This window comes from Eublepharis macularius, chromosome 6 (genome assembly GCF_028583425.1).
Source record: "Eublepharis macularius isolate TG4126 chromosome 6, MPM_Emac_v1.0, whole genome shotgun sequence".
Lineage (NCBI taxonomy): Eukaryota > Metazoa > Chordata > Lepidosauria > Squamata > Eublepharidae > Eublepharis > Eublepharis macularius.
Window position 1 is genome coordinate 12,352,168 of NC_072795.1, and position 72,089 is coordinate 12,424,256.

Consider the following 72,089-nt stretch of genomic DNA (forward strand, 5'->3'; position numbering starts at 1 on the left):
GCACACAGACAGACTAGCCCAGCGATTCTCCTGACAAGGAAAAGGAGCTAGCCCACTGGTTTCTGCTTCCAATCAATCAATCAATCAATCAGTCAATCAATCAATCAATCAATCAGCCAGCCAGCCAGCCAGCCAGCCAGCCATGCACAAAGTTGTTCTTTAATCCCATCCTTTCTCTAGGGGGCTGAGGGTGTCATACAAAACTCTTCTCTTCAGTTTTATCCTCACAATAACCCGGTTAGGTAGTTTAAGATGGGAAAGAGTTCCTGGCCCAAAGTCATCCGGAGCACTTCAAAGCTGAGCAGATTCTCATCTTCACCTTCTTGAGGCCTTCCGGAACTTTAAATCATGGTATAGGTCTTTAATAACCTATGACCGAGATCTTTGGTCATGAAAGGGGTTGATGGGAATTTGTTATCGTCCAGCTGTTTATGTGTTTTGTTTAATTGTAATTTGTAATTGTCTTTTTATAATTTTTCTTTATTTACTTTATAGCTTGTGTTTCTCGCTGAGGCTTGAGGTGGATTATGCAGTGTAAATCGATGCAGTCAATAGGATGAGACGTCTGACAAGCAATGTAGTAGGGCTAATAACATACAGGACAACTTAATGCCCACTCAGAGCGGTTTACAAAGTATGTCATTATTATCCCCACAACAAAACACCCTGCGAGGTGGGTGGGCCTGAGAGAGCTCTGAGAGAGCTGTGAATAGCCCAAGGTCACTCAGTTGGCTTCGAGCGGCGGAGTGGGGAATCAAACCCGTCTGAGAAGACCATACTGAGCTTGATGGGCTAAGGGTCTGATCTGGTACAAGATAGCTTCTAGTGTAGGATCCTCAAAATGTCACTTCTGGAAGTAGTGGTGGTGGTGGTGATGGTGATGGTGGTGGTGGTGGTGATGATGATGATGACGACGACGACGATGACGACGACGATGACGGTGATGATGACAATGACAATGACGACAACGACAATGACATTTGATTTATATACCGCCCCTCCGGACTAATTAACACCCACTCAAAGCAGTTTACAAACTGTGTTATTATCCCCACAACAATCACCCTGTGAGGTGGGTGGGGCTGAGAGAGCTCTGAGAGAGCTGTGACTGGCTCAAGGTCACCCAGCTGGCTTCGAGCGGGGGAGTGGGGAATCAAACCCAGCTCTCCAGATTACAGTCCTGCGCTCTTAACCACTACACCAAACTGGCTCTCAGGACTAGGCTTATGGAAGTCTGAAACAAGCATAGACTTGATGCAGAATGCAGGTACAATGAAGAAAAATGGTATTCCATCAGTAGAAAACAATGCCCTGATGGCAGGATAATACATACAGCAAACAAATAATGTGTCCTATACATTGTGGTGTGGGCCATAGTCCTGTTCTCTTTCTAAAAGTGCCTCCCTAAATCCAGTCCATTATAATACAGTCCTATACAGTCCTATTACCTTTATGCCCTGACCTGGATAGCCCAGGAGAGCCTGATCTTGTCAGATCTCATGAAGCTAAGCAGGGTTGGTCTTGGTTAGTAATTGGACGGGAGCCCGCCAAAGAAGGCCAGGGTTGCTATGCAGAGGCAGGCAATGGCAAACCACCTCTGTTCGTCTCTTGCTGTGAAAATCCCACCAGAGGGCGCCATACGTCAACTATGACTTGAGGGCAGGATTTCATCCCCCCCTCTTACCTTTATAAAAATGCCCGGAACAATTCTGTTTTCCATCGTTTGCAGAATAACAAAAGTGTGGGAGGCTTCCTGACCTCCTTGGGCACAGCACCTGCCTACCCCTTGATGTCCTCCCTGTTTGTTGGGTCCATCCCTGCTATGGAGAACTGCCCAGGGGGTGGTGGCCTGCCAGTCAGGTGCCCTGGTTTAAGGCAGAGGTGCTCTGTTGCCGGGAGACAAGGAGACAGAGGCCAAGCCGACTCCGTTCTTATTCCAGAGCTAATATTAGAAGTCGCTGCAGTCGGCAATGCACGGACCTCTCAGGCTCTCACTGGTGCTGGGCAGGCTCTGCAATCATGTGGGAAAGTATTGCTCCGTCTCAGTTTCCCCCATGGAGATCACCTCCCTGATCTGTCCCCACTGCCGTCACGCTGCAAATACGGATGCCTGATAAAGTGTCAGCACCAGAGAAACTCTTCTCATGACACCTCTCGCTGCTGAGAAGTCTTCGCCCATCAACTAGGCAGTCGAGGCCTTGGAATCTGCTGGGTGACGGGGAGGCGGGAGCTCCCCGGAAGGCGCTGATTGCAAGAGGAGCTGCGGCGGATAAGCCTGGTGGAGGATTCGCTGGAGAGCATGAGCTAATGCCCGAGATGTGCAGATAGGCCGTAGGTATGAGAGTCTGACATTGTCTCTTTGGATCTGCAACATAGACAGTGAGAACAGCCAGTCCTAATAAGGTTGCTAGCTTTGAACACCCAGTGTATGCTTGTGAGAGATTTGCACATGCCAGTTAAATTGGACATGTACACATTTAGGGTTTGCTGTAATAGAGGTGAAGAGCGCTGGGTGCCTATGGTTGCCAAGCACCAGGTGGGTCCTGATGTCCCCCCAGAATTACAACTTATCTCCGGGTTACAGAGATCAGTTCCCCTGGGGGGAAAGTGGCTGCTTTGGAGGGGGGACTTTATAGCATTCTAGACCCTGCTGAGATGCTTCCCCTTCCCAAACTCTGTGCTCCTACACCCCCCCTCCCTCAAACTCCAGGAATTTCCTAGATTTGGTATGCATAACCCAGTGCTGTGCAAATTCAGGAATTGACCGGATTCCTGCTGAAATGAATGGAGCCAGCCAAAACATCCTTTTCACAAACGGTGGGTGAAGCAAGAATCCTACAGCTGCACTGCACCACTCCAAACTGCAGGTGAGGAAGAGAGACGGTAGTACACACTTGTACAACACCCTCTCCCATTACGGCAGAATTTGTGCAACTCGTTGTTGACTGTATCCAAGAGTGGGCCTTCCACCCTTGCTGCCTCTTGAAATCTGGAACGGTGCCCTCGATTCTCCTTGAAGACTTCTTGACTCGGAAGAGGCTCTCGCTTGACGTTCAGTTATTGAGATGGAGTCCCTCTCGTAGGAACATGAGAAGAGTCCTACTGGAGCAGACCAGTGGACCATGGCTAGGGTTGCCAGATCCAGGCTGAGAAATTCCTGGAGATTTTGGGGGTGGAACCTGGACAGGGCTCAGTTTGGGGAGGGGAGGTGTCTCAGTGGGGTGGGAGCGGGGGATCCTCTGCTTTTAGTCCCCCCCATCACCGGGGGGGGGGGAAGAAAGATGCAGGAATGGGTGCGCTCCTGGGAGTGATGCCATTGTGCCACCGCAAGAGCGCATGTGCGCTTTGCAGTGTGCCAATTTGGACCCCAGACAGGCAAAATGGACTCATTTGAGGCCCACATCAGCCCACTGTGAAGTGCGCATGTGCTCCTGCACCCGCACGATGATGTCACCCGGAAGTGACATCATCGCACAGGAAGAAGCATGCTGGGGCTGCACGAAAGGTAAATGCCAGGTCCCCAGCCTACCGCCGGGGCAGTCAAGGGAGCAGGTAACCCTGCTATAATGCCATAGAGTTCACCCTCCAAAGCAGCCATTTTCTCCAGGGGAACTGGTCTCTGTCACCTGGTGATAAGTTGTAATTCCGAGAGATCTCCAGCCACCACCTGGAGGTTGGCAACCCTAGATCTAGACCTGCATCCTTTCTCAGCCAGTGGCCAACCAGTCAATCTGGGGGGCCAACAAACAGAGCATAGAGGCCTTCTGCTGCAGTTGCCTTCTGGCACCGGTATTCGGAGGTTCCTTGCCTCTGAACGGGGAGGTCCCCTCTGTATCTCCTCTGAATCTTTAGAAGGACGCTCCCAGCGGGGTATCTGTGTGGGAGACTGCTCAGGCCAGGGATTAGCTTGTCTGCCATTTCTCGGCCCTGGCCTCTCAGATATCTCCCGATGTCATTTTGCCTGCATCTCTTCTCTTTCCCCACCCTGGGCTTCCCCTCCCCTCTCTCCACGCCTCTCAAAGCCAATTCACTTCTGCTCTTTTCAGACTCTCTGAAACAAAACGGCTCAATTAGCAGGGGCATCTGCGATGGAGCGGCTGGTCTCCCATCCCTGCGGCCGCCTAATGCTTTCATTTCACGGTGCCAATGGGGGGGCCTGAAGGGAGGGGACGGCACCGGGGAGGGAGGGTTGCACAGCACTGCCTCGACTCTGCCATGCAGGCTGCTGCTTTCTTTTGCCATCTGTTTTTTGTCAGAAAATGGTGCGCCCTGGCTTTGTGGAGCCGGTTCCTCACTTCTGGCGAGCCAGGGCACTGCCAAGGATGTGCGGCAACAAGCCATCAAACGAAGCACACTGGAAGGGGACAGCAAGCCCTTGTTGCTCTATTCTGGGATGTCCCGCCTGAAAAACAACCGGAACGGCCCACAAGATGGGAGACCCGAAAAAGAGAGGCCTATATGTATTTAAAATAGTTACGGATTACTTCCCCCAACAGTGTGCTCCAGGCTGCTTCTAATGGGACTGCCAACCTCCAGGTGGTGGCTGGAGATCTCCCAGAATTACAACTGATCTCGAGACTACAGAGATCAGTTCCCCTGGAGAAAATGGCTGCTTTTGGGAGGGTGGACTCCTTTATGTTACACCCTACTAAGGCCCCCAGCCTTAACCCCCACAAATCTCCAGGAGTTTCCTAGCCTAGAGTTGGCAAGACTAATTTCTATTAAGAACACAGCTGTGAGCATATGCGTGCTGTCAGGATCAGTTGTAGGGTCGCCAAACTGGGAAATTCCTGGAGATTTGTGGGTAGATCCCGGGGAAAGGGAGCTGAGAGGGGGAAACCTCAGCGGGGTATAATGCCATAGAATCCACCCTCCAAAGCAGCCGTTCTCCAGGGGAACTGATCACGACTCTTTGGAGATGTGTTGTACTTTCACACCTCCAGAAACCACCTGGAGGTTGGTAACCGTAGCTGCAGGCCTGCCATCTTCCACAACCTCCTTGCAGTCCTCAGATTAGAGAGGGGAAGAGGTTAATGGTACAGGAGGTCTTCCTCCTCTCTTTCTACTGCCTCCCATGCAGCCATGTAGGCTGCACATGCAAAAGGGCTAGCACGTCCTCCCAGGCTTTAGTTCCCAGGCCTTATGAGGGAGACTCCCCGGGGCATGCCCAACCCTTTCTCTTCCTGCCTCCCTGAGGAGTGAGGATTGCCCCACCCTCCTGGATTAATTGGCAGGAGTGGTGTCCAATCGGGTGTGGCTGCGGTCCCCTCATCTTCATGTCCGGAAGTATGGGGGTGCTGGGGCCATCGCTAGGCTTCCCAGTTGCATGCTGGTGGCAGACAATCTCCCAGAGTTTTACCCCATTGGGTGGCAAGCCCACCAGAGATGACCCGCTACTGGCAGGCAACTCAGGAAAGCACATACCAGGTGAGCACATACCAGGTGAGCGGCAACATCACTTCCTTTTTAATTTTTAAATTTTTAAAATCAAAACAAAGAGGGGTACAGAAAGAAATAAAGGAAGGGGAGAGAATGGGAAGGTCAGAAAAAATTATGAAATTATGCGCTACAAGGGTTATTGAAATACAGAGTACAAAAAACACAACTTTTCTCAAAATTTGTCCTTGTTCAAATGAAGATTACAGCCATTGTTTAATGTGATTAATATATATTTTCCATCTGTGCTGCACAAATTGAATACATACCTCTTCCCGCTTACTATTTAATAATAGGAATTAAAGATCAAAAAGAAAGGGCTCGTTTCATTATTACTGATACCTCAGCTTATTTCTCAATATAGCTATAATGATCATTTCTACTTATCCTTAACTTTACACCAGTATCATACAATCTATTTCACCAATTATATATTCAAACATTTGACAACATCACTTCCTGATGTCATCACGCCGGCCACAAGCATGTTTCTGCACTTTGTTGGGGCCAATTTTGGCACCAAATGGGTTGAATGTGCCCCGTGCAAAGTGTGGGAGCATGCCCGTGGCCAACATGATGATGTCACTTCCTGGAAGTGATGTCATCACTCAAGTGCTGGGAATGCACGTGCACTTTGCGCATGCATGAAAAGCCTCAAGGCACAATGTAAGTTCCAGGTCCCCCACTGGGAGGGTATAGGGACTTGGGAAACCTAGCTATTGCTGATGAACAACCCTCAATAACAAATCTAACCAAAACTTTAAAGCCATTCATACTGCTAAAACATAGTGGCACCTGTAACACTCCTCAGGATAAAATGTAGCCAAAGCCTCTTTGGAACGAGATGGCTTTGCACGCTCTCCTAAAACCAGTATGGGGAAATAGTCCTCATCTTCACCGAAGGTTACTTTGGAGCAACCACCAAAAAGGCCCTGGGATTTACTTTAGATGTTTCTACCCTGTTTTTCTCCCCAACAGGGACCCAAAAAAAGGCTTACAACATCTTTTTCACTTCCTTGATTTTATCCTGTGAGGTAGTTTTGGCTAAGAGGGTAACTAGCCCAAGGTTGCGCATCAAATTTCCATAGGGATTTGAACATGGATTTCCCAGATCTAAGTCCAACACTCTAACTGGTACACTAGGCTGGCTTCACCCATATCTCTAAATGGGAAGGCCAAAAAAACCTGAGAGAATGTGCACAACCAATAAGCAGGTTTCTACTGGGAAAAGCAGTCTGTCAGATAGGTAGGTTCTAGATGAAGACCTGTTAAAAAACACCTCCTTAAAACTGAACCCAGAATGTTATCAGCTGCCAATAAGGTGTTCTAAGACCGGGTGGTATGAGAAAAATGATAGAAAGTGAGCAGCTGCATTTTGCAGTAATTCAAGTTTCCAAGCAGTCTTCAAGGGCTGCCCCATGTAAAGCACCTTACAGTAATCCAGCCTTTGCAGTAATCTACTATGCCCATTGAAGGACTAGGCACTTTGGGAAGCTGCTAATAAGAAGAGAGCCCTCCAACTTCCTAGAAGGATGAGGTCACGCAAAAGGCATTTGTCTGCATGAGCCCTCACCAGAGAGAACAGTTACATCACCAACACATAACGCCCCCGAGCAATCGAACAGGATCAGTAAGGGACAGTTCCCACAGTCCATCTCCAGGCAGAGATATCTGATAATGACCAAAAGATCAGTTTTGGTGAGGAGCACAATCCAAACTAGCAGCTAGTGCTGCGTAGGGTTGCCAGCTCTGGATTGCGAAATTCCTCAAGCTTTGCGGGGGTGGAGACTAGAGATGGGCACAAACTGAAATATGAACCAAAGTTTGTCGTGAATTCGACGTTTTTTTGGTTCGTGAACCAGCTGTTCATCAGAGAGCATTTCTTACAAACTGTGACGAACTGCAACGATTTTTAGGCCGGTTCGTTTTGTTCATTTTTCGGTTCATCACTGAAGACAGCCTGGTGCCAATCAATCAGTTTCCTAGGCAACGGGGAGGGGGTAAGGGCTTTCTGCAGACCTTCTGCTGCCCCAGAAGTGATGTATTCATGAACCAAACGAACCGGGCAATTTCAACATGACGAAATGCGACGAAACCCGAACCACAACGAACTGCCATTTTCCTGGTTTGTACTCATCTCTAGTGGAGACTGAAGAGGGTGGGGTTTGGGGAGGGGAGAGTCCTCAGCAGGATATAGTGCTGTAGACTCCACCCTCCAAAGCAGCTGTTTTCTCCAAGGGAACTGATCTCTGTCAGCTGAAGATCAGCTGTAATTCCAAGAGATCTCCAGCGACCACCTGTGCGGGTTCACCTGAAATTGAAGGCCTCTTGGTTGCTCAACAACCAACGAGTCATGTTAAAATGGAAGAAGCAGCATTTCTTGATCTGTCTGCAGACATCCGTACTCAGATTTGAAATTTTCTGAATCCAGGGCCTGAACAACAGAAGGCTGAGCCCACCAGCAACGGGCCACCCCCCATTTAATTCAGGAATAGCCTAAGCCAGCAAGCAGCTCACTTTCTCTGAACAAATTGTCAAACAGCCAGCAGAGAGAGGATTTTTTAAAAATGCAGTGTGAAGGACTGGTGGGAAGAAGGGAATATTCTCTTTGTCTTCCACAATTGTTTTGTGGGTTTGTTCCACCCCACTTTCTACTGGGCCTGTCTTCCAGCCCAATATGGAAAAAATTCTACAATTAATTTTGGGCTTCGGTGATGCACAATTTGATACAGTTTTCAGTTTCTTTTTCCTATACGGGCTGCTGATGCAGTCCAGCACATGTATGCGTTTGTTCAGTCTCTGAGCAAGAAGGAATCCGGACGGCACTGTATGATTGCATCCAGATTCCTTTCTGCGCCTTGGCTGAATCTATCCTCAGAGGGAACCTGTAAGGGGAAAGAGAGACGCAAACCGAACACCATAGCAAAGTGTATCAGCAAGCATCTGAGCAATGTCTGGAAATAAAACAAAACAGAAGAAACAACGTATGGCCAAGAGGTTGGCGCGCCTGCAAAAACAAGGCCGGGGAATCCAGGAACAGAACTCCAAGAACGAGAGAGAAATTTGGATCGGAAGAATTTCATAAGCTTCCCTGGTTGTGGATCTGTGGACTTCAGACCCGACTCTCTGACCCCATCTTGTAGCTTGTTAGTACTCCCTTAGTCCATCTTGCCTTCCTCTTTACCACTGGTTGGCTTAATTCAGTTAGGAAATTCCCCTACCAGAGGCAGCATAGTATAGTGGTCAGTGCCGGGCTAAGGTATGGGAGACCGGCTTCGAATCCCCACTCCACCAGTCACCTCTGGCCAGCAACACTCAGCTTAACCTACCTCATAGGGCTGTTGTGAGGATAAAGTGGGGGAAGGAGAACATTGTAAGCGACTTTGAGTCCCTACTGGAGAGAGAGGTGGAGTATAAATGAAAGAAAGAAACAAACAAATACAGCTGCATTTACTAAAAACGCCCGTTGATCTTTCCTGATCTTGGAAGGATCTTGTGTGCATCAAGCATGGCCAATCCAATGATTAGGGTTGCCAACCTCCAGGCAGGACCTGCCTATCTCCCAGAATTGCAACTGACCACCAGGCGGCAGAGATCAGTTCCCCTGGAGAAAATGGCAGCTTTAGGGGGTGCAGTCTATGGCATTATACCCCTCTGAGGTCCCTCCCCTCCCCGCTCTCCCTTCCCCAGGCTCCACTCCTCAAATCTCCTGGAATTCCCTAACCCAGACTGACAACTGTACCCACTCTGCAAGCAGTCACTTTAAAGGACCCAATGAAACAGCAGGCAATCCACAGAATGCCTTGAAATTGAGGATGTTGGGTTGCATCACTTTAACTGTACAATAGTAAAGAGTCCAGTCGCACCTTTAAGACTAACCAACTTTATTGTAGCATAAGTTTTCGAGAGCCACAGCTCTCTTTGTCAGATCTGATGAAGAAAGCTGTGGCTCTCGAAAGCTTACGCTACAATAAAGTTGGTTAGTCTTAAAGGTGCTACTGGATTCTTTACTATTTTGCTACTACAGACTAGTTGCACTGGTTCCCAGTGGAGTTCCGGATCTGGTTCAAGGTGTTAACCTTGGTGTTTAAAGCCCTTCACGGACTGGGACCTGCTTGCCTGCGGGACCACCTCTTCCATTACGTCCCCTGCAGGGTGTTGCATTCTGCAGACAAGCAACTCCTGGTGGTCCCCGGCCCGAGGGACATCCATCTGGCCTCAACTAGGGCCAGGGCTTTTTCTGCCCTGGCCCCGGCCTGGTGGAACGCTCTCCCACTTGAGATCTGGGCCCTGTGGGACCTGTTACAGTTTCGCAGGGCCTGTAAAATGGAGATTTTCTGCCGGGCCTTCGGCTGAGTGCCAGCGGGTGTCCTCCTTCCATCTAAGACCACCACTTTTTTCTGGGGCTGCCCTCGGCCATCTGCTATGCCCGTATACGGGCTCCCAATATTTGTTTAAATAGCCTGCTCCTGGACTATTTTAATGATTTTTAAAAAATTATTATCGATTTTATGTTTTTGTGACTTTTAATGTATTTTTTGAATGTTGTTAGCCGCCCTGAGCCCATCTGTGGGGAGGGCGGGGTATAAATCAAATCAAATAAATTAAATTAAAAAAAAAAACTAACACGGCTAACGCTTCTAGATCTTTAACTGTACACAGTCCAGGATGGATTGGGCTATTAAAGTGGCCCAGGGGCAAGCCATAACCACTTGACTCAGGCTTGGGCAGTGGCCATGATGCCAATGGGCACTGGCTCACCTCTCAAGGCCTGCATCTCTGCTGGCCGTGCCCCTGGCTGCCAGCCACCCCTCCGGGGAAGCAGTCCAAGGGGCCATTTCCCCCTTGTATAGAGAACCTACACTCCAGGTCCCTGCAAGACCAGGAAGTGGGGTTGCCCATTCCAGGTTGAGAAATCCCTGGACATTTTAGGGGTGGAGGCTGGGGAGGGAAGAGACTAGGAAAGGGAGAGATCTCAGCAAGGTATAATGCTATAGAGTCCATCTTCCAAAGCAGCCATTTTCTCCAGGGGAACTGATCTCTGTCATCTGGAGATCAGTTGTAATTCTGGGACATCTCCAGCCTCCACCACCTGGAGAGTGGAGCCTACCAGGAGACCAGAGTACAGATCATGTGACGCAGCAGTTTGGAATAAGAAAACATCTCACGTGGACCTTGGAAAAACCTCGTTTTGCCAGCCTCCAGACGGTGGCTGGAGATCTCCCAGAATTGCATCTGATCTCCAGATGACAGAGATCAGTGTCCCTGGAGAAAATGGTTGCTTTGGAGGGTGTGTTCTCTTGCATTATACCCTGCTAAGGTTCCCCCCCCCTGCCCCATATCCCACCATCTCTACGCCTCACCCCCCAAATCTCCAGGAATGTCCCAATCTGGACCTGGCAACCTTAGCAACACGGCACAATGTGAACTGTATCTTGAAGGAACGAATATTTGAAAAACTGCATTGACACCCCCCTCTTATAATCAACTGGTTGAAACTGGTTTCTTGGTTCAATTTTAAAGTAACAGCAACCGCTTCTCCCTGGCTCGGCAGCTGGCGTGATGGGCTTTCACAGTTTGCCCACAAAACAGGGCCTCGGTTGACACCTCCTGCTGGGTTAAGCCTCACGCTTAGGCAGTGACAGTTTAAACAATCAATTATGCTGAGTAGCAATTAGTGAAGGTGCTGACGAGGAGCTCTGTTAATTAAGAATCGATTGGCTCCTAAGGAGCGTCCTTGTGGGAAATTGGCTCTCCCTGCTGCGGAAGCCACAGGAAAGCTCTTTGTGGCGAATGTCCCTACCCTGGTGGAGCTTCTGCTAAACATGGACTGTCCTGATGGTCCTTGGTGTAAAACTGCGGCTTGAAAAAGGCCACAAATTGACTGCTTTTAAGATGGACTGTATACAGTTGCCAACTCTGGCCAGGGGAAGTCCTGGAGACCTGGGGACGGTGTCTATGGATGGAGAAATTTGGAAAGGGATTTCATCAAGAATCTCTGGTCTACCGTAGAGTCTTTCCTCTGAAGCTGACATTTCTTCCAGAGGAACTGATCCCTGTAGATTGTAATTCTGAGATATCTCCAGACCCCAACTGGAGGTTGGCAACTACCCTGCTTATACATAGCATGGCATTGAAACCCTCCTCTAGGCTTGCCTGCCTCCAGGTGATAGCTGGAGATCTCCCAGAATTACAACTGATCTCCAGGCAACAGATGGAACTATACCCCATTGAGGCCCCTCCCCTCCCCAAACCCCACCCTCTTCAGGCTCCGCCCCCAAATCTCCAGGAATTTCCCAACCTGGAGCTGGCAACCCTACCCCCTCCCACGCCAGCCATTCTCTGCACCTCCACACCTTCCCTACCAGGGCACATGGGCTGGTAGGGCACAGCATCTGACCTTGCTAGGGTTGGTCTGCAACAAACATCCTCGATCCGAAGTCCACGAAAGAGTCCTCTTGCCACTTCCACACTGGCTTCCTGGCTAATTGCCCCATCACACCCTCTCTCCCCTCTTCCTTCCTTCCTTCTTAGCGCAAAATGCCGCATCCAGGATCCTCAACTTTTGGCAGAGGGAGGTGTGCTTCAATTGTGCCTGTCAGAGGCACAGGAGCAGGGCCAGCCATAAAGAAGCTGGCAACCGAACAAGTGTCACATTCACGCAAGCGTGGAGGTCCAAACTCAGAAGCCCAGAGAGCTACCTGACACTGTAAGGCCTTGGAGCTCTCTCGGCATAGAGGGAAATATGGATCCTACTGTTGGTAGTCAGTACGAACATAGGGTTGCCAAGTCTCTTTACCCTCCTGGCGGGAGTGGACTTGATACTCACTTCTGAAATTTCTTGGTGCATGCGTGAAGTATGCATGCACCCCTATGGCAGCATGATGATGTCATTTCTGGGAGTGACGTCATTGCGCAGGCCCCGGGAATGCTCCAATGCTTTACAGCAGCCCGATTCTTAAAGAACTTGCTTGTTTGGGGCCCAAATTGGCCTGGTGTGAAGTGCTGGAGCGCTCCCATTCTTGGGAGTCACATCGTCGCACTGCACTGGGAGCACCTCCCAGAGGGCTGTTCCCCTGCCGGCCCGGTGAGTGGTGGAGGAGGCAGAGGCTGGGAGTAGGGGGGATCCCTGGCTCCCACCGGCAGACTGGAAACCCTCTATGAAGAACATTGGGACCGCTGCAGGATTAAACCAAGGGATTGTTTTCAAAGCTGGCCAGCCAGATTTCTCCCGGAAGCCCATCGGCAGCCTATGAACTTTCCTTTTAGCTCTCCTGGTTGCCAGATCCCTATACCCACCCGGCGGGAGAGGGGGGAACTGGCACTTGCTTCTCCTGGCTGATGGCTGTTGATAGACCCTGAATCTGATCAGGCATTTTTAGGTTAAACCAATGGCCATCGCAGCGTTCTTTGGTAACAACATTAGAGTGCAGAATTAGGAGTGGAAACTTCTGGACTGGTCAGGTTTGGCAGATTCTGGGAGCCTGAACTTCTGCCCTTACTTGGTTGACGAAGCAGTCCTTCCTTTCTGTTCCTCCCCGGCCATTTATGGTTTGGAGCACGAACGGCTAAGCATTCCCCACTTCTCTGAGCGATGAGAAGATCCAGAGGCAGCAACCTAGGTTGGCTCCCTTGGGAGGCCAGAGAGCCAAAGATGGGATGGTGTTTTAAAAAAGTATTTTTCACTTTATTTACCGATGTACCAGCCGAGTATCAATAGAGGTGAAGAGGCGTTTTTCGCAGCACTGCTAATCTACAGCCCGCATCAGGTCCCTGGAGAAAGAAGAAGAAAGATCCTGCACTTCCAAAGTGTTGCAATCTACTGATAGCAGCCCCTCTTTCTGTTTCTCTCCAGTCCTTAGTACAAGCGAGAACTACGATGTGGCCGCTGTGGGGAATTTGCAGCCATGGGACAGCTGCAAGTTCCCCCGTAGGAACTCGAGTTTTGAAGTGCTGCAGGGGCCCAATTTGGAGTGACAGCATGGAGGAGGAAGGGCTCCTACTCCCCTGCAATTTCCCCACCCATCGCCAAGGACACATCCGTAGCAGTCCAGGAACGTTAATGGTCTTTAGTCTGGAGCCCAAGTCCCTTTTGTCCAAACCATTCTCAGTGCACGTGAACCCACATGAAGCTGCTTTATATTGAATCAGAACATCGGTCCATCAAGGTCAACATGGTGTCCTCAGACTGGTAGCAGCTCTCCAGAGTCTCAGGCAGAGGTCTTTCCCCTCAGCTGGAGACACCACGGACTGAACCTGGGACGTTCTGTGCACCAAGCCGATGCTCTACCATTCAGCCACAGCTAGGGTTGCCCGCCCCCAGTGGGAAATGGCAGAAGGAAAAAATAAAGTAAAATCGGCCAAGGGCTGGTGGCACGACATCGTTACTGGGTTAATCTGAAAGCAGTGTAACACCTCTCTATGTAAAACCATAGAAGTTTTTGCCCTTTCCTAGACAGGACTTGTTTTCCCCCTACAAATTATATCAGTGGGATCTAGGAATTGTCAAAGACTCAATGGTTTTTATCACAGAGCTTTATCCAATTCCTATAGAGGTGTGGTGTCACTTCTGCGTCTACCTGGAAGTGATATCACTCTGTCAGCTGGCCCATCCTCCTGGTCTCCCACCCCATCTGGCAATCCTATGTATCCGCCTTAGGTTTTGGCTTTGTTTGCCTTAATATGGCTCTATAGATGTCATGATCTGGATGTGCCAGGAAGGCCTAGCAAGGCCTCAGAAGCCTGTTAGCAGTGGGAGTAGGCCTGCCTACAGTTCCCAGGAGCCCCTGGGCCATTTTGGCACCCTTTTTGGCCAATCAGAACACAGGGGGATAGTGCTATATAAGTCTGGGAGGGGAAAAAAGCCTGCGTTCTTTCTCCCAGGGAGCAGGCCAGAGGAGGTTTCTGCTAGGGAGAGAGGCCCTCATCCAGGTAGGGTGAGAAGGCAGGCCTGGCAGACAGAGGGACAGTGAGTTCAGTCGCGCTAGGGCCTTTTGTTTATTTTGGTTTAAATCCATCTATTGTTGCTTACGCACCTTGCTTCTTGTTTGCTTGTTTGGGTCCTCATGCCTGTTTATTGCAAGCTATGGTCAGAAGAGTTGGGAGGGTTCTCTGGGCCTTCCCAAGAGACCCTAAATCCCAGAGTGGTGGCAGCATAAGGTGGCTCACTAGGGTTGCCAGCTCCAAGTTGGGAAATTCCTGGAGATCTAGGGGGTGAAACCTGGAGAAACTTGGAGAAAGTGGGGTTTGGAGAGAGAAAGGACCTTGGCATGGCATAATTCCATAGAGCCCTCCCCCAAAAGTAGCCATTTTCTTCAGGTGAACTGATCTCTGTGGCCTGGAGACAAGTTGTAATTCTGGGAGATCTCCAGCCGCTATCTGGAGGCTGAATCAAAAAGAGTCCAGTAGCACCTTTAAGACTAACCAATTTTATTGTAGCATAAGCTTTCGAGAATCAAGTTCTCTTCATCAGATGCATGATACAGAGACTCATCTATCTATCTGGAGGCTGGCAACCCTACGGCTCACCCCACCTGAGGCATGACAATAGAGTTGCCAGGTCCCCTTACCCTTCTGGTTTGGGAGGCGGGGGGCTCAGCATTTACATTTTTGCCTCTCCCATTGTGCTCTTTTGGGAGCAGAGAAGTCGGCTGTCTGTGAAATGCTGGAGCACTCTTGGGGCAGCACAATAATGCCACTCCCAGGAAGTGATGTCATTATGCCATCCCAGGGAGCATGCCTCGGAGGTCCATACTCGTGCCTCCCCAGCGCCGGGCAGGTGAGTGGTTAGCTTTGCCAGCCTCCATGTGGTTGCTGGAAATCTGGAATTAGAACTGATCTCCAGGCCATAGAGAACAGTTCCCCTGGAGAAAATGGCTGCTGTGGAGGGTGAATCTATGGTATTATAGTTGGTGGCGGAGGGTGGTGGAAGTGGGGCATCCCCTGCCCCCACCAGGGGAATGGGTTCCCTATGGCCCTGCCTAAGGCAGGGTGAATCAGCCTCCTCAGGGGTTGGGGGGGGGAAGGTTGAGGGCATGCTTGAGAATAACAGAGCAGCCAAAGCAGGGGATGGGGACCCATAATATATCTATCAGTTCTGTTGCCTAAGCAAGGGAGCTTGCTCAGGAGAACTTCTCAGTGGGTCATCAATGAGTGGGATGAGGGTAATGGTGGGTTGCCCAACTTCAGGTTGGGAGATTCCTGTAGATACGTAGATGGAGAACTAGGACCTTAGCAAGGTATAATTCCATAGAGCCATTTTCTTCTCCTGGAGGTTGGCAACCCTACAGTCATGCCATTTGGTCCCTTCTAAAATGGAGTCTCCAGTGACATTTATTCCAGCATGAGCTCTGACTCACAAAACTGCATGCCAGAATCAATGTCATAGGTCTGTGTGGTGCCACTGGACTTCTGTTTTATTTTGCCACAACAGACGAACGCGTCTCCCTCCCGCTTTGAATTCTGGCGTTTCTGCCTCACACACCACTCTGCTTTTGACTAGCCCTGGGTGGGCTGCTGCATTCCTCAGCAGCAGCATCTAAAGCTGGATCAAGGACGATTTGAGGCCTACGAGCGAAGGCCTGCGTTTCCTTTAATCCAGCACCGCTGCCTATCTGCCCAGTCTTGCCGTGGTGCCACTAATCCTATGTTGTGCCACACAGCAGGCCCAGACAGACGCTACTGTGTGTGGAGAACACCATTAAGCCTCATCAGTCTTGTCTGGTTAGGAATGGCCAGTTTCCAGACCTGCAAGGGACTCAGAAGGGAGAGCTGGTGTGTGTGGAGGGTTGGTCTCTTGAACCCGCTCTCAACCAGGCTTGCCAGTTCTCTCACCATTATGGGGGATCTCTCAGCTTCCGCCAGCATCTGTCACTGCTCTCCTGGCCCGTGGGAGGTGGGGTGGAAGGAGGGTTGCCAGGTCTCCTTAACGCCCCCCCCCCGTGGGAGAGGGGGGACCTGGCTCTTACCTCCTCCTTGTCTTCCTTATTCTGAACTCACATGTGCACATCATGCGCGGTCCCATGGTTGAGTGGCGATGTCACTTCCGGTGACATCACCACAGAGGCACAGGGGAGCACCCGCTTCACAGCAGGCTGATTTGGGCCTCAAGCTGACCGGCAGTGAAGCGCAGGAGCACTCCCGGGGCAATGCGACGATGTTAGTGACGTCGTCGTGCTGCTCCGGGAGCATGCCTGGGAGGCCCATTCCTGTGCCTTCTGCCCCCACCAGCCAGGTAAGTGGGGGCAGAGGGTGAAAGCGAGGGACCCCCCTCGCCCTAGGTGGAGAAGGTAAGTCACGGGAAAACAGTGAGTGGGGGGCATGCCCTAAGCATATGCTAGAAGAGGGTGCACTTCAGCTGTGCCAGAAAATTACATCATTTCCCTTGCGACATGGAAGCGATGGGTCATACCGGGAGGGAGCAGTTCTCCAGAAATCAGCCCCAAACACTAAGCCACACTTTTCAAGTGTGTTATCCCGACCATCTCCAGTGGGAGCTTCACTGCCCTGGAAACATCTCTTTCAATAAGTTCTCCTGAAGCACAGTTGATGGGACTGCCTGAATTCTGTACTTAGAGATGGGCAGCTGTCCCAAGGTAGGTTGGGAGTTTTATGGCTTAGAGGGTATTTGTAAGAAGCTAGTAACTGAAACCAATTATCTCAGCCCTGAATGCTGTACGCTTATTCCCTACTTGATTTGATCCGATTTGATTTGTTAGATTTATAGCCTTCCCTCCCTGTAAGCAGGCTCATGGCGGGTCACAACAATACAATTTACATTAAAACAGTAAAACTGCATTAATAGCAATAAACACAGTACAAAAGATGTCTACTATTGATTCCAGGAAAAAAGGCTGTCACAAAACTGTAAAACTGCACCTGGAATTGTCCCTGTGTTTGGGTCCCTGTCCCAGGTATGTGATAGCACCATCCCTGCTTCATTCCAGTTTTTTGGCTTTGAGAGATGCTTTCTATCAGCATTACTTCATTGAGATGTCATTTTTCATGGTTCTGTCCCCCCCCCCCCCCCGCTCTAGCAGTTAAAGATCTGAGCATCTGGGAGAGGATGCATCTTGCTCATCGTACGCACGGATGTAAATGCATGCATCTCAAAAAGAAGACACCATACGGTGCGCCATACGTATTGCAGCATCTGAGGCATATGTCAAATGGCCCATAACAGATAGTAGGTTGACTTTGAAGTCCGTAGAGGGAAATGCTATTGCAAAGCACCAACAGCGCAGTCCTAAACAGACTTATACCTTTCTCTGTTTGTTGAAGACAAAGGGCATAGAAGGGAGGACCTCTGTTTAGGATTGCAGTGTAATACAGCTAACAGCAGATAGCATAGAATAGGGCTTGTCTGATTTAGACTGTAAACTCCTTGGGGGCAGAGACTTACCTGTTTTGTCCCTGCGAGATCCCGTACAGATGCCAAGTACGCTGATAGCGCAGTCTGAATAAATAACAATTAAATGGGGATTAAACAAATAAACCTGACATGTTTACAATCATGGCACCTCCAACAAATCTTATTCTTCCAGACATCCCATCACAGTTGGTACATTACTCCAGGGCTGGAGTAACTTACCTTCTTACTTCCAAGGAAGAACATAGGGACTCTTCTCCAGTGGACCATGTGAGGCAGGTTAAACCAACTGGTTTAAGGGAAGCATCATGACTGAGCAAGGATTTGAATCTACTTCTCCTATGTTGAAGACCACTGCTCTAAGCTTGTTGACACAGTGACTCTCAGGTGGGTAAGTGATCAAATCCTTGATCTCTGAAGGTCGGTTAAGATTTCCGTTCTACTGTAAACTTACAAGGGAGGGTGAACCTCCTGGTAGGAAAAGTGCATGATGGGAGACAGAGAACCAGCAGAAAAAAACTGTGGAAGGCCTGAGTGCCCCATGGATTGAGATACCTGATAGAACCATCCTGACTTGATGATTCTCAGGCAAAGAAAAAACACCGGGAGTTGCAAGTGATTGTACAGAGCGTATTGGAATGCAGGACACACTGGAATAAATCATTCAGGCGTTCCTGACAAGGAAACAGGAGGCACAAGTGAATGCAGTAAACTTTCAGATCAAGGGGATGGAATCATGAAGTGGGGGTTGAGAGCCTTCTGATGCAGTGGCTAATGTCAGCCCTCAGTTACTTCCCCCCACTAAGGGAGCTTGACTGGATGGTGACAAAGCCAGAATAGTGATTCATGCAGAGGGCTACCCTCCTAGATGGATGGGTGCTGGCTAGAGATGGGTACAAAACAGGCAACAAACAAACCATGTGCTCTGTGGTTCGTTGCGTTTCACGAACAAACTTTATGAACTTCCCCGGTTCACGAACCAGTTCGTTTAGTTCGTGAAAACGTCACTTCCAGGGCAGCAGAAGGTAATTTCCGGGGCTGCAGAAAGTTCACCCCCTGGTTGCCTAGGAAACTGATTGATCAGCACCAGGCTATCTACAGTTACGAACCAAAAAATGAACCAAACGAGAACCAAAAAACGAACCAAACGAACTGGCCTAAATGTTCGTGGCAGTTTGTCAGAAACGAGCTCTGATAAACCGCTGGTTCGCGAACCACGAACTGGGCCGGTTCGTGATGAATTTTGGTTCATTTTTCAGTTTGTGCCCACCTCTAGAGCTGGCCATTTGTTCTTTTGCAGTCATTTGAGAATGACAGGATTAGATTAATGAAACTGTTATCTCACTTAGTCTAACTAACAAATCTGCAAAAGTGGAGGTCTTGGCAGAATTATAATGCCACCCTCATTTTAGTATGCACTGCTTCTGGATTCCACTACAATGTCAATTTGCTATGGACGTACCAGCCCTGGATTCTAATTCCTGCTCATTTGCGAAGTTCACAGGGTGACCTCAGACCATCTATAGTCTTTCAGCTTAGTTTGACTCAGAGTGTTGTTGTGAAGGCAAAACAGAGGGGGAGGCAGCTCTGCAAACACCACTGAGTTCTTTGGAAGAACGGTGGGATTAAAATGAGATTGATACTTCAATGGCATCAAGACAAAGACATGCATTAGCGGCCTCCCTGGTGGCAGTTAGCCAAAATTTATGCTACAAAGTGAAAAACCACTTTAGCAGCCTCCCGGTAAGATCTCTGATTGCTAGGCTTGCCATCTTCCAGGTGAACCCTAGATATCTCCTGGAATATCTCCAGGCTACATAGATCAGTTCCCCTGAAGAAAATTTAAGTACAGAGGTCCTGTACTTAGGTTGTGGGCCATTGGGTTTAGGGATCCGGTAGTTGCCCATTCTGCTTTTTTCCACCTTCAGCAGGTCAGGCAGCTTGCCCTCTGCCTTATGACCCATGAACTAATGACAGTGATCCATGCAACGGTCACCTCCACATTGGGCTACTGTAACTAGCTCTACGCAGGGCTTTCCTTGCGTCTGATCCAGAAGTTACAATGGGTCCAGAACACTGCCATGCATGTCCCAACTGGCACCCCAAATAGGGTACATATTACTCCCATCTTGCAGCAGTTACACTGGCTCCCCATCAAGTTCTGGATTCAAGGTTTTGGTGTTGAATTATAAAACCCTTAGTGGACTGGGACCAGCATACCTTTGGGACCTCCTCATGCCATACGTTTCCCAGAGAGTGCTTAGATCAGCTGATAAACATTTACTGGTGGTCTCTGGCCTCAGGGAGGCTTGACTGGCCTCAACCAGAGCCAGGGCCTTTTTGGTCCTGGCTCCAACCTGGTGGAACTCTCTGACTGTAGATACTCAGACCCACCAGGATCTTTTAAACTTTTGGCAGGCCAGAAAGACAGAGATGTTCACCAGGCATAAGGTTGAGACTGGCCTTGTATCCATCTAGTGAGCCTCCCTACCAGTCTCCTGTCAGGGGGAGGGGCTATATAGTTATCCTGCCCCCCCCAGAGTCATAATGTGACCAGAATAACTATTTCCTTCTTCCCTCCCCTCCCCTTAAGATCTCCCTCCTCTATGCACTGTTGGCAGGAGCGGTTGTAGGGACCGCTATCTTGGGAATCATATTTGATCATATTTTTAATGTATTTCATGATTGCTATGATGATCTAGTCTTATTATGTTTTAAATAGTAAAAGACTCCAGTAGCACCTTTAAGACTAACCAACTTTATTGTAACAACAACAACAACAACATTCGATTTATATACCGCCCTTCAGGACAACTTAATGCCTACTCAGAGCGGTTTACAAAGTATGTCATTATTATCCCTACAACAAAACACCCTGTGAGGTGGGTGGGGCTGAGAGAGCTCTGAGAGAGCTGTGACTGACCCAAGGTCACCCAGCTGGCTTCAAGTGGAGGAGTGGGGAAGCATAAGTTTTCGAGAACCACAGCTCTTTGTCAGATGCTACAGTAAAGTTGGTTAGTCTTGGAGGTGCTACTGGACTCTTTTACTATTTTGCAAATACAGACAAACACGACTAACTCCTCTGGATTATGTTTTAAGTGTATTTATACCCTGTTGTGACCCGCCCTGAGCCCACTTGTGGGAAGGGCGGGCTACAAGTCCAATGAATGAATGAATGAATGAATGAATGCTTCAGAGGGCGGGTGCTACAGCATTATACCCCATTCAAGTCCCTCTCCTCCCCAAACCCCACTCTTTCCAGCCCCCCCCCCCAAATTTCTGGGAATTTTCCAACCTGGAATTAGCGACCCTATAGATCAATAATTACATTCCCCAGGGTTCTTTGTGGGAAGCAGGAACCTGAAACCGGTTTCAGTTTGTAGTAAAGATGTGCCTTCAAATGGAGGCCTGGAGCCAGAACCAGGCAAAGAGGAGGCGAAAGAGCAGCTGCAGAGGCCTGAAACCCCAGCTTTGCTCAGCTTCCCCACACTGGAGTTGGCATCACAGTTGCTACCCCGGAGCCCGGCCAGTTACCAGTAGCCCTGCCTTCAGTTGTCCACGGCTTCAGTGAGGCAAAACAAGCGGGACATCGAAAAACATCTTGTCACCAAGCGCCATCCTGCATCTCTCGTAACCTTCTTTTATTTTGAATTATTAAAAGCCGGGTTGGAAAACAGGCCCCTTAATAGTCTACGTGCTGTGATTGCAATTTTCAGATTGATGACAAATACAGCAATAATAGCAGTCCCTATATTTCTAGAATGCACGGTCATTTATTTATATATATATATATATATATATATATATATATATATATATATATATATATATATATATATATATATATATATATATATATATTGCTGTCACTCTTTGCTGTCCTATCTACGACTCTGTAGGTCCTTTCCCCCAGGCCAGATTTTAAATGTGGAGGCATCTGTGATGAAATCTGTTCAAATACACCATCGTTTCTGCCTCCCCTGGAGATACGGACAAGCTCTGCACTCCATAAGCTTCTCTCCGTTTATTAAGGCCCAGAACTCCCCAAAATGTGAACGGTCCATAAAAATGATGGATGGATAGCAAAGCCTGCAGTCTCCACTCTGCTAGGCAAATATTGCCTGCCTGGCGAATGACGGGAGACAAGTGGTTGGCCTCTGGGCCGCCATGGCTCAGCAATGGCCCGTCCCAGGCTCCCTTCCCTCTTCCCTCTGCTGCTGTCTGCTTTCTCCATTTGGAAGATCCTGGCAATACCTTTTCCTTCTTCTCCCACGGAGAAATCCCAGGCCTGGCCTGTAAATCTCCAGCTCCTCTGAAAAGGGCTTCATTCATTTCCAAAACAAACAGGCCCGAAGCCCGCAAGTCGTCCTCTCGCCTAACCCAGCCTGATTTATGGCGTGTGACTCCCTCTGTCTTAGTGCAGTGTGGCGCATGGAGCAGCTCAGCCCACTGGGAAGGGTGTGGGTGTGAGACTGGGGAAGGGCGGGAACATTCATCCGTACCAGGTGAGGCACAAAAGGAACGGCTAACCTGTGGCCTTTTTTGGAACCAGGCTAAGAAAAACAGGTAATGGAGCAGGCAGGCCCCCTTCTCCAAATCTAGAAAGGAAAGGCGTGGGAAGAAGCTAGGGTCAGGTTGCCAGCCTCCAGGAGGGGCCTGGAGATATCTCAAAATGGCAACGAATTCCCAGACAACAGAGATCAGTTCCCCTGGAGAAAGTGGCTGCTTTGGACGGTGGGCTCTGTGTCTATGGCATTACACCGTGCATTAGACAACAAATCTCCAGGAATTTCCTAACCCAGAGCTGGCACCGATAAGACGGACCTAGCATTGCCAGGTCCCCCGGCCTTAAAACCAGGGGTGCGCTCCCAGAGTCCTTCCTTACCTCATTTCCATTGTCATTGACGTCCTTCCCAGCATGACAAGGAAGACTCCAGATCACAGGAACAGGCTTTGGAGCTCCCGGGCCACCCCAATCCCTGTGCCTTTCCTCCCCACCAGCCAGGTGAGTGATAGCGGGGGACGGATTCCCCTCCACTGGGGTACTGGCAGCCCTAGATGGCCCCAAGTTTGCTTTTGACTAACCTGAGTACCTGGCTTGATTTTATGGTTGCTAACTCTGGTTTGGGAAATAGCTAGGGTTGCCAACCTCCAGGTGATGGCTGGAGATCTCCTAGAGTCACAACTGATCTCCAGGCCACAGAGATCAGTTCCCCTGAAGAAAATGGCTGCTTTGGAGGGTGGATTCTATGGCATTATACCTTGCTGAGGCCTCTCCCCTCCCCAAACTCCTCCCTCTCCAGGCTCCACCCCCCAAATCTCCAGGAATTTCCCAACCCAGACCTGGAAACCCTAGAAATAGCCAGACATTTGGGGGCCAGAGCCTTGGAATATAATGCCATAGAAGCCACTCCTCAAAGCAGCCATTTTCTCCAGGGGAGGTGATCTCTGTGGCCTAGAGATAGGGTTGCCAGGTCGAGGCTGGGAAATTCCTGGAGATTTGGGGGGGGGTGGAGCCTGGAGAGGGTGGGATTGGGGAGAGAAAGGGCCTCAGAATGGTATAGTGCCATAGAGTCCACCCTCCAAAGCAGCCATTTTCTCCAGGTGAACTGATCTCTGTCACCTGGAGATCAGGTGTGATTCTGGGCTATCTCCAGCCACCACCTGGAGGCTGGAAACCGTACCTGGAGATCAGCTGCAATTCCAGGGGATCTCCAGCCACCACCTGGAGGCTGACATCCCTCCCTCCCACATGCCCTCACTCCACCAAGTGCTGATGCCAACCCTGGAAGGAATGCTCCCGGGTTGGGACTTTCTTCAATGAAGAAAAAGGGAAGGTCTGGTGCAGGAGAATGGCAAAGAGTGCTTTTGTAAGAACATATTGCTGCCTTAGAGATGCAGCTGGGTGCGGGCTTCATTCGTCATCATTGTCTAGATCGGCCTGCTGTCAATGGAAGCACCAGGGTGTAAAACGCAAGCTCTGAGACAGCCCCTGATCTCTAATCTAGCACATAAATATGACCGAGAGCGTCTAATTGATTGTTCAAGCTGGCTAGAGTTGTATCGGCCGAAATACACGGGCAGCAAAGCAAGAAAACTGGAGGCAATTTGACTGTAATCTGCAATCTGTCAATTTAGCAGCGTGACTAAAGCACCCATGAATGGGAGAAGAAGGGCTGGACGTCTATAATATCGACGCGTGAGAGGCTGACGGGCAGAACTAACTGAATCTGTGGTTGGAAGAAAAGCTGGGATGGCACCAAGCAGGGAAGCACAACACAACCCGGTTTCTCTTCCAAACTCCTTAGTAAGGGTCTTCTCCTAGGGTTGCCAGTTTCAAGTTGGGATATTTCTGGAGAATTGGGGAGTGGAACCTGAAGATATGGGGTTTGGGTAGGAGAGAGACCTCAAAGGGATATAATACCATAGAGTATACCCTCCAAAAAGCCATTTTCTCTGGGGGAGCTGATCTCTGTGGCCTAGAGATCAGCTGCAATTCTGGAAGATCTCCAGCTGCCACCTGGAGATTGGCAACCCTAGTATTTCCACAAACACATCTCCCACCTGCCAAGATAATCAGTACAGGGCCTGAGTGTTGGCACAGGGGCAAGGAACCAGGATTAGACACTAATGGTGGTAGGGTTGCCAACCTCCAATGGGGCCTGGAGACCTCCCAGAATTACATCTGATCTCCAGACTACAGAGATCAGCTCTCCTGGAGGAAGAAATGGCAGGTTTGGAGGGTAGACCCTATGGCATTATACCCCACTAAGCTCCCTTTCCTCCTCAAATTCTGTCTTCCCCAGTTCCACCACCAAATCTCCAGGAATTTCCCAACCCAGAGTTGGCGACCCTATGAATGGGTTGTTCTGCTAGGGCCTGCTTTGAATGCTCTCCTATGTTCAAAGCTCCCACAGCGGGGAAACGACCACGGGGGGGGCAACTCCTGGGTTAGATGTGCTAATTCTTTACTTGCAGGGTTTTGTATAACATGCGGCTGCTGGAAAATGACGTCTATCCCTTACAGTTCACGCCGCCACTTTAGGATACCGCCCCCTCATTCTGCTCCAAGTGGATATGGGTTGCCAGCCTCCAGGGAGGAGATGTCCTGGTGTTACAACTGATCTCCACTCTAAAGAGATCGCTCCCCTCCCCAAAACCTGCCCTCTCCAGACTCTACCCCCAAAGTCTCCTGGAACTTCCCAAATTGATCTTGGCAAGCCAAGGAGGGCAAGAAAGAGAGACGATTAGTGGGCTCACGATTGCAGCCCCCCCCCCCCAAATTTAGAACCAGCCCCGATTCCCTTCTTTACACTCTCCATTTTTGGTTATGTCTATAGGAAGATTAATACGTAATACTTAACCAGCAGAGTTGAGCAGAAATTGTGCACTGGAATTAATGAGAGCAGACACACACTCCAGTATAGCTCTGTAAGAATACTTTACTACATAAAGGATAAAAATTGGGTTACATTGGTAGAAAATAAGAAATTTGCTAGCTGACTACATCTTGCTAGTAAAAGATAGTCCTAAGACTAGGGGCAAAAGACTCACATACTGGCTGCGACAAAGAGCAATATAACTTTAGCATATAGTTTCATTTAATTGCCCCTCCAATAAACAGGTTGACCAACAGAGAATCCTAATTCTACTTCATTAAGCATAGAGGCTCCCCTTTCCCTGGCGGGAATCCTTACTCGAGGCCTAAGTGGTTACATGCAAATAAGTATACTAACACAAGCATGACTAAAACGAAAACACTTGCCAAATCCCAACAATGTCCCTAGGGATGAGATTAGATTTTGTAAGAATCAAATATCCCCCGTTCAGTTTTGCTTTTCCCTTGTTGTGACCTGCAAACCGGTGTGTCTTTTTCTGCCATTGTGATTCCTTGTGCTGAAGTCGTCTCATGCAAACAAATGCATGTGCGAATGCTTTCCCCCCATCGGTTGCATCTGAATGGTGTGAAAATGGAATCCCTATGTTACTGAGCACGTTACAGAAGCAAAAGAGTTACCAATAGCTAGGGCTTTTTTTCTGGGAACAGAGGTGGCGGAACTCAGTGGTGGAACTCAGGACTGCACAATGACGTCACTCTGGGCCAGCTGGAACAAGGGGGGAGTTTTTAAAAGTTTAAATCGCCCTTGGTGAAAATGGTCACATGGCCGGTGGCCCCGCCCCCTGATCTCCAGACAGAAGAGAATTTAGATTGCCCTCTGCGCCGCTGGGCAATCTAAACTCCCCTCTGTCTGGAGATCAGGGGGCGGGGCCACCGGCCGTGTGACCATTTTCAAGAGATGCTGGAACTCTGTTCTACCACGTTCCAGCTGAATAAAAGCCCTGCCAATAGCAATACATATGAAACCAAAAATGACGACCCATGACAACATACAGGATCAAAAAGAAACATGCATGACAGCATCTGGTCATTGCTCACCTGCTGACCTCTGATTTTTAAACTCTGGGGGACACCTTCTCCAAAATCAGCATCAATTGCTAGAGCTGTAATTCTTTAAAATCAGGCTGCCTTGGCAAGATTTTGCAACATCCACAGTGCAGTCATAAGCAAAGTTATACCCTTTTAAGTCCATTGAAATCAACCGGTTAAGAAGGATGTAATACTGCTTAAATTTGCACTGCAACGCTCTGAGTAGGTGGAAGAATTTTGTCTCTGTGAACAAGGAAGTAAATCCCTGTGCATTAACGCTAAAACACCACGTAGGGTTGCCAACTCCAGGTTGAGGAATTTCTGGAGTTTGGGGGTGGAGCCTGGGAAAGATGGGTTTGGGAAACGGGGACCTCAGTGCCATAGAGTCCACCCTCCAAAAACAGCCATTCCCTCCAGAGGAACTGATAGCTGTAATCTGGAGATGAGTTGTAATTCTGAGAGGTACTCCGGGCCTCACCTGGAGGTTAACAACCCAAGCACCATGCAGTGTACTTCCCTCCATTTCAGGTTGCAGCTGCAAAAACATTTTTGAAAACACAGACAGTGATGTATTTCTGGTCTATCTTTAATCGAAAGAAATATCAGTCTCTTGGCTTTTAAATCAGCAAAGGACAACATCGCATGCAGGGGGCCGTGACGAGCCTTCAGCGGTGCAGTAATGGAGAAGGACTCGAAAAATAACCATTCATATAAGAATAGAGGAGATACATCTGTGAAATATTAGGGGGCATGTTGGAGCAGGAACATGGGCTTGCTGGCATAACATTTGGCTATTGTTCTTGTTAATCTGGGGGCTGGCGTGGCATCGCCTTCATTACGTCTCTGTAAAGACATCCGCATCAGCCAATATTTCTGTGAACTGAGTGACTTCAGATATAAGGGACATACTGATCGAAGTCAGAAGCAGTTTTGTTTTTCAGAGAGTTAAAAAGTGATACGATAAACGCCGTACATGTCTATAAAACTCATTTAAAACTCTTTTCGCATCCAGGCTCCTGAAGAAGGAGCTGTGGATGCAATCCGATCGGTAGCCAGAGAGAGCCACCTCACCAGCCTTACAAAACTACAGTTCCCAGAATTCTTTGGTTTAAACGGTCCAAAATGAATAGGGTTGCCAACTCTGGGTAGGGAAATTCCTGGAGATTTGGGAAGGGGGGTGGGGACTGGGAGGGCAGGGTAGCATCCATCTTCCAAGCCAGCCATTTTCTCCAGAGGAACTGATCTCTATTGTCTGGCGATTAATTGTAATTCTGGAGATTGGCAACCCTATAAATGAAGGAAGACAGAACCATGTGTGCTGTTCTGAGCTCCCTGGAGAGCTCAGAACAGCACACATGTGTTAGAGAGAGAGAGAGAGAGAGAATGAGAATGAGAATGAGAATGAGAGAGGTGCCTCTGTTATTGTTCTGTGCTTTACAAAATCAGTCAGACTAAAGAGAGGAGTTGGACAAAAGAATCAGTGTGTACGTCACAAGGCCAATGGTGTACAAAAAAAGTACCTAGGAGGGGGCTGGAGCATCTTTCCTATGAGGAAAGTCTGGAGAGTCTGGGACTTCGTAATTTAGAAAAAGGAAATGTAAGTGGGGGCATGATGAAAATTTATAAAATCATGCATACGGTAGAGAAAGAGGATAGAGGTTGCTTTTCTCCTAATCCTGGAACTTGGGGGCAGCCAATGACGTTGTTGTGAAATCGGTTCAGGGCAGACAAAAGGAAATACTTCTTTACTCAATGAGTAAATTAAATTGTGGGATTCACTGCCAGAGACAGCCATAAACCTAGATAGCTTTAAGGGGGGGGATTCATGGAAGAGAGGCCCATCAATGGCTACTAGCCATGGTGACTAGGAAGCCCCCATATACAGAGGGAGCAACTTTGGATTCCAGTGCTGGGATGAAGCAGCAGGAGAAGGCCCCGGCCTCTGTATCTTGTTTGGTCCTCCGGGGTGAGTGGTTAGCCCTAGTCTGAAGCAGGATGCTGGATGAGACAGACAACCGATCTGATCCGGAAGCTCTTCTTACGGATTTGTGGTGGTTGTACGAGGACACAGGAGATCTTCAGGGCCCACCTCGATGTTGGCAACTTGGCAACCTTCACTGTCTGTTTAGGCCAGCCTGAGGCTAGAAACCAGTGGGATACTTCCTTCCGGGGGAAGGGGGCTAGCCAGCAATTTCCTGATGGCGCAACCCGGAAGTGATGTCCTCTCCAGGAAGCGATGCTCTAGCATTTGGTCAAAACTCTATGGTGATCTCACTTTGGGTTGTGCCAGAAGTGACTTCATGGTGTCATTGGCAACGCCAGTCTTCCCTGTCCCACTTCCTCAGGAATTCCTCCCCTCCCCCAGCTGAATGGCAGTGGGGAGAGCCAGCAGGGTGTGGGAGGTCTCCCACAAATGTGGAAGACCTGGCTTCCCTTTGTCCATCCTCCATTTCAGTGGGAAAAAGCAGTCGGGATTATCATGGTTCAGTTTGTGCAGAGTAATCCATGTGACCTTCTTTGGCCAATCAAGACTGCCAGCTAGGAAAGTTCCATCAAATGCCGCAAGCCATTCCTCGTCCCTGCCTCCAGACCCGCTGGCCCACCTGCCTGTGTTCAGAGAGAACCAGCAACGTCTCCTGGGGTTGCCGTACATTCCTTCGCAGCGATAGCATCACATCCCAAGCCCTGCGAAGCCCCTGCTCTTTTCATTAATATGCTGAGATCTTATCACTGCTAACTGACAACATCTGGGCAGAGGCCCCGGGAAGGCTCTGTTCCCTTCTCTCTCACTTCCTGGCAAGTGAGTCAACCCCTTGAACAGCCTCTCTTGCCTTGGCATCCGACAGAGCCACCGAGGCCCAGATGACAATAAGGATCCAGGAAGACAAAGGGCAGAGCCGGTCAACAAGGAGACTCAACAGCACCGTGGTCCTCCGTTTGCTTAGGGTTGCCAACTATGCGTTGAGAAATTCCTGGAGATTTGGGGGTAGAGCCAGGAGAGAGATCTCAGTGAGCTATAATGCTGTACAGTCCAGCCTCCTAAGTTGCCATTTTCTCTGTAGTGCAGAGATCAATTGTAATTTTGGGAGATCTCCAGGCCTGGCCTGGAGGTTGGCAACTCTAGTTTGCCTGACTCTTGGTCTGTTGTAGGACATGTTATTACTGTGATGATAGGGTATGAGCGTGCACGAGTCACAGCTCACTTCTTCAGATACTTGAAGATATCTGAAAGCTCATGAAAGCGCACCATAAATTTTGTTCGTCTTACAGGTGCTAAAAGACTCCTGCCCTTTTCGACGGCTACAGACAGACTAACATGGCTACCCATCTTGATAGGTGTTGATGCCTTCTGGGTCTTATTAGCCGGTGGCAATTCTGAATGTCAAGCATTTATATTCCACTCCATGTGGGGGGCCAAATTTCAGCAATTCAGATGTGGCCCAAGAAAGAGAATGTAGGTATAGAAATAATTGAAAAGGGGATGGAAATGGCAGAGAATGTAGATTCAGAAATGATTTGCCAGGAAGTAATAGTGGTCTGATTGTGTATTGTTGTGTTCTGGGTAGAGGGAAAATGGATTCACGGTTTATTTCTCATTACCGGGCTTGGAGAATGGGATTCTTGAGTAAACTGGCCGAAAGAAGTGAACCATTTTATATGTTAACAAGTTTATTGAAAGCCGTATTTTAAAAACCCTGTATTGAAACAATAAATAGCAAACTGGACTCCGACCTTTTGTACGTTTTAAGGTTTTATAGTCCTGTTTTTCTCATACTGTTGGGATTTTTTTTTTAAATAATGGGAAGCCCCCCCCCTCCCCACTTTGCGGTTGGTTGGTTAAAAGCATCTTCAGAGAATAAACAGTGCCTGCAGTTGCTTTTGGGGAAGATAAGGTCGCTGGAGAAAAATGTTGTGTCACTTTAAGAGAGGCTTAATATGGGACAATGGGCTGCTGAATCTTTTCATGGTATGGAGGTAAATAACATCAGCTGGTCAATAACATCCCATTACACCCCTGTTAAAGGGACACAACATTTTTCTCCAGGCAGTTGGCCGTCCTAGGCTAGTTACATGTGACATTCCATCAGCTACTTGTCAGTTACCAGGTTCATTTCAAAGTACTGGTTATTACCCACAAAGCCCTTCACAGCCTTGGACTGTCATACCCGCAAGACCTCCTCTTCACCTACAGCCGCCATGATAGCTTCACTCATCTGAGTAAAACCTTCTGCAGGTGCCGCCCTACAAATGGGAATGATCGACAGCTTGCGTACATGTGCATTCTCTGTTGTGAGTGACTCACACGTGTATCTGCAGCCAAATTCAGGAGCTGTTTTTCCCACAGGATTTCTGTGGGGTCTGCCAGTGTCCCCCCAACACAATGATAATAACAAACGTTTTATCCCATAATATTCATGAGCTGGTAATTCAGTCCGGAGCCTGTTGTAAAGTGTGGACTCTTTTAACACAGAGACTTGGAAGCTTAACTATACACTCAGAGCCAAGCTACAAGTAAAGCCTGACACAGCTTGGACACTTGTCAGCTTCCCTCAAGTTTTGATGGGAAATGTAGGCGTCCTGGTCTTGCAGCTTGGCTCTCGATTTAATTGAAGTTTACAGAGCGGCAGTCTATGGGAGGGAGAACATGCGGTCGAGAGGGGAGAGCAGGCGTTGGGCTCTTGCCGGGCACCCCCCTTCCCGTCCGCTGGGTGTGTGTGTGTGTGTGGGGGGGTGTTTCTGTAAACTTCAATTAAATCGAGAGCCAAGCTGTAAGACCAGGATGCCTACATTTCCCATCAAAACTTGAGGGAAGCTGACAAGTGTCCAACCTGTGTCAGGCATCACTTGTAGCTTGGCTCTCAGTTCCTCTGCAGTTTGGCCTCACTTTCTCAAAATTATGCTCGGCGGTTGGGGTTATTTCCAGTTTGAGAATAGCTCTAATTTTTGAATAAATTATTGCTAAATCAAATGTGGATTAATCACGCTATAGGTAGTTGCTGTATCCAACATCCCCATGCACAGCGTGCAGAGCTTTGTCATGTCGCTTTCTGTTCCTGTAGCTCCCAAAAGATTGTTCCCAGCATCACTGGACCTGTGTGAAGGAATTACCATGAGGACTGCAGTGACAAAGGACAAAAAAGGGGAAGGCATTCCTCCTTCCTCTTCTACCAGTGTAGTTCTGCTCAGGAAAAAGGTTTATTTCATCCTGTTGTCTTTCCATACTCCAGCTTATTGACCCACTCGGCTATTCCTCTGCATGGATCCTGAATCCCTGGGTATGATCTGGGAGTAGGAAAGAGCTGCAGGAACAGAGAAGCACGTAGGAAAATTTCACATGCCTTCCATGCACAGATGGTTGGGTAAAGCTCATCTTGTTTTTATATTGGGGGTCTTGAAAAGTGAAAGAGAAATAGAAAAAAATAATAACTGAAGTACAGAGAAATAGAGAGCGGAGAAACAACTGCTATTGATATGGCAAGCATGCGTTATAAGCTAACGGGCACACTAACCCACAAAGCAAAAGATAACAAGAAAGACGAAAATGAAGAATACGTTGCCACTACATCAATGGATGTGGAAACAAACACTCCAGTACAAGAAGAATCCAGATTAGATTGGACACTGCGGGACAAAAAAAAAGCACTCTTAGAGATGAAAACCCACTTGCTCTGGGTGATAACACAGAACCAGGTAGTAACGATCCAAAAAGCCAGTGGGTAGCATCTGTGGATGCACTTCAAAACAAAGGCTCCTAAGCATCACTTGTAAGCACAGACAGCCATGCTGAGAACTTCAGGGCAAACGTACCGGTTTTGACAGCTGTAATCCTTTGTGAGGCCAGCCTCAGATCTGCTTGTCTTGCTTTCGCTGTTGGCTGCCTGACTCGAGCGCCGTGCTGAGCAGCTTGGCGTCTGCACAGCAGCGGTAGTGGTGGAGTGTTATTTCCTTCTGCCTTGTAGCCGCTTCTGCATGTGTGAAATGAATTTCCCCCAAGATCATGGTTGGGCCAGGTAATTCAATGATGCCAGGGACGTGTGTATGAAAACTCAAAGGGACTGTATGCAAAGCTCATACAAAGACCGTTGCAAATCCAGACAGATCAGCAGCTGTTAATGTTTATGTATGCCATTCAAACTCAGACAAACAACAAATAGCAAGACACTTTTCAGAAAAATTGCAGAGTTTACATACATGGCTGTTTTTCTTTATTTTTTATGAAAACAATTGGCAGAAGTGTGAGGTGAGGTGGCGGTGGTGGGTGGAGGGATTAATATGCGCAGCGTGTAACTGTTTGCATACACAGACAGTAACCTGGTGAACTGGTTTGAGTTGCTTGCAAGCAACCTAAACTGCCCGCTGAACAATCAACTCCCTCCCTGTAACAAGGGAGCAGGATGTGAGCTGAACGGGCAGGTACTCAAAACTTTAATCACAGACCTGGAAACAGATTTCTTCAAGCGGTGAAATCCTAATTCCTGTACACTGATTTTTTTTCTTTTTTCAGAAGGACCACAACTGACCACTTTCCCCATGCCCTGTTCTATAGTTTATGACTGGCATATGCTAAGCACAAGAACATTTATGTAATGTGCCATCATGTGTGATTGCATCTATGCATGAGCAGTGTGTGTGTGTGTGTGTGTGTGTGTGTGTGTGTGTGGAGTTCTATTTTTGTTGTCTCAGAATGGGCATTTATTTCATTTTCCTTGTGTGTGTGAGAGAGAGGCTGGACAGATAGGACTTGACCTATCTGCGTCTTCTTCTCATTGACTTTATTTTTCCCAGTTGAACACATGAACTTGCCTTGATTGTTCCAGCAAAGTCAGAATTGTCTACTCAGACCGGTGCAGGCTTCCCTGGGCCTCAGGCAGAGGTCTTTCACTGCTAGGGTTGCCAAATCATTACACCCTCCTGGTGGGAGGGTGGGGACCTGGCGCTTATCATGTGCCATTTGCGTGCTCTACTTTCGTGCATGTACAAAGCATGTGCACGCTCCGGTGCTTGCATGATGACATCACTTCTGGAAGTGAAGTCATTGTGCCAACCACGGGAGTGCTCCTGTACTCTGTGCAGTCGATTCAGTCCATTTGGGGCCCAAATCAGCCCCAAATGAAGCGTGGGAGCACTCCCTGGTCAGCCCGATGATATCATCCTGTGGCCAGCATGATGACATGAGAGCCAATTTGGTGTAGTGGTTAAGAGCGGCAGGACTCTAATCTGGAGAATCTGGTTTGATTCCCCACTCCTCCGCTTGAAGCCAGCTGGGTGACCTGGGGTCAGTCACAGCTCTCTCAGAGCTCTCTCAGCCCCACCCACCTCACAGGGTGATTGTTGTGGGGATAATAACACAGTTTGTAAACTGCTTTGAGTGGGTGTTAATTAGTCCGGAGGGACAGTATATAAATCAAATGTCGTTGTCGTTGTCGTCATTGTCATCGTCATCATCACCGTCGTCATCATCGTCGTCATCATCATCATCACCACCACCACTACTTCCAGAAGTGACATTTTCATGTCTCCCGACTGCACACTTGCCACGTGTGTTCCAGGGGTGCCTGCTGGTGGCTGGAGACCTCCCCCCAATCACTGGCAGGTTAGAAGGCAAGGGGGCGAAGCTCTGGGAGTTTGCCCGCCACTGGCGGGCACCTTGGAACCTTACCTACTGCCTGGTCCTTTTAGACAGACAAACCGTAGATTGAACATGGGATCTTCTACATGCCAAGCTCAGCCACAGTCCCTCTCCCCAATCGAAGGACATAAGAACACCAGAGCAGCCAGTTGAATGGCCCATTCAGAGTGATTCCACACACATTGGATAATGCACTTTCAATCCTCTTTATAGATCATTTGGAATGGATTATTGTTGTGTGTGGAACAAAAAATCCACCTCAAACAATTGATAAAGTGCATTGAAAGTGCATTATCCAACGTGTGCGGAATCAGTTTAGCATCCTGTTTTCCTCAGTGGCCAACCAAATGCATGGAGGCCAAAGCCACCTCCCATTATTACCCCCCAGCACTGGTATTCATGGAATTTCTGCATCTGTGCATCCATTTAGTTGTTTCCTGACTGCAGATGTTGTCTTCTGACCTGCCTCAGCTCGGCTTTTATCACTATATTGCCTGGGCCCCCACAAATCCACCTTTCGCCCCCTGAGCTGCACAGATTTCTTACTTCTCTGCTCTGTCAGCATCTCCCCACCATGCAAGAAAAGTCCAAGCTCAGCGCTGAAAGCGTCTCAGCAACGGGGGGCCTGCCCGCACTCCCTTCCCCGATCTCTTAAGTGCTTTGGCTGGCAGACAGCGATAAGAGTCGGGCTGCCTCAGAGGCCGTTTCAAACCAGCCTGGATTTTCCCCTTTTGTCTTTCTTTTTCCCCACTTCAGCATCCTCAGCAGCTAAGGGTCATCTTTAAATGTGCATACATTTCAATGAATTAACATAGCCAAATACAGTGGTCAAGAGAGAGTTTTCTTTTGCTGTATAGGGGAGATCAGTGACCGGAAATCCAGGAGAATGCCGTCACTCAGGGAATATGGGTATGTTGTACCTTTGGGGGTCCATAACCAAAAAACAAGAAGCTTTGGGTTTTGTCTTCTCAATTTATTACTCATCAAACATCCAATCCCAAACCCCGTAGTTATCATACCACTATCTCCTTGCTCGTCTTCCTCAGTCAACATGAGGCCAAGGAGCTTTCTGGCCCTGCTGCCCTCGTCTCACTCCAATGGCCATCTCCCCAGACATCTTGCCATGTTCCTCTTTGCTCTTTCTCCAGCGTGCAAACTCCTTTGGTAGAGTTGCCAACACTGGACTGGGAAATTCTTGGAGATTTGGGGATGGAGGGTTGCCAGGTTCAGGTTGGGAAATCTTGGGAGTGGAGCCTGGAAGGGGCAGGCTTTGAGGAAGGCAGGGGCCTCAGTGGGGTGTTATGCCCTAGAGCCCACCCTCCAAAGCAGCCATTTTCTCAAGGGGAACTAATCTCTGTCACCTGGAGATCAGTAGTCATTCCAGGAGACCTCCAGCCACCACCTGGAGGTTCAGTATATAAAGAGGCACCCCTGGGTAAAGCTAAACCTGAAAAACTGAGGATAATCCCTAAGACCGGAGGAATAAACAATATCAATCCCTCAAAAATCTCTCACACAAAATGTACTAAATATTTAACTATTTATACATAACCCCAAATTAAGTGCCAAAGTCTTGTCGCCCGAAGGCGGCTGGGCCAGACAGCCAATGCCTTCCTGCTTCAAACCACAAGAAGAGAGACCGAGACTTTGAGCGGTACAAGCTGCTGCTTTATTAAAGTACACGGGCCCGTGGGTGCCTAGAAGGAACCCAGAGGCTTCCTGAACACACATTTTTATAGACTTCAAATCACTACTAATAATTGACAGATTCTAAGCATCCTATCCCCGTCCGCAGTTTCCCTCTCCCTTTCCCCATAGGCTGAGGTACTTGGGAGTTACACCTTTCCGGTTTTCGCCTAAAACGCCGCCTTAGTTTACATCTCCCATTACTCTGATGGTGAAACCCCCTACTCATATTTGTTTTCTACCATACATAGGCTGTCACACATTAGCACACACATACACCTCTCCTAGCTTAACCACAGAGAGACCTAGTTTTCGCTTTACTTCCTCAACTATATGTCTGCATATATCTATTTTTAAATGATTGAAACCACCGGTTTCCTTCTAAAAGCTAGCTAGTGGTTGCTTATATATCTTTGGTTAACATATTGGGGGTTCTGAGACAGAAGAGAACAATATAATCTTTTTGTTTTCTGGTCCTGGTCTACAGTCTAAAGCGTCAAGTAATAAATAACCTATATTCCATTGCTAAAGCGCTCATATCCTTTTGATGAATACAATATCAATAAATACGATAAATATGAAATACATTAATCATGCATTACTCAATAAATATTATCAAATTAAACGTTCATGCCTGAAAGTCAACGTTTCTCTTGTCAATAAATAGATGGTATCGAACAGTCTCTCATTTTCTTTTATAGGTGCACTGGGATAGGAATCTCACAGAAGTGGATGCCGTTGACGGAAATCAAACAGGTAAGTCTGATGGTATCCAATTCGGGGGGGGGGGTCAATATTAATATTCTTATGTTCTTCCCACGGGTAGCAGCATCAAAAAGCACAGGGCACTGAAGCCCCTAGCCCTTCTTGGATGTTGACAACCCTACCCTGGCCAAGGAGCAAATTCTGCCCCCCTCTCCTGCCTGGAAGATATCTCCTGGCTCACTGTTGCCAATGTAGATTCCAGAGGGGTTGGCAGAAGATGAAGTAGCTCTGGAAAGGGACTTTGAGGAGCAGTAGGGAAGGTTTGGCCCAGTCCTCTCCAGACCCTCTAGGAAAACGAGTTGCGAACGGCGTGGGCAGCCTGCCAGCCCCCCACACTGCCTTTTGCCTGCCCCGCAGGACAGGGGGCGTGCAGCAAGTCGGCCGCCCCCTGTCCTGCGGGGCAGGCGAAAGGCAGCACAGGGGGCTGGGAGGCTGCCCGCGCTGCCGCCCGCACGCTCCCGGCAGCTGACAGCTGCTCCCGGCGCCCCCCTCCCTGGCAGCGCCAGGGGCAGACTACCCCCCCGCCCCCCTCAATCTGGCCCTGCTCTCCAGACCCTCCAGGAAAACGAGTTGCATGCTAGGCTTACATTGTGTGTGAGAACAGGATAACATGGTCAGGGGGCTTGGGAACACTAGGAAAAATAATTTTAGTAGGATTAATAATCTTTTGCTCTCTCCAGGGAACCTTCAGAATTGTAGTTCTGTATGAGGAAGTAAAGATTTCCTGGATTTTGGGGGAAAAACCAGTGATCGTTGAACTGGTATAATAAAATCAGTGTAGACATAATGCTGTACAAAATATACTGTGAGCTGAAGGTAGGGCTGCCAGACCCCCGGTCCTTGCCCTGAGTTTCCATTCCCCATCATAGAATCATAGAGTTGGAAAGGACCTCCAGAGTCATCTAGTCCAACCCCCTGCACAATGCAGGAAATTCACAACTACTCCCCCACACTCCCAGTGATCCCTACTCCATGTCCAAAAGATGGCAAAAAACCTCCCGGTTCCCTGGCCAAACTGGAGTGCTTTGTGACTGGACCTAGCTCTGTGACAGCCATTTTGTGACTGAATTTCCCTGTGGCAGCCATTTTGTTCTGGCACCCACTACTTCTTGCCAAAATTCTGAAAGGGCTCACAGGTTCAGCAAAGTTAAGGACCCCGTGTTTAAATCATCTCTCATTCTGGTAGGGTGGCTAGCTCCAGGTTGGGAAATTCCTGAAGATTTTGGGGATGGAGTCGGAGAGAGTGCGGTTTGGGGAGTGGACTGACAACAGCAGGGTAGAATACCATAGACCCCAACCTCTAAAGCCGCCATTTTCTCCAGGGGGATTGGTCTTTGTGGTCTGGAGATCAGTTGTAATTCCAGGAGATCTCCAGCCACCAATTGGAGACTGCCAGCTCTGCATTCTGGCAGCATTGATCCACTCTAGAATAGGGTTAAGTGGTTGGGCTGCAAATCAGCATTCTGCTGGTTTGAATCCCACTCCTGCCATGAACTCAGCTGGTGGCCTTGGGTAAGCTATTCCCCTCAGGCCCAACTCCCCAGCTGTATTGTGGGGATAACAACAACACTGACTGTTCACTGCTCTGGGTGGAGCACTAATCTGTCTCAAAGAGAGGTATATAAGGGCAGTGATTATTAATATTATATTCCCTTCTCTCATTTGTCTCCTGCACTGTTGAAATTTCAACTGTAAATTCCTCAGGGGCAGGGACTTGCTTGTTTTTCTTCAAGTTACTCTGTCATGCGTCATCTGTAAAGAGGGCTGTGTATATACATTATAAACCCCCAAATTAACAAGAACCGGCTGATCGCCTTGATCTCATCTACCCTTTGGCATGCACATCGCTGCTCTGGCTTCCTGTTTTGCTTTCTGAGTTTTGCAGTCCCCCCGCCCCACTTCTCTGCCACATCCACGTAGCATCAAGGAGGACCACCCAATGGGATCCCTTGAGGAGTCACACAGAATCCTTGTCATCATTCGCTTTAAAGAGACCGAGGGGACATATGCTGGGTTTGTGCAGCAGCAGTGCTGCCAACTTTAGGCGTTCTTTGAGCTGCAAGGCAGAGAGAGGGCTTCATTCTGCCGCCTGGAGGTAAAGGAGACCCCCCCCCCAGCCCACTCCTTTCCCACCAATCCTCAGTTCTCTTTGGGGCCTTTAAGAATCGGTGAGACACGGACAAATTGGAGGCACTTCAGAGGCGAGCAGCAAATGATCTGAGGCCTGAGGGAGCAAGTTAATAAGGAAGATTAAAGGAGCTGAATTATTCATAGGCCGGCTGAATGAAACCTCTAAGCCGGAGCGGAGGATTGAAGGAAGAAGTGCAGGATTGAAGGAAGAAATGCCGAGTGAGGGGCAATCCCCGGCAAGAAGAGGCTTTTATGAGAAGCGGAACAGGACAGCGGCCTTTTCGGTGCCCGAGGCAAAAATGGGACAATCCGCCCCGCTAGGGAATCCGTCACACTGGTCAGCCGATTTTCTGGCAAATGAATACATGAAACTGCTTAGCTATTGCTGGGCAATCGGTGGGCCCATTCGCCCCAGGAACGGCTACTCTGTCTGGCAGTGGCCTAGTGATGTCTCATATAAGGGTCTCCCCAAGCCTGTTTGGGAGGTGCCAAGGACCGAGACTGGCACCTGCTGCATGTCAAACATCTGCTTTAGTGGCGAGCAGAAGCAAATCTTTCTCTCCTTCCTTGCACAAAGTATTGGCATTCACTAATTGTTGCGTGGGAACCAAGTCCTGTGGGTCTGTGCTAGTGCCCCCTCCCCCCCTGCCACTGCAGGATCTTTGATGCGGAAACAAACACACTTCCCACGGAGTCTCGAGCTCAGCGTCGCACCACGAGCAGATCAGTCCGCAGCCTTTGCTGGGACATGTCGGGCAGAAATGCCTGGCGATGACGAACGGCTCGAGCAACTGAGCCAAGCAGCACCCTGCCGGAAAAGGCATCCTCAGTCTACACCATTGGCCACCAGGCTTGTCAATCAAGTGACTTGAGTAGGTAGCTGATTTGGAAAGGCGCACCAGACACACACAAAACTGAGTGTGGCCGTGAGTGTCACACACATGAAGCTGCCGTACTGAATCAGACCGTTCATGTCTGACTATTCAGGTCAGGATTGTCTCCTCATACTGGCAGAGGCACTCCAGGGTCTCCAGCAGAGGTCTTTCACGTTAGCTCCTATCTGATCCTTTTACCTGGAGATGCTGGGGATTGAACCTGGGGCCTTCTGAATGTACAGTCGGTGCTCGAGCACTGAGCCATGAAGCCTCCTTAGAATGCAAGCCTCTTGAACACGGTTGTCACCCATCAGAACTGTCCTGCTGGATCAGACCAGCGGTTCATGTCGTCCAGCATCCTGTCTCACCCAGCGGCCAACCACTTACAATGCTGGGCCAACAACGGGGCATGGGGCTGAAGCCCTCCCCTAATGTTGCCTGCTGGCAGTATTCAAAGGTTTATTGCCTCTGAGTGTGGAGGTTCCCGTCAGTCATTATGGCTAGTCTAGGGGGTTGCCAGTCTCCAGGTGATCGCTGGAGAGCTCCTGCAATTACAACTGATCTCCAGGCCACAGAGATGAGTTCCCCTGGAGAAAAAAGCTGCTTTGGATGGTGGACTCTATGGCATTATACCCAGCTGAGGTCCCCCCCCCTCCCCAAACTCTGACCTCTCTGTGCTCCACCCCAAAACCTCCAGGAATTTCACAACCTGAAGATGGCAACCTGAAGAACTTCTCTTCCATCAATCTGTCTAATCCCCTTTTAAAGCCCTCTGTGCCCGTAGCCATCGCTCCATCCTCTGGCAGCAAATTCTACATTTCAATCATTCGTCACGTAAGGAATATTTCCTTTTGTCCATCCAGAATCTGCTACCCGTTTCCTGGCAAGGCTCCTGTGCCCCTTAATACACGACAGGAAGGGATTCAGCAAGCAAAGCACGGAGATGAAGACAATGGGAAAAAGAAAACGTCATCACCCCTGTTTTATATCCACTTGTCACACAGCTCTCAAAGGCTCAGGAGTCCTGCCAGGGAAGAAAAGGTGGCAACCTACATCGGAGCCCCCGACAAAGTTCCCAGAGACAGGGTCTTTATCCTTCAGACCAAGTTAATTAATCCACTTACAAGGCATTCATCTGCAGGGGTGCTGGTAACAATGGATCCTTTTGCCCTTGCCAATGGATCCTTTTGCACCGCCAGCACCAACTTTGATGTGTGTGTTTGTGTGTGAAACAAGCAGGTGTCTGTCGAGACTTGTGGGGGAGCTAGGGAAAGGGCAGCTAGGAAGGCAAGCTTGCAAGATGTCCAAGGAATGGTTCTTACCCTCGAAATATCAATGGGAATGAAAATATCCGGGCTATCGTGAGAGACCCAAGTTCCAGGAGATGGGAATTGCACACCCTACAAAATAAGCAACTACTCAGATACAAAATGCATGATGTCATGCTTCAAGCAGTGTTTCCCAGATTTCTGACAGCTGTTGGACAAGCTCAGTGCGCTGCTGGGAGATCTGTCAGTGGATATCCCTAGCAGGGTTAGAAGGGAAATAGCAACTCATTAGGATTGGGGCCACGGCGCAACAGGCCAAGCTATAACGCCAACTGGAACAGACCACCCTCTTGCTGTTATTAGTCCTGTAATGGAAAACAGAAATGCTAGGGGGGCAGCCTAGAGCAGTAATACTCAGGGGGAAAAAGGCAACCTCCTCCGAGGTTGAGTGATTCATGCAGAGAGGCAGAAGGCAGCCTCTCCTAGGCTTCGAGAAACCATTCATTTTATAATGTTTCTCCCTCTACACTAGCCATTTACTCACAGCACAATAATTTGAGAATTACAGGGTTGGATTATTGAAACCATTTCCCTTCCATGCCGATTCCCTTCAGGTCATAATAACTGAAGGCTTGGCAGAATATAACGCCGCACACCCGAGTTCACACTCCTATTGGGATGAATTAATTCTGGGTCCCGCCTCAGTGGCAATTAACTGCAGGTGTACTGGTGATTTTTGCAGCTGTAGCGAAAGGGTTGGCAACTGGGGGCTTCCTGTTCTTTTTTGTTTTGTATACCACCTTCTTGAGACTCTTTGTTCTGCACGGATTCCTTGCCGCCATTGCCAGTATTTTTCCTTTACACAATTTTTACATAGTCAATAGGCAAAGAATGCAAAGGCATTAAAACCGCTTGAAACTCAATAAGAAAAAATGTGCTGCAAGGAAGCAGGAAACGGCACAAAAAGAAAATCTTGATTTGCACGCGTGAGAATGTAAAAACAAAACAAAGCAGGGGTTTTTTTAGGTGAAAACGTGGGCTGTCAAATAGACAGTGTCTCTACTTAGGGTTACCAGTCTTTTAGGTGGAGTCTGGAGATCCCCTAGAATTACAACTGATCTCCAGACTAGGGAGATCAGTTCCCCTGGGGAAAAAAGACAGCTTTGGAGAATGGACTCTAGGTCAGTTGCCGACTCTGCACTGGGAAATTCCTGAGGATTTGAAGGTAGACCTTGGGGAGGGCGGGTTTGAGGAGGGGCTGGAACTTAGCTGGGATGTTATACTATAGAGTCCACCCCCTGAAGCTGCCAATTCCTCCAGGGGAACTGACCTCTGCAGTCTGGAGATCAGCTGTAATTCCTGAAGATCTCCAGTCACCACCTGGAGGTTGGCAACCTTTCATGGCAGCCATTTTATGTCAGCTCCGACGACCAGTTTTCAAAATCCAAAAGGATTCACAGGTGCAACAAGCTTGGGGATTCCTATCATAGGGCCAAGCTACAAGTGACTCCTGACACAGGTTGGACACCTGTCAGCTTCCCTCAAGTTTTGATGGGAAATGTAGGCATCCTGGTCTCGCAGCTTCGCTCTCTGACTGCTGTCCAATGGACTTTTCAACTGTCACTTGTCCAACAGTCTGCCAAGCTGCCTACATTTCCCATCAAAACTTGAGGGAAGCTGACAAGTGTCCAACCTGAAGAATTCGTCACTTGTAGTTTGGCCCTTAGACAGACAGACAGTCAAATCGATGTCCTGTTGATCTTAAGACTGTGGATTTAGTTACAGCCAAGTGGGCACTCCAGGATAAGAGTTTCACTAAAGGTTATTCCCAAATATTTAAAGGTGCTGGATTGATCTATGGTGGTTCCATCTCTAGCCCACTTATACCTTTGGGACCTTTTCCTAAAAACCATGACTTTTGTCTTGGCATAATTGATCATTAAGGCTTGTTCCTTTACAAAAGTCGACACGTTTATATAATAACCTTTTAAGGCCTATATGGTCAAGAGAGACCAAAACCATCAAGTCATCAGCATATAAAAGAACTGATATTTACCGAGATCTTAAAGAAGGGGGGCGGGGACAAACTCAGAGCCACATCATGTCGGGGTGATGTCATTTAAATATAAATTAAAACGCAAAGAGGCCAGGACACATCCCTGGCTTCTGCCATGCCGTGGCAGCCCAGTCCTCCCCCTCTGTCTGCTTTGTGCAAGAGAGGGGAAAGCATCAGTAATGTGCACACCAGGAAAATCAGGGTATGGGGGCGGGAGAGGAGGAGGCAGCCGGTCTTGTCTGGCGCGCAGGGACAATTCCCGATGCTCTCCACAGCCTCAGTATTTCCTGGCCCTGGGCTCAGGATGAAAGCAACCCTGACAGATGTTTCTGGCTTGTTTTCATCTCATTAGTTGATTTCTCTCTCTCTCTCTTTTTTGATAATGAAATAAATTATTAATTGTTCCGAACAGAAAACTGATGTGATTCCCAGAGATCATTTGTGTCCCAGCTGGAGGTTAGCGCAAGGGGAAGAGCGGAGAGGAACGGAATTGCCTGTAAAGTGCAGGAGGCACAACTAGGGCAGGGCAAGTGGCTGGAAGGAGCCCGAGGGAGGAGGGTTTGGAGGTAAGAGACGGAGCTGCTCTTTTCTCAGGATGTGGGATGGGAATCTTCGATATTAAAGAATGATGGAAGAGCTAGTCCGGGAGGACATTCTCGTAGAAAGCCAGCATGTTGTAGTGGTCACAGTGCCAGGATCTGGGAGACCCAGGTTCGAATCCCCACTCTGTCAAGCAAGCTTGCTGAGTGACCTTGGACCAGACACACACTCTTCACCGAACCCACCTCACAGGGTTGTTGTGAGGATAAATGAAGGCGAGGAGAACAATGCAAGCTGCTTTGGGTCCCCAATGGGGAGATGAAATCAATAAATAGGAAGAGTATAGGCTGCTCTGTCACCAACTGCTGCGATTCACTGTGAGCTCTTTGGGTCCCTGTTGGGGTGAAAAGGAGGGCAGAGGGTTGCCAGGCAGTGCGTAGAAAATGGTAGGAGATGGGGGATGCGTGGACTTATTTATGGGGGGGGGGCGGTATTAGTGTCCCTGGTGTAATAACCTCACTTCCGAGTTGCTCTAAGTGGATGGAGGGTGATGCTCTAGCGTTCACACAAAACTCTATGGATTAAGCATAGATTTTGAGGACAATACTACATCTTCCCCCGGCATGATGATGTCACTTCTGGGTTGTGACAATTCACACCCCGTGAGCCTGGTTTATGCTGACTGGTTGCCCGTGGCTCTCCTAGGCCTCGCTCAGGCATGGATTTTGCCCAGTCCGGATACCTGACACAATCTCCTGAAGATGCTACGGATGCTCCCAGTGGATCCCAGAACATTTAGTGTCCTTTCCCCCTATTTGTATTGGTATTTTGTAAACTGCTTTGGGGGAGAAAAATGCCCTAAGTAGTGCCCTAAGCAGCCATGCACCTGACACTAAGAACATCATACATGATGAGTAGAAACTTATGAAGGGTCTGGCCGGATCCATGCAAGGATTCAATTAGCCCAACATCCGTGCTCCAGCCAGATGCTCCAACCAAGCAGAGTGTAAAGGCAACAGATCTCTGCCAGGGTTTATCCCCCAGAACGGTTCCTTGTTCCTGAGCTTTTTGCTGGAACACTTGAAGGTGCGGACTCAAGCATACCGCACATGTAGATGAGATCTCATTAGGACTGGGATTTGCATGTAAATTTGAAATGTATTTAACATTTGGGCTTTGTCGGGGAGGTTCACATACGGTGCAAGTTCCTCCCCTGAATTTCTTTCCTCCTTGTTGAATTTAGTCTGCAGATTTCTTCACAGGACAGGTGCCAACATGACACAATTGGGCGGACTTCGGAATAAAGGAGATGCCCAAAGGGGCTCAGCTAACACCGCTCAGACAATTTCATGGATGAAGGGTGACTGCTTACGTTGGTGGTTCGCCAGCAATCTTTCTGCTGCATTGTAGGTCCAAAACAAAACCGTGGGGTGGATCCTATCCCATTCTACCGAGCAAAGTTTTATTTATTTATTAAAATATTTCTCTCTCTCCTTTCCTTTAGGGACAAATATGTTTTCCTCCGGTCTGTTGAAAGGCCACTTGAGTTGGAGGAAGTCTCCTTAGGTGGGAGGAAATTTATCCCGGTGGCATTGTAGAGACCAGGACTTTTTTTCAGGGGGAACGCGGGGGAACAGAGTTCTGGAACCTCTTGAAAATGGTCACATGGCTGGTGGCCCCACCCCCTGATCTCCAGACAGTGGGGAGTTTAGATTGCCCTCCACGCTGCTTGGCGGTGCGGAGGGCAATCTAAACTCACCTCTGTCTGGAGATCAGGGGGCGGGGCCACCAGCCATGTGACCATTTTCTCCGAGGGCAACCCACTGAGTTCCACCACCTCTTTTCCCAGAAAAAAAGCCCTGGTAGAGACCAACAAGATTTTCTGGGTTGGAGGATGGTTGGATCCAACCAATGGGATGCACTGTTTCTTTGGAGGAGGTGCCAGTGAATGTGCCTGCTGACTTGGAGGCCACCAGTGAGAGATGGCTTTAAGGTTCAGGTTTGGATGCAAATTACAGGAAGGAGCGCAGAGGCTGAGTGCGAGAGTAAGAGACCCATTCCTTGGTTTCCAATTTGATTTGGGAAGTCCATTGATTTCTGTCTGATCTGCCTTCTAGTCAGGGCTAGCCCTGGCTCATAGCAGCACAACACAAAAAGGGGAGGGGAACACAATATGGTGGGAAGGGCAGGACATGATTGCACAATGTTGTGATGTCACTTCTGGTCAGGGCTGCCAAGTCTTCAGTGTGGTAGGGTAGTGGTGGAGAAATTGAGTCAAAATTCACTATCATGATGTCAGTTCTGTGTTCAGTCCTGGAAATGACATCATGTCGTCAATACAAATTTTACCATAGAGTTTCTAGAGAATGCTAGAGCGTTGTCTCAGTGGCATGATCTCAGCGAGAAAGGCGGACCACAAATGATATAAAATAAATGATGCCATTTCCGGATTCACCCTCAGAAATGACATCAGACTGTCAACGTCACAGCTCCCACACATATCCCTGCCCCACTCTTGTGCTGGCTGCCAGTTGCTGACTAACACCCCTACTTCTAGTTGCAAACCTGTAAGTGTAACACCAGTTTCCCCCCTCTATTTTTGCTCCTGTTGCTCCATCTAGCATCGGTGGGAGCTTGCAGCATGGGGGTGGGAGGATGCCCACCATGGCAGACAACGTAGCAGCCCTCCTTAGAGCCCATGGGTCTCTTGACAAGATCTAGAGAAGATTGGTGTCTTTCTTGAAATGACCCAGCTAGTCACCAGTTCCCTGGGAGAGGTGTCAGGGAAGGGGATAATAAAATTCTCCCCACCCACATTTTGCCCCAACTGTTGGGATTCCAAAATACCTGATCTTGTTTGCGAAGCTACATCAGTGTTAGCAACCCGCCATCCTTCCATGTTTGATTTCCTGGCCTTTTCCAGGTCTCTGTACAAGTTCCAGCCTGGGCGAGATTTTGTGCACTGTTTTAATCCCTGTGACTACGTGCTTGTGAGCATCCGTCACCTGTAAGGAAATAAGATACAGAGACTAAAAATGGCAAACTGTTGCGTGGGTGCCAGTTCCATAATTCGGTTCAGAAATTTGATCTGCAGCAATTATCAGGTGTTGTTGTCTAGTTCCCTGCCGTGAAAAGTTTCAACTGCAGATTGCAGCATATTAAAGGGACAGGGCATTTTTCCCCCCTGGAGAGCTGGCAATAGGCAGGGCTTTTTTTCTTGGGAAAAGAGGTGGTGGAACTCAGTGGGTTGGCTGCACATGGGGCAACTCACGGCAAGAGGTGGTGCCCCTTACACCACGTGCATGCATGCTTTGGAAGCACATGCTCCCAGGACTGTGTGATGATGTCACTTCCAGGAAGTGACATCATCATGCAGGGCACAGCCACCCCGTGAGTGCTTTTGCAAGGGGGAGGGAGTTTAAATTGCCCTCCACTGCTTGCAGTGTAAGGGGGAGTTTAAAGTTTAAATTGCCCTCTGCACCACTTGCAAGTGGCACCGAGAGTGATCTAAACTCCCCCCTTGCTCCAGCTGACTGGTGCAAGTCAGCTGGAGCAAGGGGGGATTTTAAAGTTTAATGGTCACTGTCCACCAATTTTCTCAGGGTGCCGGAACACCATTCCACCGTGTTCCAGCTGAAAAAAAGCCCTGGCAATAGGGTTGCAAGGTCCCCTTACCTGTGTAATCCACAAGCAAGCTCAAAAGGGCTTATTTGGAAGAGATGCGCTTTAGAATGCCTCTGACTAGCTTCAGGAAATTGCCAGCAACCCCTAGCTTCTTTGGATGTTTTGCCTTTAGAATTCGCTAAGGGACTGCACAGCTGGAAAACTATCTCCTTCAAACAGCATTGAAAACAATCTCCTTTTTTCAAAAACGCAAAGTTCAGGGTTTGTTGGAGGAGTCCACTTTGATGCCAAAACTGGACTCCGTGCATATCTACCCTATTTTAAAATACACAGCAGCAAAACACTTCTTCTTTTCCAGTTCTGAACCAACCCATTTACTAATCATGCTAGCCAAGATAGGCAGGGTCAGATCCATGCTGCATTTACATACAAGGAGAATCCGGGCTGTGCAATTGGGCTGCTCTTTGTAGTTCCTTCCAACAGAAGCTTGGCTACCCGGGCTGCCTGGAGATCACTTTTGCGTCTCTTTCTAGTGAAATATTCATGGCTCTCAATGAAGAGTTAATTTAATTGTGCTGACAAGTGACTGAATAATTTAGGCCCCTCTTTGCACTCACATTTTGTAAGACATCATTAGCGCCCCGATCTGTGGGTAGGGCAGGAGCATAGAACTCCTGCAACTGCTGGCTCAGCAAGCCCTGGCAATGAACTTAGTGAACTGCAAAGGCCAGGCATGAAACCAGATGGCCAGTAAGCCGCCCCGGCAGAAAAAAACACAATATGAAGCCTTTTCGATGCCCAGCCTGGGTAGCCACACCAAAATCTGCCTCCATTTAATACTCAAGATTTGCCAAACTTCTGTTCCATTCTAGATTCTTCGGGTGTTAGATATAGGGCCAAGCTACACATGACGAATGACACTTGAATGGCAAGTGTATTTCTCCCTGTTCACTTGCCCTCCACTCAATCCACTTGCCGTTCAAGTGTCATTCGTCATGTGTAGCTTGGCCCATAGATAAAAAATGTTTGTTCTTGCATCTCTCCAAGGAAGGATCACGATGGAGCACACGGCAGACCTAGATTCATATCTTACATCATTGCCACGGATTTCTTGTGTGGCCTAAGGAAGTCAGTCTTACCTTGTACGGCCTTTCTGGATGGCGGCTGAAAACACTCTTGTTAAAATGGTTCTAATTTACTGAAGAAGGTCTACACAATGTATTTCAAAGAAGTTGAAATACATTGAGCAGGGAAATTACTGGAGATTTGGGGGCAGATCCTGTGGAAGGCAGAATTTGTGGAGGGGAGGGACCTCAGCAGGGTGTAATGCCATGGACTCCACCCTCTAAAGCAGCCATTTTCTCCATGAGAACTGATCTCTGTCATCTGGAGATCAGCTGTAATTCTGGGAGATCTCCAGAACCCACCTAGAGGTTGGCAAATCGATCTTGCAAGACTTCCAAACCGCTGCTGATGCTCAACATAGTCTCTGTGTTTAGCAGTTGCTTCTGTATCACGAGGCTAGGGTTGCCAGACTTCAGGTAGTGGCTGGAGATCTCCCGGAATTACAACTGGTCTCCAGGCCACAGAGATCAGTTCACCTGGAGAAAATGGCTACTTTGGAGGGGTGGACTCTGTGGAATTCTGCCATATCAAGGTCCTTTCCCTCCCCAAACCCCAATTTCTCCAGGTTTCTCCAGGTTTCACCCCCCCCCCCAGATTTCCAGGAATTTCCCCTACACAAGGCCAAGGAGTAGAATAGGTTCATCTTCGTTCTTCTGTGCCTCCACACATGGGGACTGCGCAGGCGCAGGCCAGCCGCCGGAGAATTTTCTAGAGCTTCCAAGGCTCCGAAGGGGCCGTTTGTCGCGCGCCTCAGCGACCGTCTTCCCGCCCAAACGGTCACGTGATCCTACAGCGACCAACGGCCCCTTCCCTCAGTTCTCTTCTTGCCGCCGCTTGGAGAGAACGTGAGCTTCGTTGCTCTGTGCTTTTTTGTGCTTCGTGCTTTATTCTGACTGATTGCTTGGCTTTTGACTTCGGACTTCGTGACCTCGACTATTCTTCGGATCTCGTTTTGGACTTTGTTGTGGACTCGGTAATTTGACTCGGACTGTTTTTGACCTTCCTTTCGCGTGCCCCTGAAGATGGCCTCAAAGGCTCTCTTCAAGCATTGCCTCCAATGCCACACGAAAATGGCCAAGACCGATGGCCATGAACTGTGCCTGTTCTGTTTGGGGGAGACCCATAATGTGACGGCCTGTAAAATTTGCCAGGGTTTCACCAGCAAGGCCCGGCAGGAGCGCAAGGCCCGACTGAACTCCTCCCTGTGGCAGAAGGTCATGTCCGGAGGCGCTCCGTTGCCCTCCTCCAAGGCCGGCCCAAGCCCCTCTGCCGAACGGCATTCCAGAGCTGGCTCAGTGGCCTCCGCGAGGTCGGGGTCGAAACCGCGTCCCCCGAGTACCTCGGCGTCGAGAGCGGCCTCTCCAGCGCAGGGACCGGTGCGGCCGCCCCGTAGCGCGTCATCTACCAGGTCGGATCCGAGACCTACGTCGGAACCGAGGGTCCTGGTACCGAGTCCCCGGTCGGAACCGACGTCCAGATCGGTTCCGATGAAGCCTAAGAGGTCGAAGCCGAGGTCCCCTTCGAAGGCGAGGAGCGCGTCGGTTCCGAGGTCTTCTTCGGAACCACCGAAGAAGAAGAAAAAGACCAAGCACCATCGGTCGCCGCGTCCCGCTCCTCAGGAGGAGGTCATCGTGCTTCCTCACACGCCTTCCCCTCATCTGGGCTCCCCGGAGCCAGAAGACATCTCCGTTCCGGTGCCGGATCCGATGGCCTTCGAGACGGTGCCCGCAGAATTCTCGTCGGGGCCGGAGCCGAGCCCGCACCGTCGGAGCCGACTATCGCTTCCCCTTCGGTCGCCGAGGCTGGAACCGAGCCCGTCTCCTCGTCGGAGCCGTCCGTCGCCTGCCCGTCCGTCTCCACCTCCGGCCGGTCGTGAGCGGCATGGTTCTGGGGACAGTGTCCGATCAGTCCGGTCCACTGCGTCCCGGCATCGGCAGGCTTCCTACCTCCCCTCGCCATACCGTTGCCAATGGGAGGGGGCACCTGCGGGCTTCTCCGTGTCGGAACCGAGGCCTTCGACATCGAGGTCGGCGTGGGCTCCCCCTCCGCTCCAGGTTCCGGAATCCCAGCTCGGTTCCGATGAGGAGGATGGGGAGAGCTTTGGCGGCTACCAGTCGGAGTCCTGGTCCGAACCATCGCCGGCTGAGGAGCTAGTGCCATCTGCGGACTCGCCATTCGAGGACCTCCGCATCTACGCCGACCAGATGGCAAGGATGGCCAAGGCTCTCGAGATGGACATCTCTTCGGTAGTCCCCCAGACCAAGGACAAGCTCCTCAAACGCATTTACGGGGACAACCCGGCGTACGTTGGCTTCCCCATGCTCGAGGGTATTGAGGAAATCGTGGAGAAGGTATGGCAGGTGCCCTGTGATCAGCCTCCAACATCCAAGAGGATTGAGCAGCTCTACAAAATCAAGCAGGGTACCTGGCCGGCGCTGGTGAAACACCCTCCACCTTCCTCCTTGGTCACAGAGGAGTTCAACCCCAGGCGATCGGGTCACTCCTCGGTGCCTGCCGATAAGGAGGGCAAGAAGCTGGATGCCATGGGCAGGCGCCAGTACATTGTTTCTTCCCTGGGTCTGAGGATTGCCAACTATCAGACCATCATGGCAGGGTACCAGCTGTACCTCTGGGAGAAGTTGGCATCCTATACACGAGACCTCCCTCCTGAGCAGAAGGCTGTGGTGTCCCTGCTGCAGACAGAGGCTGTGAGGCTGTCTAAGCAGCAGATGAACGCTGGGAGCCACGCTGCTGACACTGCTGCTAGAGGTATGGCGTCGGCGGTGGTCCTCAGGCGCCACTCCTGGTTGCGGTCTACGGCCCTGTCCCAAGAGGTACGTTCCAGGGTGGAGAGCATGCCATTTGAGGGGGACTCGCTGTTTTCCAAATCGACCGACGAGACCCTGAAGAAAAAGAAGGAGGACCGGCAGACGGCGCGGTCTTTGGGTCTGGCTCCAGCGGACAAGCCCTCCTCCAGGTCACGGTACGCTCCCAGGTCTGGTCCTTACCACTACCAGGGCAGATACCAACAGCAGCGGCCGGGCTACCATCAGTATCCTGCCTACCAGCAGCGGCCTTACCCTCCCGCACAACAGCAGAGGAGGCGTCGGCCCTTCAAGCCTCGTCAGGCACAGCAACCGGCCCAGCAGAAAGACCAGCAGGGCACCGGGAGGCAGTACTGACGGGTCGCGCCAGCCGTATCCCCGAACTTTTCGGACAGACTTAGTCCACTCCTCTCTGAGTGGGAGTCAATAACATCTGACTCATGGGTCTTAACTATTGTTGAACTGGGATACGGGCTGGAGTTCGTTGAGCTGCCTAGATGCAGTTCACCCCTGACAGCTGTCAATAACACTATGGCCGAGCTGGATGCGGAGATCGTGTCGCTCTTGGCCAAGGGTGCTGTGGAAGAATTGCCCTATGAGGACTCTGTGAAGGGTTTCTTCTCTAGGTTCTTCCTGGTCCCTAAGAAGGATGGGGGTTTACGTCCCATTTTAGATCTGAGGGGCCTTAATGCCTTCCTCAAGGTGACCAAGTTCAAAATGGTTACGTTGGCGGCGGTGATCGCCTTACTGAAGCAAGGGGATTGGTTTGCGGTTCTTGACTTAAAAGACGCATACTTTCACGTGGGCATACGGAAGGAGCACAGGAAGTACCTGAGTTTTGTTTACCGGCATAGGGTTTTCCGGTATAAGGTGCTCCCCTTTGGCCTGTCCACTGCCCCACGAGTGTTCACTAAATGTGTGGCCCCTGTGGTTTCCTTCCTACGGGAAGAAGGCTGTACCATCTTTCCGTACCTCGATGACTGGCTCATCGTGGCCGAATCGGAGTCTAGGCTGGTGCAGGACATTGGCTTGGTACTTAGCACTTGCCAACGCCTGGGGCTCCTGGTGAACTTGGAGAAATCCAAGCTGGTGCCCAGCTGCAAGGTGTCCTACATTGGTGCGCTTTTAGACTCTGTGGAGGGTAAGGCCCTGCTCCCCTTGGAGAGGGCTCGGTCCCTAAGGGGTCTAGTGTCCATGTTTAAAAGGAACCGGTTCCAGTCTGTGCGCACTATCCAGTGCTTACTAGGGCATATGGCAGCGGCCACCTCTGTGGTGCCTTTCGCTAGGCTGCGTATGCGCCCTCTCCAGAACTGGTTTGTGCGGAGGTATGATGCTCTACTGCACCCTCCGTCCCTCAAATTCTCTATCCCGAGGGTCATCCTCTCCTCCTTGGACTGGTGGCTGTCTGATGACAACTTGTTTAGAGGGACCCCTTTCGGGTATCAACACCATGACATCACGGTTACCACTGATGCCTCTCTGTTGGGATGGGGGGCTTACTGTGGTGATGTGTCGGTGCAAGATGTCTGGTCTGACAGGGAAAAGACCCTCCATATCAATGTGCTTGAACTAAGGGCCATTCGTTTCGCACTTGTGTCTCTTACAGCACTGCTGAGAAATCGTCATGTCTTGGTGCAGACGGACAACACGACTGCCATGTACTACGTGAATCAGCAGGGGGGCACAGTGTCCATGGCCCTGTGCCGGGAAGCCACACTCACTTGGCAGTGGGCTATCAAGAACGGCGTGTCGCTCCGTGCTATACACGTGGCTGGGTCAGACAATGCCCGGGCAGATGCCCTCAGCAGGGCCCCGTTACTAGACCACGAGTGGGAACTGAACGGAGAGTGCGTTGGGCCGATCTTCCGGATGTGGGGTCATCCAGTGATAGACGTGTTCGCCACTGCGGCGACCACCAAGGCCCACACGTTCTGTTCCAGGGCAGGGAGCGACCCCCTCTCTATTGGGGATGCCTTCCAGTTTACGTGGACGCAGGGCTTGCACTACATGTTTCCTCCGTTCCCCTTGATTCCCAGGGTCTTGTGCAAGATAGAGGAGGACGGGACGGACTGCATCCTGGTGGCCCCCTTCTGGCCACGGCAGGTTTGGTTCCCGAAGCTCCTGCGGATGTCCCAACGGACATATGTCAGTCTGCCCCCTCGGCAAGACCTTCTCCTAAGCGGGAGCCTGGTCCACCACGATCCCAGGAAGCTGCACCTAACGGCTTGGCGGATCGTTCCTCCCCGATAGGCTTTACTGACGAGGTACAGAGGGTCCTCCTGAATGCTCGTCGGCCATCCACTAGGCGCGCTTATGCGGCCAAGTGGCGCAGGTTTGAGCTCTGGGCACTTGCCAGAGGAGTGGTGCCTGACAACAGTCCCTTGGGGGTTGTGTTCGAGTATTTGTGCCACTTGCGTGGCCTGGGCTTGAAGGCTTCCTCCCTCAAGGTCCACCTGGCAGCGATATCAGCTGCTCACACCCGAGTTGAGGGTGCTACGGTGTTTTCTCACCCACAATCCCGCCGGTTCCTTAAGGGCATGTACAATCTTTACCCACCTGTGTCAGCGCCAGTGCCTCAGTGGTCGCTGTCCTTGGTGCTCTCACGTCTCATGTTGCCTCCATTTGAACCTATGGCTACCTGCCCCTTGGATATGCTATCCTACAAGGTAGCATTCTTGGTGGCCGTCACATCGGCCAGAAGGGTCAGTGAGCTGTCTGCACTGCGGTCTGACCCTCCCTTTCTTGTGTTTCATCCCAACAAGGTGGTCCTGCGTCCCTGCCTCGGGTTCCTGTCCAAGGTGGTGTCCGCCTTCCACCTCTCGCAGGATATCTCACTGCCTGCATTCTTTCCTCAACCTTCCTCTAAGGGGGAAAAGGCCCTCCATTCCCTAGACTTGAAGAGGGCCCTAGCCTATTACCTTGATAGGACAAAGGAATTCCGCACCTGTCCTCACCTGTTTGTATGTTTTGGGGCCAAGGACAAGGGTAACAGGGCTTCCTCGCAGACCCTATCTAGGTGGATTGTGACGGCCATTAGCAAGGCCTATTCCCTGGCAGGGGTGGCTTGCCCGCTCCATGTCAGAGCCCACTCCACGCGGTCCCAAGCATCCTCTTCGGCACTCCTCAGGGGGGTGCCCCTGGTTAACATTTGTAAAGCAGCCACATGGTCCTCTGCAGACACCTTTGTCAGGCATTACGCCGTTGATGTCAATGCGGAGCAGGATGTATCTGTGGCCAAGGCTGTCTTACACTCCCTTTTTTCCTGAGGGAGTTTTGGAATGACTTTCTTGGCGTACCTGCTGGGTACCCTTGAGTGACAGTGTGTATATATGTACCTGGGGGTGTGTATATATGTAAATATTGAATATTTATGTGTCCTTACACAGTTTTTTACATAGATGTATATATGCATATCTATTTATTGTTGTTCTTGTTTGTTCAATAAAATTGTGTTGGACTTCACCCCCGCCTTCCTTATTGTGTGAAGCTTGGTACACTCCCATGTGTGGAGGCACAGAAGAACGAAGATGAAAACAGGGTTAACATACCTGTAACTTATGTTCATCGAGTTCTTCTGTGCTGACACACAACCCTCCCTCCTACCCCGCTGTGAACTCCAATGCACAATACTGTGATGGCTGTAACGGATATTGGTGTTTTTAAGGTGTTATGGCTGAAGTGTGTTGGTCAAGCGGCGGCAAAGGAGAACTGAGGGAAGGGGCCGTTGGTCGCTGTAGGATCACGTGACCGTTTGGGCGGGAAGACGGTCGCTGAGGCGCGCGACAAACGGCCCCTTCGGAGCCTTGGAAGCTCTAGAAAATTCTCCGGCGGCTGGCCTGCGCCTGCGCAGTCCCCATGTGTGTCAGCACAGAAGAACTCGATGAACATAAGTTACAGGTATGTTAACCCTGTTTTCCCCAGCACCCCAGGAAGAACCACTCCGACACCCTACCAGCCAAACACATCCCTCCTTTTATTCCACTGTATATTCATTCACACGCGGTTCAATGGGAAACATATTTCTGGCAGCAGCTGTTTTGTTTGCTCGTTTTCCGCCCAACTAGGATGAAATTCTTGGGGACTGTGTCCCTTGCCAAATGGATCCTCCACAACAAATTTCAAGCTGATAAGGGAAAGTAGCCTCGTTCTCAAGACAATTAATATTCTTTCTCGCGCAGCAGGCTGAGCAGATGTTTGGCAACTCCCAAAGCCAGACAGAAGGGGAGAGTGAATCCAGGGAGATGCTGGGCTGCCCAAGAAAGGCAGGCCGAGTTTCACAATGAGCGCAAAGGCTTGCATCAGAAAGACACTAAAGCACATGCCGACAAGCATCGGGTGGCCCGCTTTTAAACGGGCCCCTATTGCTGTCCCTTTAAGACAGCTCCATACGATGAAAAGCATCAACTGTCCATTTCCACATATTGATCCGCTATTAAAGGGACAGGACATTTTTTTCTTGCCCAGATGGCCACTTCAGTCCAACACAGCTAAGCGGTTGCAAAGCAACAGCCATGCAAAACACACCATACAGACACAATCTGTATAGTATCCTGGAGAACATATTCAGTATAAGCAGTGAAATGGTGGTTCTCGTTTTATAAATGGGATCCAGAAAGAATCCATCTTGTTCCTTGTTTTATTAACATCTACACAAAACTGCTGGGAATCTGGAGTGACATCTCCAGTGTGCAGATGACAGTCCGATCTGCCCCTCTAAATCCAGGAAGCTGGCAGATGCGCAAGGAGGGAAATCTGGGGAACGTCTTCCAGGTGCATAATATCTGGGCTGTGCTTCCATTTCACTTCCTGTTGCAGATTGTTTAAAGTTGGGTGTGGCCAGAGGCTCTTCTGGCCTGTTGAGATTGCCTCTGCCAGGTGCATAATATTTGCGTTGAGCTTCTAGCCGAGTCTGCATGGGTCTATTTCACCGGTTTAGTTCCCATACTGCAGGGGGTTTCTTTCATGACCATCTGCACCAGATTCTCTGCCATGAGTAGTCACTCTGGCCACTGTGTGGCTTTCCCTCGGCTTTCCTGGGAGTGCTTATGCCACGACTTTTTTTTAAAAAAAATCTTTTTTGCTGTTTCCCCATGCATACTCTTTATTCCATTTTTGGTGTGCCACCCTCTTCCCCCCATCTCCTGTCCCCTTGCCAGTGCACTGCATTGTGATTGGCTACTCTTGTCTAGCCAGCCACTCCCTCTCCCCTCCTTTCCATTCTCCACCCCCCCTTCTCCTCTTTTCTCTCTCTCTCTTTTTAAGAAGTCCAGCACAGGATCGATGAATCGCTGGTTTGCAAGCAGGCAGGAGGGAAGTTCCTTTTTTATTCTTTTTGCTTTGGCACTGGTGGGAATATTGTATATTGGGCTAAATATCTGGGTATCAGAAATGATCAAGTTTTAGATTCTCTTTTTATCCCATGATGGAGAAGCAGATGCAGCAGAGAAGGGGGCAGGAATGGAGCTTTGCCAGTGATTCATTGCTGCTCCAGTGATAGGTGTGAATGGCCACACGCAAGCCAATTCTTTGCCTTTCTGCTTGACTTCAGGGGAAGAGGGGAGTTATCTCCCCAGTGCAAAAGGGGCTTCCCCCCCCCTTCCTGCTGCAGGTAGTTTGAGCCTGGGAGGGGGTAGGAAGCACTTCCATTCTCCATCAGAGCAATGACAGATCCTGTGCACAGAAACCAATCAACACCAAATCCTCCTTAGGATCAATATATCCTCGGCCGATGGGTTAGCATGTCTGCCTGTCAGTCTTATTTACTGTTGTCTCACTTTCTCACACATTGTGCCCCTCTTCCAAGGTTATCAGAGAAATGCACACGGTCCTCGTCCTCACCCATTTTACCCTCACAGCAACCTTGTGAGGCAAGAGAGGCTGGCTTAGACTTATCCAGCGTGCTCAATGGGTAGGTGGGGGATCCGAACCCAGGTCCTGAGTAGGACATTCTGTCCACTATTCCACATTGCTGTGTATCTGGGTTGCCAGTCTACAGGTGGTGCCTGGAGATTTCCTGAAATTACAACTAATCTCCAAACTTCAGAGATCAGTTCCGCTAAAGAAAATGGCTGCTTTGGAGAATGGATTCTATAGTATTATACAGCAATGAGGTCCTCCCATATCCAAAGTCTGCCCTCCCCAGGCTCTACCCACAAATCTCCAGGAATTTCTGAACCCGTATTTGGTAACCCTATGTGTATTCATGACTTCGCTGAGCTCCAGCCTCCAACGAAAGGGTCACTTAGGCTAGAGGAAAGCTCCTTAGTTCCTCCAGCCAGAAGTAGCATCCATTCCATTGTCTCTTCCCTCTCCTTTCGGCCCTTCTGGAACTGAGATAGCATCAGCTGAAATTTCAGTACTGAAATTCGGAAGACAGAGGTCCGTCCCACATTTTATTCAAAATGGCATAACTTTTCTAATCTGTATTATTTATAATAGCTACATTATCCTCCAAACTGGACGGCCCAGGCTAGCCCCATCTCGACAGATTGTGGAAGCTAAGCAGGGTCGGCCTTGATTACTACTAGGATGGGACACGACCAAGGAAGTTCAGGGTCGCTATTCAGGGGCAGGCAATGGGACACCACCTCTGCTCGTCACTTGTCTTGAAAACTCAATGGATTTGCCATCTGCTAGGGTTGCCAATTCTGACTCAAGAAATTCCTGGTGATATGGGGGTGGAGAGACTAAGACTGAAGAATAAGCGCCTCGTAGGCCTCAAAAAACTCTCTCTTCTGCAAAGGCCCGAGGCCTTGTGTAAATTTTCCAGTAGGCCTCCACCTCTCCAAACCTCATGATTGGGCTGAGGGAAAACAGAGGGAAAAGCAGAAGCCAATCACTGGAGGGAGGCGGTACTTTGACTAGGGTTGCCAGGTTCGGTTGGGAAATTCCAGGAGACTTGGAGGTGGAGCCTGGAGAGTGTGGGGTTTGTAGAGGGGAGGGCCCTCAGTGAGGTATAATTTCATAGAGCCCACCTTCCAAAACAGCTATCTGTCTAAACAATGCTGTCATGATCCTGGGCCTAAGGCTGAAGAATGAGCAGCCTGTAGGCCTCAAAAAAGCCTCACTTCTACAAAGACCTGAGACCGTGTGTAAAATTTTCACTAGGCCTCCACCTCCCCAAGCACCCTCCAAGCCTTATGATTGGGCTGAGGAAAAACAGAGGGGAAAGCAGAAGCCAATCGCTGGCAGGGAGGCGGAGCTTTTACTACGGTTGCCAGGTTCCGGTTGGGAAAGTCCAAGTGATTTGAGGGTGGATCCTGGAGAGGGTGGGGTTTGGGGAGGGGCCTCAGTGGGATAGAATGCCATAGAGCCCACCATCCAAAGCAACCATATTCACCTGGGAAACTGATGTCTGTAGAGACAGTGCACTCTACGGGATGACATCTGTGCTGAACTTCCTCCCCTCCCCAAACTCTGTCCTTCCCATGCTCTGCCCCCAAATCTCCAGGAATCCCCCATCCTAGAATTGGCAACCCTGCAATGAAGCTGCCCTAAAGTGAGTCAAGGTACTGGTCCACCTACGTCCAAAATTTAAAAATCTAGTTGGTTGAGGTTCTGCAAGATCTCAGGCAGAGAAAGCTCTCCATCCTCTGCTGCCAGAGATTCTTTTCCCGGATTCTGGGACCTTCTCTATGCAAAGCGAATATGTTCCCTCAGGGAACCAGGCTAGTGGTCATTATTATTTTTATTAACTGCTTAATTTATGAGATTAGAATCTTTTATAAATTAAAGCACTGGCAAATTGATTGATTTTTTAAAAATTGGTGACTGTCACTCCCTTAACTCACCGCCAGATTTCTGACTTTAAATCCCATCGTGGCAGATCAGACACCAATTCTTTCAGAAAGACAAGGCCGCCCCTCACACTTTGGGTGCCATTGTGAATCCAAATGCCACAGGCCAAGGGCAGCTATCAAGAAGAGGAGGATTTTTTCCTCTTCGGGACACCCAACAAATGACCCCTTGTTCCTAATGTATGGCAGGAGAGGGAAGAGGCGGAATAGCTGGCCAGCTCTCATAAATCTATCCCCCTCCCCTCCAGCTTTCTATCACTACTTTCTTGTGCCGCAGTCACTCATTCCGATACACTTTCGGGATGTTAGAGTCGCCATCAAGTTTTGTGCTTTTCACCTTTGGCCACAACCTGTCATGCTGGAAGTGCCAGTCGATTTTTCTGGAATCAGGTTCTGCTGTCATAAAAAGTTCTTCTGCGAAATTTCTAGGAGCCAGCCTACCCTAAAAGCAGAGGAGCAGAGCCAGCCAAAAAAGGTGGCAACCTAAGCCAAGGTTTTGCAGCAAGCACTTCAGTTTTCATGTGGCCAATACATGCCCAAAGGTTGTCTGAACTGGCTCAGCTTTCTTCAGATTACCACATTCAGCTGGTTTCAGGCTGAATTCGTGTGAGCATTCCAGGAGCCTCAATTTCAGTTGAACATTAGGAGAAAATTCCTCATGTTAAGACAAAGGAATCAATTGCATGAGCACGGAGGTGGGCCTCTTCTTTCTGGGAAGAATAGACAGCTGTTGGTCAGTAGAGTTCTAGCTCAGGATTTCTTGTACTGAGCTGGGGTTGGACAAGATGATATTGAAGGATCCTATTTTTTATCATCTCCATGTAAACAGCTCCTTGAGTGTGGATTGCATCGTGCTGTACACCTAGTCGATAAAAACTTAGGGTGCTACCGGCCTGTGTGGCAAAGTCCAGGTAAATGTGTAGCAGCTAAGGTTGCCAGCCTCCATGTGGGGACTGGAGATCTCCCAGAATTACAACTGATCTCCATATGACCGAGATCAAGAGAAAAATGGAGAAAAATGACTGCTTTGGAGGGTGGAGTAGGGTTGCCAGTCCCCCACCCCCAGCAGGGCATCTCCTGCTCCCCCCTCCACCCCCGCCCTTGCTTACCTGGCTGGCAGAGGAGAATATGCGTGCTCCCGAACAGTGTGGTGTGTGCCTGTGCACTGCAGATCGAGCCAAATTCAAGTGGATTCAGGATGAATTGGGCCAAAATTGGGCTACTGCAAAGCGCGGGAGCAGTGTTGCACTCCACAGTGGCCTGATTCGGCCTGATTTGGGCCCAAATCAGGCTGAATCAGGGCAGATTCGGGCCAAATCAGGCCCAAATTCGGCCACTGTGGGGCACAGCAGTGCTTCTGCACTCCTCAGCTGCCTGATTTGGGCTTGAATTGGGCCCAGAAGTGATGTCATTGAGGCAGGCAGGGAGTGTGTGCACACGCGAGCAACAAAAAAAAAAGGCAAGGTGTAAGATAAAAAATAAAGTAATAAATATAAGCTCATGCCTAGAGGGAGTGGGGACTTGGCAACTGTGGGGTGGAGTTTATGGCTTTCCACCCTACTGAGGTCTCTTCCCTACCCAGGGTTTTTTTCCTGGGAAAAGAGGTGGTGGAACTCAGTGGGTTGCCCTCGGAGAAAATGGTCACATGGCTGGTGGCCCCGCCCCCTGATCTCCATACCAAGGGGAGTTGAGATTGCGAGCTGCGTGGAGGGCAATCTAAACTCCCCTCTGTCTGGAGATCAGGGGGCGGGGCCACCAGCCATGTCACCATTTTCAAGAGGTTTTGGAACTCCGTTCCACCGCGTTCCAGCTGAAAAAAAGCCCTGCCCCTACCCAAGCCCTCAGGTCCCTCCTCAGGCTCCACCCCCAAATCTCCGGGGATTTCCCAACCCTGGAGCTGGCAACCCTTCAGGTTCTTCCCAGGTTGTCCCTTCATTCCAACGATGGATCGCAGCCTCCTCCCTCGGTCATAGCTAGGCTCTTCTGTAGCTGCACAGAAGCACCAGGGCTGCTGTCCCAGCGTGTTCAGAATGACTAAGAGGCACCTTTGCCCTCTTGTTCCTACGCATAGATTACTGTGGCCTTGGAAAGTCAAGGGGAAAAAAAGAGAGATTTTGTTCCAGTCTGGGGAGTGGGGAAGGAATGCTAGAGAATTACTCGGCACAGCCTGCTCTGTTGGTACCCCTCAAATTCATGCAGTGGTTCCCACAGAACTAGGTACAGCTTGCTCAGGATTTATTGCTCTTCCAGCACTCTCTGTAACCTCCTTCTAGCTTTTCAGCATGTACTTTTCACAAAACTGTCTCAGATGCTTCCTGCACAAGTATAAGGGAAAGGGGGGAAGGGTGGGAATGTGTCCTTAGTCCTTCTCTGCCTTTTAGGGATGCCAGGTGGCAGCCCAGCATCTCCAGGAGCTTCAGGGGTGGAGCAAGAGGTGGCAACGACATCGGGCACATCTGAGCAAAAACCCACTCGTGGCATCAGCATGTCAACAGATGGTCTAGAAACTCTATGGTATTATCATAGATATTACCAAAGAGTTTTTTGCCCAAAGACCGGAGTGGTTCCTGCATGATGACAGCACTACTGGAAGTGATGTCATCACATAATTGCGATGACCTTGGCACTAACCAACTGAGTGCTAGCTAGAGGAGAGAATGAATCAGAATCATAGGGTTGGAAGGCTCCTCTAGGGTCATCTAGTCCAACCCCAATGAGATTTAATCAGAATTACTGAAATGTGGTTTGGATGCCAAGTTCTCAAAAGCAACTGTGATGTGGAGGGAAGATGGCCAGATTTCCTTATGGAAATGCCTGTAAACAATTTATGTATGTATCTACATTATTTATAGTCTGCCTTTCTTACTTAGACTCAAGACTAGAGATGGGCACAAACTGTAATATGAACCAAAATTAAGCACAAACCAGGCTGGTTCGTGGTTCACGAACCACGGTTCGTCAGATCTCATTTCTGATGAACTGCCACAAACTTTTAGGCTGGTTCATTTGGTTTGTTTTTTGGATCGTTCGTCACTGCAGGCAGCCTGGTGTCAATCAATCAGTTTCCTAGGCAACAGGGGATGAACCTCCTGCAGACCTTCTGCTGACCCAGAAGTCAACTTCTGCTGGCCCGGAAGTGACAATTTTCTGACCTGGATGTGACATTTTCACGAACCAAATGAACCAGTTCACGAACCAGGGGCAGGTTCGTGAAAGTTCGTGGTTCATGAAATTTGGTGAACCTCAAACCACATGGTTCGGTTTTCTTCCGGTTCGTGCCCATCTCTCCTCATGACAGATGGCACAGTGTCAGTCAAGATAATCAATGGCTGGGACATTCAATAAAGCCACCAGAATGGGAGCTTTCCTAACCTTTTCAAGCAGGCAGTTCCATAAAGTGGGGGCCACCACAGAGAATGCACATGTACAGGAAGCTGTTGATTTTTCCCGTTTGCAGGTTGGCACCTGCAGAAGGCCCTGTTCAGATGAATCAAGCTGCCATGGTGGGATATAGAGAGAGGCAGTCTCATAAATATGAGGGATCAAAGCAATGAAGGGGTTTGTACCTGAGAGCCAATACATTGAATTGAGCCCAGTAACTGATGGGTAGGCAATGGCATGACTGCAGAATAGGAGAAATATGCAGGGCTTATTTTGAGGGGGAATGCGCTGGAACACAGTTCCAGCAGTTCCCCAAAGAAGTCACATGTCAGGTGCCCCCGCCCACCTGACTCTCAGCCATTTTGGGCCCGTTTCAGCTTGGATTGGGGCCTCTGATGGGTGGTGGATCACTCTCCCGCACAGCAGCGGCCCGGTCCTGCCCATTTTGGGCCCGTTTTCGGCCATTTTCAGCCCCTTTTTGCCATTTCTGGCCCAATTTCAGCCCGGAATGATCAAGATTGGGTCCAAAACAGCCAGGATAGGTGATGTTAGGGGGTGTGGCATATACAAATCAGTTACGCTAATGACACACTTCCAGCGATGTGAAGGGGCGTGGAATATGCTAATGAGTTATGCTAATGAGTTCCTCCAGCTCTTTTTCTACGAAATGACCCCTGGAAATACGTATGCTCTTCCTAGCTCCTCAAAATAATCAGCTGCAGGATTCTGCACCAGCTGGAGTCTCTGAGCTGACTTTGAGGGGAGACCTATATATAGTGAATTACAGTAGTCTAGTCTCGATTTTACCGTGGCATGGATCCAGGTGGCCAGACTGGCCACGGCATGGTAGAGAGCCATCTTCTATGCTAGACTGAGTTTGAAGAAGGCATTTTTTGCAGCTGCCTTAACTTGCTTTTCTAGCAGCCATGCTGGAGCCAGTATAACCCCTAGCCTCTTATCTGAGTCTGCAATGGTTAATTGAACCCCATCAGAAGTGGGGAGTGCAATGTTCTTCCATGTCTTTGCCTTCCCGTCCAGCATCACTGCCATTTTGTCTAAGTTCAGTTTCGATTTGTTTGCTTTCAGCCACTTGACCACAATTAAATATTTGCACTAGGGCTGCAAGGTTTATTCAACTGAATTGACAGATGAACCAATGCAACCACTAGCAGATGGATTGTAGAGGCTGTTTCAATTGATTCAAATTAAGAGGGTGATGGTAAGTGCCATCAAGTTGTAGCTGTCTTATGGCGACCCCTGCTCGGGTTTCCAAGAGACTAACAGAGGTGGTTTACCATTGCCTGCCTGGTCTTTATTGGAGATCTCCCATTCAATTACTAACCAGGGTCGACCCTGCTTAGATCTGGCTTGTCTAGGCTATCCTGGTCAGACTCCAAATTAAGACTTTTTTTTAGTCTACTTTGATTACAATGGACTACTGTAACAGAGGGGGGGGGGGAAGAAACACAACAGATGTGTTTTCATTCTAACAGGTATTAGTTTTTTGTTTATTAACATATAGGTCCTTCCAAAAGCCATCTATAGTGATGGTTTGATAGCATGCAGGTTGATGCAAATGTAAAAAGCAAGTGTTTAATCAGCTCGAAGACTCTTTAAATAATTTTTGGTCCTAGTTTGTATGCCCCCCTAACATCCTAGTAGTTATCTTCCGTCATGTGGTCCATCAGTCCCTTTCTCACACTAAGGTGCCCTTCAAGAAGGTTAGAAGAAAGGAGGTTGGGGGACAGATGAGACCTGGAGAAAAAGGGCCAGTCCCATTAAAAGCAAGTAGACAGATATCAGGGCCAAATTAGAGCAAAGCAGAGAATCGGGTAGATGCCCGTCAACTCTGTGTCCTCCTTAGACCATAGCTCTGGACTATCTCAGAGTCTTGTCGAAGGCTTTCACGGCCGGAGAACGATGGCTGTTGTGGGTTTTCTGGGCTGTATTGCCGTGGTCTTGGCATTGTAGTTCCTGATGTTTCGCCAGCAGCTGTGGCTGGCATCTTCAGAGGTGTAGCACCAAAAGACAGAGGTGCTACACCTCTGAAGATGCCAGCCACAGCTGCTGGCGAAACGTCAGGAACTACAATGCCAAGACCACGGCAATACAGCCCGGAAAACCCACAACAGCTATCTCAGAGTCTTTTCTGCCACTGAACCATTTGTTTTTTATTCTCCTCTAGTTTTATCTAGGTAGTATCTGCCGTTATAATAATTTGACCAAGCCTCAGAGAGTTGTGACTTCTGAATGCAAATCAGCCAATAATTCTGGGTTTTTATGGCTGCGGGTGGGCACCAAACCAGAGCCAGTTTGGTGTAGTGGTTAAGAGCGCAGGACTCTAATCTAGAGAACCAGGTTTGATTCCCCACTCCTTCGCTTGAAGCCAGCTGGGTGACCTTGGGTCAGTCACAACTCTCTCAGAGCTCTCTCAGCTCCACCCACCTCACCGGGTGATTGTCGTGGGGATATTAATAACACACTTAATAAACCATTCTGAGTGGGCATTAAGTTGTCCTGAAGGGCGGTATATAAATCAAATGTTGTTGTTGTTGTTGTTTCAAAGTTTTGTAGTTGGTTTCTGTTGTATATTGGGCTGAGTTAGGCCAAACAAGGCCTCACAGGTAATTGCTGTATTGAATGTTATGCACTGTTAGCTTCAGGTTATGTCAAGGTTCCTAACACACTTCATTCTCATTGGTTACATTGCCTGCCCTTAATCCTCATTGGATACATTCACATGCACATTCATTGGGTACCTTCTGAAGGCAGCAGCCAATCGGTCCTCTCAAATAAAGACCAATCAGTGGCCTGCCTATCTTATACATTGTATATAGTTAATGCAAATGATGGTATTGTAAAGTACATGTTCTCACTGGTTGCTTGCTAGCTATTCTTGGGGCGGGGTTTCTCTGTATATACTGAGGGCTTCAGTTCAGTGTGAGTAGTGTGTATCTAGTGAGTAGTGTCTGCTGTCGTCTGTCTGTTCTGGCTTGCAATAAAGAACCTTGTTTTGGCTGAAATCACTCTGGGCTGCAATCATTCTGAGCTCCAGGCTCAGTACACAATAGTTTGTAATAGTTTGTAAACCCTGCTTGGGGCTAACCGTGATTTGTTGTGAATTCACTAGCCTCAGGGTCACTGTACACGTTACTTCTTTTATGAGTCCAGTGGGTGGAAGGAGAGTTTTCCCCTTTCTGCTGCCGCATGTGCACAAAATACCTCCATGTGGGGTAGCAGAAGTGGAGAAAAGTCTCTCCTTCTCACTATTTATGCACGGGGGGGGGAGCTTGGGAGAAAGGCAGGAGCCCCCCCTCCCCTGGCAGCAGCTTTCTGAGCCCATTTGCATTCTTGTTTTTTTAGAAGTGTGTCTGCGTGGAACACAGGTTGGCCCCCTGGAGAACGCGTAAAAGAAGAAATGTAGAAAGAGTAGGATGGGGACAACACCCTCCTTTCAGAGAGGGGGAGAGGAGAGAATAAGCAAGCAAACCATTCCAGTGTGGACCGATTAATTACATTGGGTCGACTAACCAGAATTGGTTGCACAGACCCCATTTTAAGCAAGTCACAGGTTATTGTTATGTCGAAAGGCTTTTCCAAGCATTTATTTCTGAACCAATATTTCCTAAGTGATGGTAGTGACAATTACGATAAGCAAGACAATCTCCCTAACAGCTGGACTGCTAAAAGCAAAGCAGGCCTCCTTGCAAGAACTCAGCTGTCCTGAACAGCAAGATATGTGCTGATTTGATTTGCTGCTAAATTCACAGGGCTGTGAAAAAAGAAAACCTGCAGAAGGAAGAAAAACCTGGAAAAGACATCTCTGAAAGAGACTGTGAAGAAGTAGGAGAGCGTGTGCAAAAATCAGGAAGGAAGGAGGGAGGGAAGAAAGAAAGGGAAGGACAGAGGGAGGGAGGAAAGAAAAGGAAGGACGGAGGGAGGGAGGAAAGAAAAGGGAGGGAGGGAGGAAGGAAGAACAAGGAAGGAGGGAGGGAGGAAAGAAAAGGAAGGACAGAGGGAGGGAGGGAAGAAGAGGAAGGAAAGAGGAAGGAAGGAGGGATGGAGAAAAGAAAGGGAGGGAGGGAGGGAGGAAGAACAGAAGGAAGGAGGGAAGGAGGGAGGGAGGAAAGAAAAGGGAGGGAGGGAGGAAGGAAGAACAAGGAAGGAGGGAGGGAGGAAAGAAAAGGAAGGAAGGATGGAGGGAAGGAGGAAAGAAAAGGAAGGAAAGAAGGAGGGAGGGAGAGAGGGAGGGAGGAAAGAAAAGGAAGGACAGAGGGAGGGAGGGAAGAAGAGGAAGGAAAGAGGAAGGAAGGAGGGATGGAGAAAAGAAAGGGAGGGAGGGAGGGAGGAAGAACAGAAGGAAGGAGGGAAGGAGGGAGGGAGGAAAGAAAAGGGAGGGAGGGAGGAAAGAAAAGGAAGGGAGGGAGGAAGGAAGAACAAGGAAGGAGGGAGGGAGGAAAGAAAAGGAAGGACAGAGGGAGGGAGGGAAGAAGAGGAAGGAAAGAGGAAGGAAGGAGGGATGGAGAAAAGAAAGGGAGGGAGGGAGGGAGGAAGAACAGAAGGAAGGAGGGAAGGAGGGAGGGAGGAAAGAAAAGGGAGGGAGGGAGGAAGGAAGAACAAGGAAGGAGGGAGGGAGGAAAGAAAAGGAAGGAAGGATGGAGGGAAGGAGGAAAGAAAAGGAAGGAAAGAAGGAAGGAGGGAGGGAGGAAAGAAAAGGAAGGACAGAGGGAGGGAGGGAAGAAGAGGAAGGAAAGAGGAAGGAAGGAGGGATGGAGAAAAGAAAGGGAGGGAGGGAGGGAGGAAGGAAGGAAGAACAGAAGGAAGGAAGGATGGAGGGAGGGAGGAAAGAAAAGGGAGGGAGGGAGGAAGAACAGAAGGAAGGAAGGAGGGAGGGAGAAAAGAAAAGGAAGGAAGGAGAGAAGGAGAGAGGGAGGGAGGGAAGAAAGGGGAGGGATGGAGGGAGGATTTGGAGAGGTAGATTGGGAAAGAGCTCTTGAAAGCTGCAACCAGTTGGCATGGGTGCTAGATACTCTGATAGACTGTCTCCGTACACTTGCACATACAACAGAGTTGAGGCTGACTGCGCATAGGTGGGGGGAGGATGAGTGGATGGGACCCTGTGCCCCCTCCCCTTGGTTTGCCTGCACATAGCTAGAACGCTGTTCCGTATGTTCTGATGCGCAGTGTGTACCATTTGCCTGTGAAATATTTGCAGGAATAGAGCTGAGAATACGCTTGTACTGAATTCCTGAGGCAACTGCTTATCGCTGACATACTGTCCCATATCTCCCCAAAGTGGAACAGCCAGATTTCCCTCAACAGACAGAACAGCCCATATTTTGCAAGGCTGCCAAGCAACCCCCCAGCATCGCTGTCAGGTCTGTCTCCATCTCTGGGAATCGGAAGCAGCAGTCACAAGGCCGGCTCGAGCGCCGAGATCGCGTTAATGTCGAAGTCCAGGACAGTGTTGTTATAATCCTGTTTTGATGTCAGGAAACTTGAGAGGCCAGAGGCTGCGGACAGACAACCATCTGAAGCGGCTGGGCCGAGAGGGGTGGTTTTTCCGCTGGGGGCTTGCCAAGATTCTGGCCCTGCCTTATTTCACTTTGATGGATATTTATTTTTCACACTAGCAAGGAATTTCCCAGCTGAAACCCATTCCCGTCCAGATCAGTGCTAAAACGCCACCTCCCCTTGCCTGGATTCCTGGCCCTTTCAATACTTCTTAAGACAAGCAACAGACACCCCCCCCCCCCAAAGCAGAGGCGGGGGATATTATGCGTGTCTTAGCATACATGCATGAGTCAGGGAATAACACTGCAGGGGAATAAGTGATTTGGAAATCCTCCCTCCCTCCAAACACACACACACAGGTCTTCCAAGATACAGCATGGAAAGATACAAGTATTCATCCAGTCTCTCCTTGAAGACTGCCAGTGAGGGAGAACCCACCACAGCCTTAGACAGCTGATTCCACTGCTGAATTACTTTTAACGTGAAGAAGTTTCTCCAGTTCTAATGTCCAGACGGTACCTTCCCTCTTGTAGTATAAGCCCATTGTTTCGAGTCCTATCCTCTGTTGCCAACAGGAACAGCTCCCTTCCCTCCTTTAAGTGACAGCCTTTTAAATACTGAAAGAGAGCAATCCTGTCTCCCCTCAGCCTCCTCTTCTCCAAACTGAACAGCTCCAAACTCCCTCAGTCTTTCCTCGTAGGGCTTGGTCTCCAGGCCCCTGAGCATCCTGGTTGCTCTCCTCTGCACCCGTTCCAATTTGTCCACATCCTTTTTGAAATGAGGCCTTCAGAACTGCATGCAATGCTCCAGTTGGGGCCTGACAAATGTGGGACAATGACATTCTGCAATTTGGAAGTTGATATACCTCGAGATTGCATTTGCCTTTTTTGCCGCTGCATGACACCTACTGCTCATATTTAGCTTCCCATCCACCCGTAACTCAAGATCTTGTTCTCACACACTGCTACCCAGAAGTTCTTGGGAGGCTAATTACTGCATTCTGCAGTTGCCAACTTTGGGTTGGGAATTTCCTTGAAAATTGGGAGTGGAGTCTGGGAAGGGCAGCATTTAGGGAGGGGAGGGTCTTCATTGGGGTTGTGATGCCATAGATTGCCTCTCCTAAGCGGCCATTTCCTCCCTGGGAATGGATGTCTGTAGCCTGGAGATCAGTTGTAGTTCTGAGAAAACTCTAGCCCCCATCTGGAGATTGGCAATGGCAGCTGCTCCCATCCCATTTCTCCTACCCTTGACCTGAGTCCCACCTACCTCAACACTCTGTGTCTCTTAGAGGTCAATCAGCAAGCTCAGTCCTCCTTGTGCCATTTATTTATGCAAATATACTTGTCAGGCTATGGGTGACAGGATATGGCAGACAGGTCCCTGCACCATTGCAACAAGAAGGCCAAGCTCTTGGTTAAATGCAGGGCTTTTTTTCAGCGGGAACACGGTGGAACGGAGTTCCGGCACCTCTTGAAAATGGTCACATGGCCGGTGGCCCCGCCCCCTGCTCTCCAGACAGAGGGGAGCTTAGATTGCCCTCCGCACAGTGGCGCGGAGGGCAATCTAAACTCCCCTCTGTCTGGAGATCAGGGGGCGGGGCCACCGGCCATGTGACCATTTTCACCGAGGGCGATTTAAACTTTTAAAAACTCCCCTCTTGTTCCAGCTGACCCAAAGTGACATTGTGCAGTCCTGAGTTCCACCACCTCTTTTCCCAGAAAAAAAGTCCTGGTTAAATGGTTTTATTCAGAAATCTGATCTTTTCCATACATATTTCCATAGAGTAACTCAGTGGCAAAAAAGCATCTCAGTAGTACATACTTCCTTGATAGGAATAAAGACTTGAGGAAAGTACAACTCTACATACCCACTCATTTCCCCCTCCCAGCTAGATCACAAGTTTGCGCGGGAAAGGGTCTGGGAATGCAAGAAAGTAAATTGTAACATTTCAGACAGTACAAGGTCACTTCACTGAGCTTCAAAAGAAACGAGATAACACAGCTGGGTTCTCAGGCTGTTAGAGAAACGAAAGTGTTAGAGCATTTGCAAAATGCGAACAAGGTACAGCATTACAGCATTAGCAATGGTTCAACACATAGAACCAGGGCTCATTTTGAGGGGGAATGCACAGGAATGCAGTTCCTGCAGTTCCCCAAAGAGGTCACATGTCAGGTGGCCCCGCCCACCTCTCAGCCATTTTAGGCCCGTTTTGGCCTGGATTGGGGCCAAAATGGCCCAGATCGGGCCTCTGACAGGTGGTGGATCACTCTCCCACTCAGCAGCAGCCCGATCCTGACCATTTGGGGCCCCTTTTCGGCCATTTCCAGCCCCCTTTTGCCATTTTGGGCTCAATTTCAGCCCTGAATGGCCAGGATTGGGTCCAAAACAGCCAGGATAGGTAATGTCAGGGGCTGTAGCATATGCAAATCAGTTATGCTAATGAGACACTTCTGGCGATGGCAAGGGGTGTGGCATATGCTAACGAGCTATGCTAATGAGTTATGCTAATGAGTTCCTCCAGGTCTTTTCCTACGAAATTACCCCTGCATAGAACAATGTTATGGATGTAGGGGTACAGACATGACAATACTGCACCTTTCCCACCACCCCTGGTGGCTGAAGGCAGCTTTCCTAATCAGAGCTCGCCCTCAACACTGTACAAAACTGCTAAAATATAAGCATGAAAACTCAAAAACAACCTGTCCCAAAGAAATATTTATTGAGGGAGGGGCATATTCTTTCTTTAGGAAAAATGTAAGTATTTCCCCTTCTTTAATGCAGGATGTCGGCTAACTTCCTTGGAACAGACTGTTTCTGGTTTTTGTTTCAGGCACAAATTTTCTGCATACCTAGGGAGTCTCCTGAGAATGCAGAACCCCCTTGTCTTATCTGTGGATGGCCCTCTTACAGGGGGGGAGAGAGAGTGTAGCAAACGTTAACTTGTAGATGCAACTTTCAGGCTCTCCCAACACGCCTTCCCACCCCAGCGGTTCCCTATCCAAGAGGCTGGAAAGAGGATGCCCTTATTTGCTCTGAGCTGAACTGCTGCCTGGCCTCTGTTATTAGGCACACCTCATGTTATGAACTTTATTATTATAAACATTAGAAGTAAAAAAAAAATGCCCCAGTTCTGGAGTTCTCTGATAATCAGACTGCCTTAGAATATGGGTGAATCACCTTTCGGCATTACATGGTGTAGAACCATTTTGGAATCAATGTTCTGGGTGGTATTGTAGGAAAGGGATCTCAGATGTTTCGCGAATGAGTTAGAAACCATCGATTTCACCATTATGTTGCCTTACATATTATCTGTTGCTTTAAATACGTACTCCTATATCCTACCTGTGCTTTATGTTGTTCAATGTCAGTCCCAGAATTGATTATGTTCTGTTTCGGCAATTCCTCAACCCCACACTGGATCCTTGCTAATACTATATCTTTGTAAACTTATATTCATTTACCCCATGACATTGTTTATGGAAATGTTCTTGACACTGTATGGAAATGCCTGCCCTTGTCCTTGCCACTGATTGTACTAATCTCACACTATGTAATCCGCCTTGAGTCTCAGTGAGAAAGGCGGGATATAAATAACATAAATAAATAAATAAGTTTTGAAGGAGAGGGGCAAGACAGACTTTGCCTATAAATACAGTGTGCCAAATTTCAACTTTAGGCAGTGTGGAAGTGCTGAAACAATTGTGATATCTCTGAGCTGCCTCCAAAGGGCTTCATATACGCAGGGCTGGATTTATCAACTGGCAAAGCCCCTTTTAACTGTTCCTTCAATAAGCAGCATGAAATTCAAGGCAACCACTGTAGATCCCGCCTTCTTTGAAGGAGACTTGTGGAGCTTTTTCAGAAGTTTATTTTCAGGTTGAGAAGGAAGGATAGAGAAGCAGCCGACCGTAAATGCGCTTGATCCAGGCTGGAAGATTTCCTTCCCATTTTCATTGAGCAATGGATTTCCACAGCTGCCAATTTACATTTGGGCACGCTCCACTTACATATCAATATGTTCAATATTATCAACTTCCCGTATACTCCTTGGATGCTCTAAGCCGCTTTGAGTCCTGCTGTAGCACAGTGGTTAAGTGGTTAGGATGCAAATCAGCACTCTGCTGGTTCGAATACCACTACTGTCACAGACAGCCCCCAACGACTTCTCACTTACAATCATGAATCGGCTAGCAGAGTCACCAGCACAGGTACCAGGCCCTGTAACAGACCCAAATGCCAGCTCTGCCCTTATATCTACCAGGAAATACAATTACAGGACCCAATGGACACAAATCTAACATTAAAAATGGCAACATCCAGAAACCAGTGGGAGAACACTTCAATCTACGAGGACATTCCATCAAAGATTTAAAGGTCACCATAGTTCAACAGAAACCTTTCAAAAATATCATCCAAGATGAAGTTGCTGAATTGGGATTCATATGTAAATTTGACTCAGTCAGACTTGGATTGAATAGAGACTCTGAATGGTTATGTCATTACCAAAAGTAACTGCCTTCAGGAATTCTATTCAGATTCTGCCATGGAGGGGAGGGGTCACAACAATCCAGCCTGGATTGTGCATTCCACCTCTTTCATGACTTCTTGTAACTTATTTACATTTACATGACCCTTACTCCCTG